The 59,855-nt window shown below is 56.7% G+C and overlaps 6 protein-coding genes across 6 annotated transcripts in view; 1 reads left to right on the forward strand and 5 right to left on the reverse strand.

The window, feature by feature from the left end:
- TMEM238 (transmembrane protein 238) overlaps positions 1–1,478 on the reverse strand; it is a 3,790-nt gene extending 2,312 nt beyond the window's left edge. The window contains exon 1 of the mRNA XM_088027912.1: positions 577–1,478. Within this exon, the coding sequence (XP_087884038.1) occupies positions 584–1,117 (534 nt within the window). The 5' untranslated portion in view covers positions 1,118–1,478 and the 3' untranslated portion in view covers positions 577–583. The remainder of the gene's footprint in view (positions 1–576) is intronic.
- A 1,344-nt stretch (positions 1,479–2,822) lies between these two features.
- Positions 2,823–5,560, forward strand: RPL28 (ribosomal protein L28). The gene is made up of 5 exons (XM_028095111.2): positions 2,823–2,921; positions 3,250–3,338; positions 3,421–3,544; positions 5,177–5,295; positions 5,418–5,560. The coding sequence occupies exons 1-5, from the start codon at positions 2,846–2,848 to the stop codon at positions 5,505–5,507; spliced, it is 498 nt and encodes a 165-aa protein (XP_027950912.1). The 5' UTR covers positions 2,823–2,845; the 3' UTR covers positions 5,508–5,560.
- Positions 5,561–14,955: 9,395 nt separating this feature from the next.
- On the reverse strand, positions 14,956–20,061 carry UBE2S (ubiquitin conjugating enzyme E2 S). The gene is made up of 6 exons (XM_028095116.2): positions 19,978–20,061; positions 19,382–19,472; positions 19,131–19,327; positions 18,370–18,517; positions 16,846–17,036; positions 14,956–15,445 (listed from the first exon to the last, which is right to left on the reverse strand). The coding sequence occupies exons 1-6, from the start codon at positions 20,059–20,061 to the stop codon at positions 15,125–15,127; spliced, it is 1,032 nt and encodes a 343-aa protein (XP_027950917.2). The 3' UTR covers positions 14,956–15,124.
- A 10,330-nt stretch (positions 20,062–30,391) lies between these two features.
- On the reverse strand, positions 30,392–42,062 carry SHISA7 (shisa family member 7). Its single transcript, XM_028095079.2, has 5 exons — positions 41,286–42,062; positions 39,655–39,809; positions 38,022–38,087; positions 37,394–37,543; positions 30,392–34,870 (listed from the first exon to the last, which is right to left on the reverse strand). The coding sequence occupies exons 1-5, from the start codon at positions 41,963–41,965 to the stop codon at positions 34,227–34,229; spliced, it is 1,695 nt and encodes a 564-aa protein (XP_027950880.1). The 5' UTR covers positions 41,966–42,062; the 3' UTR covers positions 30,392–34,226.
- Positions 42,063–48,879: 6,817 nt separating this feature from the next.
- On the reverse strand, positions 48,880–56,358 carry ISOC2 (isochorismatase domain containing 2). The gene is made up of 6 exons (XM_028095007.2): positions 56,266–56,358; positions 52,561–52,698; positions 51,276–51,485; positions 50,971–51,041; positions 50,704–50,821; positions 48,880–49,278 (listed from the first exon to the last, which is right to left on the reverse strand). The coding sequence occupies exons 2-6, from the start codon at positions 52,693–52,695 to the stop codon at positions 49,198–49,200; spliced, it is 615 nt and encodes a 204-aa protein (XP_027950808.1). The 5' UTR covers positions 52,696–52,698; positions 56,266–56,358; the 3' UTR covers positions 48,880–49,197.
- Positions 56,359–57,728: 1,370 nt separating this feature from the next.
- Positions 57,729–59,855, reverse strand: part of CUNH19orf85 (chromosome unknown C19orf85 homolog) — a 5,642-nt gene continuing 3,515 nt past the window's right edge. Inside the window, exon 2 of the mRNA XM_028095099.2 lies at positions 57,729–58,185. Coding sequence (XP_027950900.2) covers positions 57,729–58,185 — 457 coding nt within the window. The remainder of the gene's footprint in view (positions 58,186–59,855) is intronic.

Below are 59,855 nucleotides of genomic sequence, written 5' to 3' on the forward strand. Positions count from 1 at the left end.
CCCCTGTCTCTCCAGCTCTCCCCGAATCTCTCCAGCTTTCCCCCCTCCATCTCTCCCTGTCTGTCCATCTCTCCCCCGTCTCTCCATCTCTCCCCCTGTCTGTCCATCTCTCCCCCGTCTCTCCATCTCTCCCCCTGTCTCTCCAGCTCTCCCCCTGTCTCTCCAGCTCTCCCCGTTTCTCCAGCTCTCCCGCTCTGTCTCTCCATCTCTCCCCCCCCCCGCCTCTCCATCTCTCCCCCTGTCTCTCCATCTCCCCCCGTCTATCCATCTCTCCCCGTCTCTCCAGCTCTCCCCCTGTCTGTCCAGCTCTCCCATCTCTCCATCTCTCCCCGTTTCTCCATCTCTCCCCCCGTCTCTCCATCTCTCTCCCTGTCTCTCCATCTCCCCCCCCCCCGCGTCTCTCCATCTCTCCCCGTTTCTCCAGCTCTCCCCCTCTGTCTCTCCACCTCTCCCACCCCCGGCTTTTCATCTCTCCCCCTGTCTGTCCATCTCTCCCCTTGTCTCTCCAGCTCTCCCCCTGCCTCTCCAACTCTCTCCAACTCTCCCTGCCGCCTCACTCGCTGCCCCACCCCTCACCTCGGGCTCACTCGGTGCCCGCGCCCGCCGCCCCGGGCCCGGCCTCGAGCGTAGCGAGCTGCAGGCGCACGCGGCGGGAGCCGGCAGCGGGCGGCGGGGGCGCGCGGACGGCACGGCGCGTTCCTAGAGAGCCGGGCGCGGCGCGCGGGCAGGAGGAGGAGGCCGGCGCAGACCAGCGGCGGGAGAGCTTGCGCGCCAGGCGGGCCAGAGTCGAGGGCCGCAGGCCGTAGTCGCGCTCGAGCTCCTGGCGCGAGATCTCGATGTTGCCGGTGTACCAGAGGATCCAGCCGAGCAGGCTCAGGAAGACAAGCAGCGCGCCCGAGTAGATGAGCAGGTCGCCGAAGTCGCGGCCGCGCACCTGCAGCTGCGCGAACACGCCGGTCAGCAGCGCCGCCATGCCCGCCACGTCCAGCGCCACGGCCAGCAGTAGCGCCATCCGGCAGCGGCCCAGGCCGGACGCCGGCCCTCGCGCGCCGGCCGGTGGGGACGGTGCACCCGGCGGGGGCCCCTGCGGGGCGCCCACCGCTGGCGCCGCTGCCATGGCCCTGCTCTGCCGCGCTGGCTCCCCCAGAGAACGTTCCGGGGTGCGGCCCGGCCCGGGGCGGGGTCAGGGGACGGCGCCAGGTGTGCCCGGCGCCGGCCTGGTCACCTGAGCTGGCTGGGGTGCACACGGGCCCGACTTGGGGGGTGCCCTGGCCTTGGTTTCTGGGCAGGTCCTGGCCCTCCGAGGCCTATGCTAGGGGCAGCCCGGCTCCCGGATAAGGGTGGGAGGGGCCTTACGTACACCAAGGAGCAAGATGGAATACATTTAAAAATTCAGGGTGCCTTAATGGAGGCACTGTGGGGTGCTGCGGGAGCCCGGACGTTGTTTCTGTTCAGGGCCTGCCTCCAGGGGCCCCTGCGCCCCAAGCCCCGCGGTGGGGACGGGGGGGGGTGTCAAAAAAACAAGGATCAGACAAGGCTCCTGGACCCAGAGCCCCGGGACGGAGTCAGCAGGCAGGGCGCTCTAGCGGAGGAAACACGGGGCTCTGGGGAGCTGAGACTTCTCTCACTCATTGCCTGCCCCCTGGGGCCGCCCGTACGCCCCTGGTTAAGTGGTGGCTCTCCCAGCACTCTGCGCGCCACCGCCAGATTTGGGTGCCGTGCTGGGGGCAGCAGGGCGGTCCCCCAGGCTTCTCCTAGTGCGTCTGGACGGCCGGGACTCACTAGGGGCGAAGCCCACGAGCAGAGAGGGAGCAGACGAGGCCCCCGCCCTCACGGAGCTCCCGGACACAGTCACAGATCAGGTGCACTCGTGGGGGCCACGGGGGCCATGCCGTTCCTTTTGCTGAGCTGGGGCCTCCGGAGGCCCCCCAAGCGCCCAGCCCCGTGCGGCCGGGGGCTGAAGACCCGCGGATATATCAGGCGGGGCTCCCGCCCCTTAAGAGGACCGCGACAACAGGAAATAACCTTCCGGGCAGTTTATGGGGTGCCGCAGCGGGCAGACCGGAGCGGGGGGACGGGGGAAAGGCCAGCAGCTACGGCCCCCGGAAGGAGCCAAGACCTTTCCCATGCAAATCTCTTCCCCTCCAAACGACTCGCTCCTGGAGGGGATCTACGCCCCCTCCTGGGGTGGAAGTCTGCGAGGAGATGCCGCCTAGCTTGTCTCCAGACTCTAAACCGTTTGAGATCACCGTGGGCAGGGCGACCCGAGACGTCTGCGGGATCAGCCACAGAATTCCGAACGTGGCCGGATGGAAAACGAGTGTTTCCGAACAGACCCGAAAGGGCTTGAGCCAAGTAAAGAGGGCGGCCACCCAGCGGGAGGGCGTCTCCGAGGGGTTCCGAAGACGCCCGAGAGGGCCTCCGTGCCTTCGTCGGGAATAGCCGAGAGCTTGCGAAGAAGACCGGAAGCATCCGAAGACCCTGGAGCTAGTCTTAAGTAATTCAGGCATCCGTACGTTCATTTGTAAAACAAATATTTATTGAGCGCCTATACTGTGTAAAGCGCTGGAGAGAAACCCCTGGGGAAGGGGACTTGGGGCCTCTCGAACCGGACGCACTCGGAAATCCAGCGCCGCAGTTCCGAAAACACACGAAGGTCCCTCGGAAGGGTGGTGCTCCGCCTCCGAGAACACACCCTCGGGTTACTAGCCGAAGAGTTCCGAAGGTCTCCGAGCGATTGGCGACAGGCTGGCGGAATAGCCGAACGTTACCGAGCCGCCTCGGAGGCGGACGGGAAGAGGCGGGGACAGGCGAGGGCATGCGCGTGCCCACAGAGGAAGCGGAAATGCGTGTGGGTATTAAAGCCGTCGCCCCGCCCCCTGCTTGTCTCTTTCCGTCTCCGGCTGCCATAGCGAGAGGAGGTGAGCGCGCGGTTCTCCGTCGCCCGCGTGGTTGCCTCATCTTCCCGAGGCCCGGCGCCTCTGCCCTTGCCTGGCCCTGGCCCTTGCCTGGCCTCTGTGGCCGCCCCCCGAGCCCGCCGCCGGAGGTCGCTGCGGCTTCTCACGTTCTCTCCCCCTGCATCCCCCGTCTGAGTTCAGCCCGCCGCCTGGGGTCGCCGTGCGCCCTGCGGGTACCCCTGCTGGCCCGGTGACCGGTCACGCCCCTGCCCCTGCTGCGCGGGTGCGGCCGCGTGGTCCCGCGGCGGCCCGCTGCGCGCTCTGACAACCTCCCCTGCCGCTCTTCCCGCAGCCGCAGCCATGTCCGCGCACCTGCAGTGGATGGTCGTGCGGAACTGCTCCAGCTTCCTGATCAAGAGGAACAAGCAGACCTACAGCACTGTAAGTGGGGCTCGGGCCCTGGGCCTGGGGCGGATGCCCCCCCCGCCCCCGCCTCACGGCCCCGGTGCGCCCTCCTTCCCAGGAGCCCAACAACCTGAAGGCTCGCAACTCGTTCCGCTACAACGGGCTGATTCACCGCAAGACCGTGGGCGTGGAGCCGGCGGCCGACGGGAAAGGCGTGGTGGTGGTCATGAAGCGGCGATCCGGTGAGCACCTACCTGCTGGGCGTCGCTCCGCCTCCGGTCTGCACCGGCCGGCCAGAGGGGCTCAAGTAGAGCGCTTGGCCCGGTGAAATCCGTGAAGCGCGGCAGGCGCAGGAGCTGCTCCCGGGGTCCCACAGGTGGGGGGGGCCTTCCCCCTGGCTCCCACTGGTGAGGACGGACAGGCTCGTTGTCCGTTTGAAGCAGCCGTAGTCGGACCCCTGGCCTGCTGTGTGCGTTCAGGAGAGGTCCCGCGGGTCCCGCCCCCACTGGACGGGCCTTTAGTGTCTTAAAGGGTCGTGGGGACCCAGGAGCTTAGAGGCAGGTAGGCTTGAGTTCTGAGTTACCATGGCCCCATCAGCCTTGTTTTTCTCTGGGGTTTTTCCTGCTCTCTCATCAGGGCTGCTTTCTTTCTTTCTTTCTTTTTTTTTAAGATTTTATGTATTTGAGAGAGAGAGACAGCACGTGAGGGGGGAGGGTCAGAGGGAGAAGCAGACTCCCCACTGAGCAAGGAGCCTGACATGGGACTCGATCCCGGGACTCCAGGATCATGACCTGAGCCAAAGGCAGCCGCCTAACCAGCTGAGCCACCCGCGCCCTAGGGCTGCTTTCTGTTTGGGTTTGGAGCCCAGCACCCGTGCAGGGACAGCAGTGTCCATGACCTGGCTCTTGATCAGACTCCTGTCCACCCTGGAGGGGGGTTATCTTCCCTTGTCAGCTCACCAGTGAGTTCCTAGGGCTCTCACGCTTCTGAGAACACCGTTCTGGTGCTCTGGACCCTGAAAACCTCACTTGCCCATCTTGGGTTGTTGGGTGGCCTCTCCTGGGCTGTCAGGAACTGGACTGACCGTGTTCCTGGTCTGGGGTCAGGGACTGGTCCAGACCGACGTTGAAAGTCACTGGTATGGTGAAGGGTCCTTGGTTTTTGGGTGAAACCTTCCCCGCCTGTTATTTGGGGCACAGGACTCTCGCCAAGACCCCATAGACTCCGTCTTACTTCACATCCTGAGTGAGGCCCGCAGCTTTGCTCACAAGGAAGGGGTGCTTTCCTCCTGATCCAGGGGCAGTGGGGTCCAGGCTCCACCTGTGCACGGATGGGGGGGAGGCAGGTGCTTGCTGCAGGGCTCTTCCTCACCCTGGCCTTACCTGATGCCTTCCTGGCTCTCCAGCATCCAGGCCCAAGCCTCAAAGCTTGTTTCAGACCCTTGTTCCACACAGGGTAGCTTGGGCCCTGGAGGGCAGGCAGGAAGAGACCAGAGCTACAGTCTCATGGGCACTTGCTGCCTGGCCAGTGTCCTGCCCTGGAGTCAGGCAGGCAGGCTGTGGTCAGATCACCGCTTTGTGCCTGTGGCTTTGGACAGGATGAGGAGTCCTCATTCTGTTGCTTCTGTTTTGCTCTCTGAGAAATGACTTGATGAACCTTCTGTCAGGGACATAGAAGAAGATCCACTGCAGGCTTCAAGGTTGGGCCGGGCGGGCCGGGCCGGGCCGGGCCTGGCCTGGCCTGGCCTGGCCTGGGGCATTAAATGGGTGGATGGGGCCCACTGCAGGGAGTGGCCTGCCCAGGCTCACAGCCTAGGGGCTCAGGTTCCCAGGGTGAGAGTGCACCATCAGACTCACCCCTGCCACCACCCCCAGGCCAGCGGAAACCCGCCACCTCCTACGTTCGAACCACCATTAACAAGAATGCCCGGGCCACCCTCAGCAGCATCCGGCACATGATCCGCAAGAACAAGTACCGCCCAGATCTGCGCATGGTGAGTGGGGACCAGCAGTGGTTGGGGGAGCCTGGCCCGTCCTATGAGGAGGGTCTCTGCTGATGGCTGGACCCACACTCGGGTGTGGGCGGGTGTGCTGAGCCTTCTACCTGTCTGTCCAGGCTGCCATTCGCAGAGCCAGCGCCATCCTGCGCAGCCAGAAGCCTGTGATGGTGAAGAGGAAGCGGGCCCGCCCCACCAAGAGCTCCTGAGCACCTGCCCCTGCCTCTAAAGCAATAAAGATGTCAGCCTCCTCATCTGGGCCTCCCTCCTGTGCCATCCTGGGGCTCTGCCCCATGTGTGTGCGCCTGCGTGTTCCAGCACACCCCCCCCCCCCCGCCCCTGCTGTTACCATACGGGTCATAGTGTCTTGGGACTGGAGGAAGCAGGTCTGGGTCAGGGGAGCTCTGTCCCAGCATTCCTGCCTCTCAGGGATGGGGCTCGGTCCAGGTTCTTGAGTTGAACACATCAGAGGTGTGACCATGCAGCAGATGAGTCTGTGTTCAACAGGGAACCTCCACTATGGTCCTCACAATCCCAGTCTCTTTGTGGATACATGACTGTTTCAAGAAAGACCATTTAGAGCCCAAATCTAAGGGCTGGGGATCCAGGCCAAGGGTCTGCCTCCTGCGGCACCTGTGGCCTATGCACGTGAAAGGGTGTGCTGTGTGGGGCTTCATCGCCTGGGACTGGGCTCTGGACCCGGCGAAGGGGGGGGCGGGGCTGAAGACTGACAGAAGTGGGAAGCAGGTTGGGGCCGCTTCCCCCAGGGATTAAGGACTAGGCCCTCCAGGAGTGAAGTGGACAGAGCTGTGGGGCAGGAATGTACCCACCGTGAAGCAGGAGCTGCTGTCTTGGGCATGGACGCAGCTCTGGAGTCCTCACGGGTCCGGGTCCAGACTTTTAAACAGCCTGTTCCTGGCTAGGAACCTGGACGGCCACCCGTTTGCCCCTGCTGGACTGTGAGTGCCCCATTCCTCCTGGCTCCGTCTGTCCCCCAGCCTGCGTCCCTTACCTGCTCTCTGTTCCCAGTCACCACTTTGGCCCCTCGGGAACCCCCACCGCAGTGCTCCCCCACTCATTGCTGCTGCTGCCCTTCACCCCCATGCCCCATCTTCCCCAGGAGGTCTTGTCTCCCATTCCGGGGAGCTAGAATAGGTTCTCCCAGTTTCCTACCCTTGCCTGCCTGCCTCCCGGTGTTTAAGAAAACTGGTGATGCCTTATGGGTCGTACGTTGCTGTGTGGCTCTGGGCAAGGAACTGGACCTCTCTGTACCTCTTGTCAGAATTCAGATTAAGGAAAGCAAAGGGCTGAGCAGGGGTTGCACATGGCAAGTGCTCAGTAGGTCTGTGTTCTGTCTTCTGGAAGGTAAGCACTGTGTGTGTACTCACGGACACGTACATACTTGTAGCCATTTCTCATCCCAGCTACCCTAGACACCACAGAGCAGCTGTCACTCCCACTTTACAGATGGAGTCACTGAGGCTCCCATGCGAAAGGGCCTCCACTGTCACTGCTTTGACCTGTTTCCTGCATACCTGCCATGTGCCAGCCAATATGCCGTGGATCAAGGATCAGCGTTGAGAAGACCCCTGGGCCCTACCATTCTGGAGACCATGTCCTGAGACAGCAGCCTGTTCCCCATCCCCACACCAGAGCTCTGTGGCCAAGGGCATCTTCCTTCAGAGGCCCCGTTTGTTTTGGGGCAGGAGCCCTGCCTCCAGGGGCTGCCTTGGCTCACCCCAACACATCCTGGTGTAGACACTCTTGCCTCCAGCTTTCCTCAGTCTGCAGATGTGAACCTGACCTATTTCCTCACAAAACCTCTTGTCTTGCTCGGACTCCTGCAGTAGCCTACACCCTTGCCTCATTTGGGTCTTTTCTCGACCCAGGTGGAGAGGCATCCTTTTGGAACTAAGTCCAGCGGCTTTAAGCCTGCTCAACCCTCCCAGGGTTCCCATCCCACTCCAAATGAAAAGCAGGTCCTCGGCCATGGCTGCCTAAGCCAGCCTACACATCACCTCCTTCCTCCAGCCAGGCCTGCCTCAGGGCATGTGTACTTGCTGTTCCTTTCCCTGGAAGGTGCTTCCCAGCGGTGAGACTCAGCCGCACCCTACTAAATGTCAGCTGAAAGTGAGTTCTTTGCTCATCAGTCCATTAAAAATTGAAACCCTTTCTCCACCCTAGGTTTATTTTTGTCCATAGCATTGATGTCCATCTAATACGTATGCCCTGTGCTGGTGAGCCAGGACTTGGTCCAGGGCCCCAGCATTTGGAAGATACTCGATAAGTATTGGACGTTGAAGAAATGAGGTCTGAGGCTCACAGCCGTGAGCCCTCTGCTTGCCCACCTCATTCTGATGCTGGCGGTTAGGTGGTGTCTCTTCTCTGTCTGCCCTGGAGCCCTCAGTCCACGTGGAGTCCTGCTAGTTGCTGGCATCTTCTAGAGAAGTATTTGAATCCTCCCGCCTTGTGTGACCTCTCCTGACCTCAGTCTGTGTGACATGGGCTCAGGCACTGGGCCTCATCAGGGTGGCTGGGCTGGGAGGCCACACCAGGCATCTGGATGCCACTTGCGTGCTAGAACCAGGAGAAGGGTGGATGGAGGGAGCAGGTCTCTACCCTGAGTCTCTGCACTGGAGTCCCTGGTGCCATTTGGACTCAGACACATGGTGTCCCCTCCCCAGGCCTCAGCTTCCCAACTCCTCCCTCCTGGGAAAGGAGAGAACTTGGGGAGGTGTGATTCGCATGGGGTCATCTATTCAAACCTTTTTCTCGCAGTGGTGTGTGTTGGCATGGAAATTGGAAAACAGATAAACAGGGAAAATGAAATAAAGCACCTCAGGGACACCTGGGTGGCTCAGTCGGTTCAGCATCTGACTCCTGATTTCAGCTCAGCTCATGATCTGGGGTTCCTGAGATGGAGCCCTGTGTCAGGCTCTGTGCTGGGCATGGAACCTGCTTGGGATTCTGTCTTTCCCTCCACCCCCCTCCAGTTGCACACTGACTCTCTCTCAAAAAAGTAAACCTCAAATACTGAGATACATAACAGTAATGCTGAAAGCCAAAGACAAAGGGAAAATCTGGAAAGCAGCAAGAGAAAAATGACTCACATGCAAGGGAGCCCCAAGACTGACACCTGACTTCTCAGTGGAAACAGTGGGGCCAAGAGGCAATGGGATGACAGCTGCTGAGAGACCACCCTGCCCCCTCAGCCTGCCACCCACCTTCCCCATCAGAGCTAGTGGCTCAAAGCAGCCACAGGAGTTGGGCTGTCTTGGTCAGGACAGGCTTGCCAGCTCCCAGCTGTGGGCATTTGGGTGGGTCACCTAGTCTCTCGATGCCTCAGTTTCCCCATATGTGAAAGGATTATTTCAAGGGCTCCACAAAGCAGAGACTGGTTTTGTTTGCTGCTTGTCTCCAGTGCTAGCCCTGGGAATGCTTGCAAAATTGAGTGTAGGGCACACCCTTGGTGGCTCCTACATGGCATCACTAGGCGCTGGGGACTTGGGGCTGAGACATGCTCTGTTCATGGCAGGGGCTGGCCTGGATTATATTTCCACCTGTACTGGCACAGGAGATAGGTTGGGGCTCTCTGTATATTTAAATTTGCTTGCATTTGCACTCCTTGGCTGTGCAACCTTGGGCAAATGGCTCAACTTCCCTGTGCCCTTGTTCCCTCATCTGTGACGTGTGCATAGCAACAGCCCTGGCTTCCTGATGCTGTCGAGGGGATGCAGTGTGCAAAAAGCTTAGGAAAAGGCCTGGTGTGTCATGCCCGCAAATCTTTGCATGAATGAATGAATGTTTACTATTATGAGTTATTTTGAACAGATGGACACAAACCATCTGAGATGACTTTCCAGGTCTATAACTCTTTGCCTGCAAGCAAAATGATGCTTGGCTTTTCCAGAGCACTTTGAACACCTGTGCTAAATCCACACCCCCCAATAGCCTGTGGTTCCAAGGTGTGTGTGTGTGTGTGTGTGTATGAGAGAGGGAGAGAGAGAGAATGTCATGGCATCCTCTGCAGCATTTCTGATCCAGGCTGACCAACAATTGTGTTGAGTTCCTTTCGTTTCTCTTGTAGTCATTTGCTGGAATAAAATCATCTATTCTTTGAAAGTGTTTCATTATGAGAATGGCACATGCATGAGGTTTGGAGATGTGCCAATGGAAGGAGAGTATCCAGGGCGAGAGGGACCCCAGGATCCCAGCCCCCGGTTCTGCAACATGTTTATCTTTTTTGGAAACTTTATAAATATCCACCTGCCAGGTGTACATGTGGGGTTCAAGCAGCCTGCTGAGTCAGCCCCTACTGTGTGTTCACCCCTGGCCCTGGGCTCTCTCCCAGCAGAACCAGCATATTTGTTTTAGCATCTATATTTAATATAGTATTTATGGGAGAGGCAGCAATAGGGAACATTGTATTGTCCTCATAATTTTTCCAGAAATCCAGAACTGTTCTTAAAAAAAAAAAAGCCTATTAACAAAATTCTAAGATAGGGGCGCCTGAGTGCCTCAGTTGTTAAGCGTCTACCTTCAGCTCAGGTCATGATCCCAGGGTTCCGGGATCAGGCTCCCTGCTCCACAGGAAGCCTGCTTCTCCCTCTCCCACTCCCCCTGCTGTGTTCCCTCTCTCACTGTGTCTTTCTCTGTCAAATAAATGGAATCTTTTGGAGGAAAAATTCTAAGATAGGGGCGCCTGGGTGGCTCAGTAGGTTAAGTGTCTGCCTTTGGCTCAGGTCATGATCCTGGCTCCTTGCTCAGCGGGGACTCTGCTTCTCCCTTCCCCTGCTCTTGCGCTCTCGCTTGCTCTCTCTCCCTCCCTCTCAAATAAATAAAATAAAATTCTAAGATGGTTTATGATTCTCAGACTGGGAAAAACCCACATCTTAGGTAGAGCTCAAAGTGCTAGTGCATGCATGGGGGAATAGGTATACTTGAATTGCTGACAGAGCGTAGACGGGTACAAACCGCATGGTGAACAATTCAGCAACATCTGTACAAAACGAATGTACAGTTTGGCACGTTAATGTCACTTCTAAGATTTGCTCTAAAGATCTGTTCCCTTGTGTGCCACCTGGCCCATGTCCAAAGGTTATTCGTTCTGGCGTTGTTGGTCAGTGAGAACAGGACGTGTGACGGAAATCGTGGCACATGCGTATGATGGAACGCTAGGCAGCTAAGAGCAGGGAGGTGCTGTTGTGCACAGACTTCCAAGACTTCCGGGGTCGTTGACAAAGCACGGGGCAGGGGCGCCTGGGTGGCTCAGGTCATTCAGTCGGTTAAGCATCTGACTTGATTTCGGCTCAGGTCATGAGCGGGGGTCCTGGGCTGGAGCCCCGCATCCACCTCTGCACTTGACACGGACTTCTGCTTGGGATTCTCTCTCACCCTCTGTGCCCCCTCTCCAACAAATAAAATCTTACAGAAAAGAAGAAAAAGCAAGGAGCGGCATGCTGTGTGCAGGACACTGTGTGCTGTGAGGAAAATAAAAGGGTGTTGGCTTAACAGAACAAATATTTAAATTTGCTTGCATTTGTGTAGAATTTCTTGGGAAAAATATAGAAGAACCTGGTAACACTGGTTGTCGGTGATAAAGGGAACTGGGTGTCGGGGAGACAGGAATGAGAGGTAGCTGTTTCTTTGTAGAAACTTTTTAAAGATTTTATTTGTTTGAGATAGAGCTAGAGAGAGAGCACAAGCGGGGGGAGGGGCAGAAGGAGAGGGAGAAGCAGGCTCCCCGCTGAGCAAGGAGCCCAATTCAGGGCTTGATCCCAAGACCCTGAGATCATGACCTGAACTGAAGGCAGATGCTTAACTGACTGAGCCACCAGGGCACCCCTCCCTTTGTAGAAACTTTTCTTTAAAAAAAAAAAAAAAAAGCATTTGTTTTTTGAAAGAGTAACATTCATCAGGTACCCCAAGCTCTCCTTCCTTGAGGCAATTAGTATTCCCAGGTTCCAATGTGACCTTCCAGAGCATTAAATTCATATGTGAGCAACACGTATCCTATTTTTAAAATTTTATTTATTTGTGAGAGTACAAGCAGGGGGAGTGGCAGGCAGAGGGAGAAGGAGGCTCCCTGCTGAGCAAGGAGCCCCACATGGGACTCGATGCCAGGACCCTGGGATCATGACCTGAGCCAAAGGCAGATGCTTAACCGACTGAGACACTCAGGCATCCTGACACGTATCCTATTTTAAAGAAAAATTTAGAGATGCCTTCCCCTGCTTGTACACACTCTCTCTGACAAGTAAAATCTTAAAAACAAAAATTTAAAATAAATTAACAGAGGGGCAGCTGGGCGGCTCAGTTAAGCATCCAGCTTTTGGTTTTGGCTCAGGTCATGATCTCATGAGTTGTGGGATCGAGTCCCCGTGGGGCCCGATGGTCAGTGGAGAGTCTGCTCGGGGGAATCTTTCTCTCTCCCTCTGCCCTACTCACACTTTCTCTCAAATAAATCTTTTTAAAAAAATGAACAGAAATGGTACTATATCATATGCTCTGTTCGCATTGTTGCTTTTTGTTCACTTAATCAAGCTTGAAGATCAGCCCATATTCACATATAATGAGTTTGTGTTTTAAAAATTCTGCAGTATAGGGGTACCTGGCTGGCTGGGTTGTTGGAGCGTGCAAGTCTTGATCTCAGGGTTGAATTCAAGCCTCCTGCTGGGTGTAGAGATCACTTAAAAATAAAAATCTTTTTTTTTTTAAAAGATTTATTTATTTGAGAGAGAGAGAGAATGAAAGAGAGAGAGTACGAGAGGGAAGAGGGTCAGAGGGAGAAGCAGACTCCCTGCTGAGCAGGGAGCCCGATGTGGGACTCGATCCCGGGACTCCAGGATCATGACCTGAGCCGAAGGCAGTCGCTTAACCAACTGAGCCACCCAGGCGCCCTAAAAATAAAAATCTTGATTTATTTTTTTGTCAGAGAGAGGAGAGAGAGCACAAGCAGGGGGAGCTGCAGACAGACGGAGAAGCAGGTTCCCCGCTGAGCAGGGAGCCCGATGCGGGAATCGATCCCAGGACCCTGAGATCATGACCTGAGCCAAAGGCAGATGCTTAACAACTGAGCCACCCAAGCGCCCCCAGAATTTTTTAAAAAGATTATTTATTTGAGAGAGAGCGCAGGCAGGGGGAAGGAGCAGAGGGAGAGGGAGAAGCAGAGTCTCTGCTGAGCAGGGAGCCTGATGTGGGACTCGATCCCAGGACCCTGGGATCATGACCTGAGCTGAAGGCAGATGCTTAACCAATTGAGCCACCCAGGCGCCCCAGTACGACTTATTTTCGCCTGCTTTGGCATTGTGCACGAAGGCATCCAAATTGTGGCAATCTTTCGTGACTTGCTGGTTTGGCTGATTGTGACGTCTGTGATCTCTCCATGCTGCTAGAAGCAGTGGTAATTCCATTTTTTGCTCTAGGCGTTGTTTCTTGAACGTGTGACTGTGTGTGTACCACTTGTAATTAGGACAAATGGTGAAAGCCTGCAGCATATGTGCAAGGATGCTGAGTAAGGGGTGCGTACTTTCCACTTTCTACCAAGTTTCTACGCGTGTTTCACCGTCACATGCTCCCACCAGGGGCATGTGAAGGTGTCCGAGGCTCTATGACCTCGTCAACACTTGGTGTTGGTAGACTTTAAACAAACTTCTCTGCTTCGTGGCAGTGGAGTCCTACCAACTCTAGCTTACACCGCATTTTCTCAAGTACTCGTGAAGACTATCTTCTCATGTGTTTGGCAGTTGCGTGGATTTCCTCTTTTTGTGACATGTTTAAGTGCTTTTGCCAACTCTTGTTTTTTTCTTATTAATTTGTGAGGGCTCTTTATGTGTTTTGGATTAGTCTTTTTTGGTTCTAGGTCTTGCACATCCCTTCTGTCCCACTGACTTATCGTCCATCTACTTTAGATAAACAAGTTGATTTTTAAAATATTTAAATAAACTTCATGGATATAGTTTACACAAAAACACACCTATTTTAAGTACAGTTGAAGTTTTGGGGCACCTGGGTGGCTCAATCATTAAGCGTCTGCCTTCGGCTCAGGTCATGATCCCGGGGTCCTGGGATGGAGTCCTGCATCGGGCCCCCTGCTCAGCGGGGAGCCTGCCTCTTCCTCTGCATGCCGCTCCCCCTGCTTTTGTGCTGACAAAATCTGAAAAAAGAATAAAAAGTATAGTTGAAGTTCTGACACATTTACGCACCTGTGTGACCACCGGTATAATTAAGGTCTGGAACCTGCTCCTCACCCCAGAAAGCTCCCCATGCCTGCCTTCCCCGATCCCAGATGGCCAACGCCCTGCTTCCAGGCACTAAAGCCATACTTCCTGTTCTGGGATCTCATCTAAGTGGATTCGGGTATTTTGTACATTTTTGAATATGGCTTCACTTAGCACAGAGTATTTTTGAGGTTCGTCCGTGCTGTTTTGGGGGTTAATCTTTTGCCGAGTGGTATTCCCTTCTATGAACTCAGTTTCTTTTACTCCATCTGTTGAGCATTGGGGTTGTTTCCATTTTTCATCGAGCACTAAGGAAGCAACAATGAAAGTTCATGTACAAGTCTTTAATGTAGATACGGTTTTCTTTCTCTTTCCGTTATCCTTTTTTGAGAGGACCAACATTTTTGTTAATGGACAATGAGCCAATTTAAAGCCTCTGCGCTGGGGCACCTGAGTGGCTGTTTTTAAATGTCTGCCTTCAGCTCGGGTCATGATCCCAGAGTCCTGGGATCGAGCCCCGCATCGGGCTCCCTGTTCGGTGGGAAGCCTGCTTCTCCCTCTCCCACTCCCCCTGCTTGCGTTCCCTCTCTCGCTGTCAAAATCTTAAAAGCCTCTGTGCCTTCAACAGTTTCTGCCAAGACCCACTCTTTGTCCCCACTCCACCACTCTGGTTTTGCGGCCTTCACCTCTGGCCCCAACAAATCTGACGTACAAGGGCCTGCAGTCAAACAGGATGGGACAGGAAGCTAACTTGCCGCATGTCTCCTGGCCCTGCCCTGGAGTGTATGTGTGTGGGGGGCAGAACTTGCCCATGTGACAGGTCAGTTTCTATGATGAGGTCACTCGGGGTTAAACAGAACCTGGGTGGCCTCACCTCATCAGCTGAGCCTATCTGAAGGACCTGGCCCTTAAGTGGGGCACCTGAGGCTGAAAGGGGTGGCGGGGAGGAGCCCACAGGGGAGTAACCCAGGCAGCTTTCAAGAGCCGAGGACCTGAAACCCACCATCAGCTTGAAGAGCTGGGGATGTGGACTGGCAGAGGTCTTCGCTAGTGAAACCAGAGTGGCCAGCTCGCCATGCCTGGACCACAGAGCAACAGAAAGGGGTTGGACGGGCGTCGTTTGAGGCCTGGGACGCAGAAGCACACATGGAACATGGTTTGCCACCCTGAGCTGGATCAGGTGCTGAGCTGCCAGCAGCTGGGCCCACACCTGTCACCTGGCTGTCCCGGGCAGGGAGCCTGCCAAGTCACACGCCTACTTCAGGAAAGAACAAGGGCAAATGTGATGGAGAGCAGGCCCAGCTCCCCCGCTTTCAGCTGGGACACGGGGCTCCCTCCACCCCCACGGCTGACCCCTGCCATGCCCCGCGCCCCAAGTCCACGCATGCACTTCAAGGGCCAGGGGGACCAGTGTGGCTGAGGCAGCGGTCCTGGGGTGTCTGTGAGGCAGAGCAGCTGCTTTTCCAACTTTATTTAGAAAAACAAATCCAGGTCCCAGTGCCCTCGCACCCTCCCCCACCCCAGCCATAATTTAAATAACTTAGAGACAGCGTTGGGGGTTGGGGGTTGGGGTCAGGGGGAGGGGGTAGAGCTGGGAGAAAAACCCACTACAGTCGCCGCAGTGCCCGCTTCTTGTCCGTCTTTTTCTTGGCCGCCAGCTTCTTATCCCGCTCACCCGCATGCTTCTTGGCCATGGGACCGTCGGCCCCTCCCGGGCCCATGGGGTCAGTGGAGGGGGCCGCACCCCCACCGGCCACGGCCCTGCTGGCCTCGGCGCTCCCGCCGCTGGGCCCTCCTGCGCCCCCGTGGATCTCGGTGAGCAGGCGGGCACGGGCCGCGTACTCCTCGTAGTTCTCTAAGAGCAGGCGGCCTGCCTCCTCGTTGAGGGCCGACTCAGGGTTCGGGTGGATCAGCAGGCACTTGATGGTCTGTGGCGAGAGGGCCAAGGTCAGTGCTGGGGCCACCAACGGGGGCCCCCCAAGCCTCTGGAATCCAGCCTTAGGGGCTCCACACTGGTGTTCTCTGCTCTCAACACCCACCCCCAAGCCAACTCTGGCCCCGCTCACACCTGTGTCCTCACCTTTGCATAGGCCCACTGGGGGGCCGGTACTTGAGGAGCACCCAGAGGGAGATCTAGGAAGGGAGCCAGTCCTAGTACCCCTTCTTGAACCCCTTTTAACGGAGGAGCAAACTAAAGGCCAAAGGGCATGGACTCCATATAGGTGTGGCGGGCAGCCCTGGGGGAGCCTGAGGTGGGTCTGGCTGGACCAGCGGTGGCCCCTACACCCTGGTTGTCTGTCCCACCTCCACGTCAGCCACTGTGACAGGGAGCCTGCAATGCCCAAAACATGCCTGGCCTCCATCAGGTGACAAGACTTTCTCGCCTGCCAACGAGGCAAGAGCGGCTCCCCTGACCCCACAGCCAGAGGCCCCACCTGCAGCTCCCCACACACTGCAGCTCCTTGGGATCACCGGGGACAGTCACTCCGTGAGCTCCTCTCCAGGGTCCCCAGCAGCCACGGCTGACACTCCAGGGACAGAGTAGGATGTTTACCTTGGAGCTCAAGCCTCCCCACGTGCCCTGCAGGAAACTCGGTTTCCCCGTCCCTCTACCATCTGCCCCAGGGCCCCTCAGCAATGCCATTAAGAAATTTTTTTTTCTTTTTTTAAAGTAAGCTCTACACCCAACATGGGGTTTGAACTCACGCCCCAGAGATCACGAGTCGCCTGCTCTTCCGACGGAGCCAGTAGGTGACCTAACTGCTCTGGTGGCCCGTGGGGATCACGGGCGTCTCCATGCTGGCTCAGCTGACACAGCTCTCTGGGGGCGTCAGGCAGCACTGCTGGTCTGCCCCCACTAGATACAACGCTTACAACACAAAACGTCCCCGGCGGGCCAAATCACTGATGGCTGACAAATGACAGTTCGTGAAAATATTCTAGAACCACAAAGGTGACTACCGCATAACTAACGAACTACAGACTTTAGATTGTCGAATTTGATGATACCATGAACTCTAGCTTGGGAAAGAGCAACACCCCTAACCACATGCTGACATGTACCATCAGGAAAGCGTACCAGGATACAAACCCATTGCTTGCTCTACAGCAAAGGTGCCCGAGGCACCATGCACCCTGGACAACCATACTCTAGCGTCCTGGCTCAAGCACTGCCAATCCTTCCAGGACTTTCCAGCTGGAAACCTGGATTTTTACACGGAAGCCCCCAACTCCTTTAGGGCTGATTTTCAGACAGACACCGTGTACCATGGCTCAGACATCAGTGGGACGTCCAGGAGGGAGGCGCCTGGGCCACCGCAGAACTCACCAGCAGCACATGTCGGATGCCCAGCTCAGCCGTCCAGTCCCTCTTGAGCACGTTGACACAGATCTCACCGTTGGCACCCACGTTGGGGTGGAAAATCTTGGTCAGGAAGTAGCCCTTGGGTGGGGAGGCAGGAAAGTCCTTCCCCAGCAGGAGTTTCATACGGAACAGGCCTCCGGCATAAGGGGTCCCCTCTGCAGTAAGGGAGAGGGGGTGCGGTCAGGAGGCTCAGGACTCTTCGGCACCACAAAAAAACCCCCAAAGCCTCGTCTCCAGGCTGGCTATGAGGCTAGTGCTCTGCTGCCTCCTCCACCAGACTGAGGCATCCTTGAGAGTGGGATGGGGCTAGGTTCCCAGGGGACCCCCAAAGCCACCCCTGGATGTCTCGTCTCTCAAGTGTCCCAGTCACGTCCCCTTCCCAAGAAGGGCAGACACTCCCCACCACTGTCTCTCTGGAAAACCGTCTACTTGGAAGGCCCGCAGACGAATGACGGGATTGCTCTGTAACCTCCATGGTCTTCTCGTCTGCCCATCTCCATGAATGCTTCTCATCCCCCGACATGCTCACCTCACAACAAAACGGGGAGTGGTTCCAGACCCACAGTTGTTCCTCATGCCCCCGTCACCACATCCCTCCTTGGTAACCTGGGCAGGTGACCTCCCGGTACCCTCCTGACCCCAACCCCTAGTCCAGCCAAGCCACTTCACCTGTCACCCAACGCCAGTGGTCCATGGTCTCCTGACTGCCCCCTCCCCGTCAGCTGAACACTGCAGCCTTCACATCTGCTTGAAATCCACCAACGGATTCCTTTCCCACCTCCTTCCAGACTCCTACAAGCCCTAAAAGCTTCATCGGTCTCTTCTTCCTGCTATCTACTAAGTATTCACAGTGCCTGCCTCAGGACCTGGCCTACTGGGGAGCGCTGACACCATCACCACTGTCCCACCCCTGACCAGCTCCTCCACCACACGCCCGTGGCACCCCTTGGCTTACTTCATAGACACAACTCACTGTATCACCGCATGGCTCCACGTATGATCACTCAGTTACTACCGTTCCCTCCTGAGACGCTGCATCTGGCTTGTCCTCTGCCCTGTCCTGGGGACCCCTGGCACAGCAGCAAGGAGTCTGCGGTCATCTGGCCCACCCTCCAGAGAACCCCCATCTGAGGAACCCTGGCAAGGCGCCCCTTAAATGCTCTCTCGGGGGTCAGGGTTTTCTCACTACCTGCAGCAAAAATATCCGCGATGACTTTTTATTTGTGGTGTCCTGCCCTGCAGACCGTGAGCTCCGAGAGTAAGAGGTCTCTGTGCAGCACACCACCACTTCAGCTGTGTCCCCAGCACCTGGCAGAGCTCAACTTATAATGGGGGCTTCCTGTTCTTGTTCTGTTTTTGGTGTGTTCATTTGCTCTTTAGATTCCACGTATAAGTGAAACCCTATGCTATTTGTCTGTCTTTCTGAACTACTCTGGCACTGAAGAGGAGAAAGTTCTAAGCACACTCCTCCTTCAATCCCACACTCACCAGGGCCCTCAATGGTGACCTGCAGGTCAGTGAGGTCTTCCTCATTGGGAAAGACCTTGATGCCATCAGGCGGGTCAGCGGTCAGCGTTGTCACCTCCTTATACACCAGGCGAATGATATGGGGGGGCAGGTTCTCCACATTGGAGTTCTGGACACAGAGAAAAAGGGGTGAGTAGCTGGCCGAGCTGGGGCCTCCTGCAGGATCTAAGGACGCAGTGGCCACGCTGGTGTTGACCCTGCAGTCCCAGAACCCCCACCCAGTATACTTGGCCGTCCAAAGCTGACCTCCCACTAGAAATGGGGGGGGGGGTCTTCGAAGGGGCTTGCGGATGGGTCCACCCTCACAAGAAGCATCCAAAGCTCGCTCATCGTCCAGCATGGTCCCCCATGGTTCCGGGTACGCCCGAGGCCTACCTCGGTCCCCTTCCCTACCTAACCTTGGTGAAACCCTTTTCGAAACCCCAGCTCGGGACTGGAGACGGAGGCGGAGCGTCCTTGCTCTCGTAACACCCACGGGCGAGCCACAAAGCCCCTGAGTCCTCCCCGGGACTCAGCCGGGCCTTCCCCTCTGGGGAACCTGCGGACCGCCCAGGCTCCGCTCCTGCCCCGCCTCCAGGAAGGCCCGTGAGCCCATTCCAGGCCCGGGACCCCAGGCGGGCCCCCCACTTCCCCGGGCCGGCCGCGAGAGGCTCCTGAGACCCCGCCTCCTCCTCCAGGGGGGAACCCCGACCGCCCCTCCCAGGCCTGGCCTCCGCGCTCACCATGACTGTGGCCGGCCGGGGGCGGGTCCCCCCGGCCCCCTTCCTGCGCTCTCCGGGCCGCCGGCTGGGGCGGGGGGCCCAACTGCTGCCGCTGCGGCCCTGGAGAGGCCCCGGCGGCCCCGCTCCACTCCCCGCTTCCTCCGCCGGCCGCCGCGCAGCACGCCTAAAACCCCGCCCGCCCCGAGCGCCCGGCCGCACTGAGCCGGTCGCGCGCGCACTGCCGCCCTTTTATAGCCACCCGTAGACCACACCCCCCCCGCTGCTCCGGAGCGGCGCGCCTCGATCCGTGACGTCACCGCGCACGGTCCTCGGCGTTCGAGGCACTCGCTCCCCTCCCGTAAGCTGCAGGAAGAAGGAGGAGAAGTTGGGGAGGGGGGTGAGCGGCGGGTTGGCCAATGGGGACGCGCGGGGGTCGTAATGGGGTCCCAGGAGAATGGGGGCGCTGAGAAGGGAGGGTAGAGAGAGAAAAGACGCGAGGGGCAACGCGATCGCTGATTGGGCCGTTTGAATGAGACGCCTCCTCGGCCCGGCGTACGCGCGCGTGCCCTGACGCCCAGGAAATCGCGCACGCGACTAACGGTCGGCCGCGGAGCCGGGACAGGGCAAGGGTGGGCGAGACTCCGGGGGTTTAAACTGATGATGGAAGGCTGACTGGCCAATAGGGAGGCTCAACCGCAGACCGGCGTCACGAGGCTCGTACGCGCCAGCCCTTGGCGGAGAAGGCGGTGCCAGGGGGCGGGGAGGAATGGAGAGTAACCAATGGGGTCCTTGCCTAGCGCGGGCCTAGCGCCTCGCAGCCAACGAAATTCGTCGGTTTTGTATATGCAAATAAGGTGTGCGCGGTCACCCGCGCCAGCTCCTCAGCCCGCGGTGGGGGTGGGCGCTGCGAGTAGGCTACATTTTTCTGCGAGGCGCCATTTTGTGCGGGCATTGCCCCGTGACCCGTGCCGTGCGCGGGGCTTGAAGGAACAGGCCGCTCGGCCTTGAGGGCTTGGCCGCCTGTGGCCTAGGAATCTGGTTAGGCGTCAGTCACGAAGTCGGGTTTCTGTCTCCCCACGTGGAAGATGGACGCTGGGAACCCTGGTGATGGCAGGAGGGAGGTCGAGGCACGGCCCTGCCTACGACGGGCCCCCGGCCTCCACCGTGCAGGCTTGTGCGGTGTCCCCGACGGGCCCCCGGCCTCCACCGTGCAGGCTTGTGCGGTGTCCCCCGACGGGCCCCCGGCCTCCACCGTGCAGGCTTGTGCGGTGTCCCCCGACGGGCCCCCGGCCTCCACCCTGCAGGCTTGTGCGGTGTCCCCCGACGGGCCCCCGGCCTCCACCCTGCAGGCTTGTGCGGTGTCCCCCGACGGGCCCCCGGCCTCCACCCTGCAGGCTTGTGCGGTGTCCCCCGACGGGCCCCCGGCCTCCACCCTGCAGGCTTGTGCGGTGTCCCCCGACGGGCCCCCGGCCTCCACCGTGCAGGCTTGTGCGGTGTCCCCCGACGGGCCCCCGGCCTCCACCCTGCAGGCTTGTGCGGTGTGCCCCGACGGGCCCCCGGCCTCCACCCTGCAGGCTTGTGCGGTGTGCCCCGACGGGCCCCCGGCCTCCACCCTGCAGGCTTGTGCGGTGTCCCCCGACGGGCTCCCGGCCTCCACCCTGCAGGCCCGCACTGGGGGCGCGGTGTCCCACCAGCAGGGACAAGGCTGGGGTGGTAGTCAAACCGGGTCCTACAGCAAGAGGGCATCCAAAAGACACAGAAATAAGGGTAATGGTGGTTATTGTGTAGCACGCACCGCTGTGGGCCAGACCCTGTTCCTCCTCTGCGTGCCTGGGCATGGTCCTGGGCTTGGTCCCTTGGTGCTTGCGACAACCCTGTCCGGTGGATCGCGGTAGGATTCACTCCAGATTTGAGCGCTGGTGCTGTGCAGGCAGGATGCTTTTGGAATAAGCAGCATAAAAGGGATGAAACCCCTGCTGCCGTGGAGTTTACACCCTCCTGGGGGAGCCAGACAAGCAAGCAAGAATATGCGGCCCTGTCGGAAACGATGAAGACTGAAGAAGGGTACATCAGGGCCAGGAGGATAGAAAGGGAGGGAGGGTGGGGACCTTGAGCTTTGGGAAGGTCTATGGAAAAGCATTCAGTGAAAGAGAACAGCAGGCACAGGGCCTGGCAGGGGGATCACACCCCGTGTGTTTCAGGCACGGCCAGGACGCTGGCGAGTGGAGGGCGCCTAGGGGAGAGAGGTACGGGAGAGGCAGGGAGGTCCCAAGTCCAGGCCGCGGTAAGCAGTGTGTTCTTTCCTTCAAGGAGGAGCTGCTGGAGGTTCTGAGTAGAACATGACTCCGTCTGACCTCCGGGGAGGAGCAGAGAGGCCAAAGAGGAGGTGACTGCGGCCATGCAGGTGGAGGCGATAGCACGCGGAGCAGGTTTGTGGCCGTGGGGGTCGGGAGAAATGATGGGGTTCAGTCCAAGTCAACAGGACCTGGTGTGGGGGGGAGGGAAGGGTCGCCTGCGCCCTGAACAGTCACCTTAAAATTGAAGTCAGCAAACCCAACCCAGGACTCAGTTCTGCTCCAGCCCAAGTGGCCTAGCCAATATGCAGACCAAGGCGGGGGGCGGGGCTGTGTTCCAGTCACACTTCGTCTAGAGAAGCAGGTGGTGCCCCAAGTGGCCCTCGGGTAGGTCGGTGTTTACCAACCCCTGGAATGCCAATCCCGACATGCACCATCCCTGCTGGAAACTTGGCAAGAGTCCTCTGCCCCACTACATTTTGAGTAAACCCCACGCTGCCATAAGCACACTCTCCCCTGGGCCCCTGGGCCGCCTTTCTGTGGGTCTCCAGTGTCAGCCAAGCTGTCTCACTGGGGGACATGTGGACGTGGGTCCGTTGTCTTCTCCTCTTCCTCCTCGTGGCCTCGGATCACCTTATCGTCCCTCACCTCCACTCCCAGACTTGTTCACTTCACCCTCTTTGATCAGGGTCTGTCAGAATTTGTCACCTCTGAGTAGATCAGCCCCAGGAGAGCAGGGACTGTCCCCAGCCCCTAGCAGAGTGCCATACAGACCAGAGGTGTTCATTCATTCAACAGGCATTTACTGAACGCCTGCTGTGTGCTGGGCACCACTCTGGGTGCTTAGGGCACCTCTTTGCCCTGTAGCGGGAAAGGCAGACATAAAACAATCCAACAAATAAGTAAAACCTGGGGTGCATGGAAGGGAGCAGGAACTGTGGAAGAAGAAGTAGAGCAGGAAGGGGCTCGGGGTACTAGGTGGTGTGAACGCCATGCTGAATTTTACAAGCCAGGTGGCCAGGGTAGGCCTCACCAAGCAGGTGTCATTGGAACCCCGGGTTGAAGGAAGGCGGGAAGGGAGCTGTGTGTGTGTCCAAGGACGAGCGTCCCAGGTGTGGGAACAGCCGGAGCACAGGCTCAGCACATTGGAGGGGTGGAAGGGAGGCCGGTGTGGCTGGGACAGGATGGGGCATGGGGGAACGAGGTGTGTGTGGTTGGGGTGGTATCACACAGGGCCTTGGAAGCCTTTTCTCTGAGGGAATGGGGAGCCACTGCAGGGTGTTGAGCAGAGGAGGGCCACTCAGGTCTTTCCAGGTCCCTTGACTGTGGGGTGCAGAAGAGGAGGGTGAGGGTAGAGGCAGGGCAGCGGCCTGAGAAGGGTCACTGATGGCAGTGACAGATCTGTCAGTGGCTAGTAAGCATGTGACAAAAGGCTCGACGACATCAGCCGTCAGGGAAACGCAAATTAAAACCACAATGAGATCCCACTTCACACCACCAGGGTGGTTATTACAGAAACGTCAGACGATTGTGAGTGTGGGAGAGCATGTGGGGACATTGGAACTCTTACACACAGCTGGTAGGAATGGAAGATGCTACCACTGCTTCCGAAAACATTCCTGCAATTCTTCAAGCGCGCAAACGTTGAGTTACCACGTGACCCGGTATCCTATTCCTCAGTATTACTCTAGAGAAATGAAAACATACGCGCACACAAATAGCCACGCACAGATGTTCGTAGCGGCGTTACTCAGGATCACCAAAAGGTGGAGACAACCCAGAAGCTCATTGACTGACGATGGACAAACCCACTGTGGTATAGCCACACGATGGGGTATTCCACGGCCGTAGGAAGGAACGGAATTCTTAACGCCTGCTACGAGATGGAGGAGACTCAGAAATGTTACGCTGAGGGAAACCAGTCACAAAGGACCACGTATTTTATCTTACTTTATTTTATTTTTAAAGATTTTATTTAAGAAAGAGATCATGAGTGAGGGTGGTGGCAGAGGGAGAGGGAGAAGCAGGCTTCCTGCTGAGCAGGGAGCCCGATGTGGGGCTCGATCCTTGGGCCCCAGGATCATGACCTAAGCCGAAGGCAGGCACTTAACCACTGGAGCTACCCAGGCACCAGGACCACATATGTTATGACCCCGTTGACATGAAATGTCCAGAATCATCAAATCCATACATACAGGAAGTAGATTAGTGACTGCCTAGCTGGGTGTGGGGGATGGGGGACAGGGAGGGGGTAGCTAACGGGTGGAGATTTTCTTTTTCGGATGGTGAAAAGGTCCTAAAATCGTGATGGTTGTATGACTCTCTGAGTAGATTAAAAACCATTGAATTGTGCACTTTAAATTGGTGAGTTGTGTGTATGGAGTGTGAATGGAGGGGGGGCTAGGCTCTGCGGGCCTGAAGGCCAGGCTCCTCAGAGCCCTTGGGAGCCAGTGAGGAGTTTTGATGGGGTAGGGTGGTGAGTGGGCTTGGTATTCGCACTGAGGCTAGCTCGGGGCTGCCGTGTAGACTGGATTGGAGGCCTGGAGTGGAAGCAGGAAATCTAGCAGCAGTTGGTCTTGGCGTGGGCTAGTGTGGTGGCATGGCAGTTGGAGAGAAGGGGACAGACTCGAGAACTAGTCAGGAGGTGGCCTAGCGATGGCCTTCTGAGTCGGCCTGGGAGACTGGGGAGGGGTACTGAATACTGGTGGCCCAGAGACTCATACACTGAAGCTCAGGTTGTCCCTTCCGCTTGAGTTCTGGCTTCACAAGTTAATCGTCGTTTCCCTTGTTCATTTGTAGTAAGTTATGAAAGACCATAGGTACTTGGGGGGAATTCACGCAGTCACCCAAACGCACCCAGTAAAATCTGGGGGTGCTGCCCTTGCCCTCCCCCCATGCTCCCACCCCCTCAGGTAGCCCTGTTAGCACCCCGGGGGTCCTCCCCACACTTCCTGGAGGTTGACCTAGAGACGTCTGAGTCCATGTTCCCACACGTTCCCACACGTGTCCACACGTGCCCCCTTGTGGGATTGTGGAGACCAGGTGCTGTGCATTGCTCCTCGACAGGAGCACGAGTCGGCTTCTCGCATTTTCCCGCCAGTGGGCATTTACGCCAGGTTCAGTCTGCTTGGCTAGAAGCTGCAGTGAGCACGCTTGAACGTTTATCTTTGGGCGCAGTTGTGAGCTTCTCTGGAGAAATTCCTAGAACTGAGATTTGCACAAAGAGCCTGTGTGTTTGCAGTTCTCCCGAGTGGCCCTTGTTTGGATCCCCACCATCATCAGGACCTGACCCGTTCATTCAACAAGTGGTTTTTATTTTGTTCTTGTTTTGTTTTTTTAGCACCAACTGTTTGCCAAGTGCTGTTCCAGGTGCTTGGGGTGGATCAGTGACCAAGACAGGAAGCCAAACAGTGCCTTCCTGGGACTTTCATTCCAGCAGGGAGAAAGATAGTCAACCCATAAGCGTAAAAGCCAGGGTGGTCAGCTGTCCTGGTTTGCCCCAGTTGCGGGACTTTCAGTGCTAAGATTGGGAAAGTCTTGGGCTAGTTTGTAAGAAAAGTTGGAAGGATGAAATGATACTAATTACTGGAAAAATTAGAGCAGGGTAAGGAGTATCAGGAACACTGGGGGAGGGAATTTTAGGCCGGGTGGTCTGGGTAGACTTTTATCGAGAAGGAGGCATTTGAGTAAAGATTTAAAGGAAGCGAGGGAGCATGTTGTGTGGAAATCTGGAGGAAATCATTTCGGGCGGGATGCAGCCTCTGTCAGTGTCCTGGTATGGGAATGAGCCTGAATATCAGCATTCTTCAAGATACATGCCATCACGGGTAGACACACATGCTTTATCTTTCCTGTGCGCTTGCTTTCCCCAACTTGTGGCTGAGCATCTTTACGTGCGCAAGCGCCTCCATCTTCCTCTCTGAGGCCTCTGCCCTTGGTGGCCTTGCTGTCTCTCAGCTCGGCATCTGCAGGCATGCAGTAGGTCCCAGGAGCAGAAGTCGGAGCTCCCCGGGGTGGGAGTGGCCTTCCTTGATTGGTGAATATGCCCTGTAGTGGATCAGTACTCCCTCTAGTGATGGACACACTGGTAAGGAAACGCACCACCGGCTCTGCTTCAGCTCCACAAATCCTAGACAGCAGGGCCGACTGCACACTGGATACAAACATGCTTTCAGGCACCAGGGGCTTCCTTTGATGCCTGTAAAACCGGTCCCCCTGATGCACACCCAGATTCAACAGATCGGTGCTGGCAAGGGTGGGAGCAGACAGGCTTTCCAGGGTGCAGCTTGGCACACAAGTAGCAAATCTTCATTTATTTATGTATTAAGATTTTATTTGTTTATTTTATTTGAGAAGTGGGGAGGGGCAGAGGGAGAGGGAGAGAATCTCAAGCAGACTCACCGTTGAGTGTGGAATCTGACATGGGGCTCGATCCCTGGACCCTGAGACCATGACCTGATCCGCAGCCAAGAGTGGGACTCTTCACTGACTCAGCCTCCCAGGCGCCCCTGAGTCGTAAATCTTTGAAACCTTCCAACTCTGACATTCGTCTCCTGAGAGCTCATCCCAGCGGGGGGTGGGGGGGGGAAGAAGAAGTGAACACACCCAGTGGTATGCAAAAGATGTCCCTTGGGGTATTGTTTATAGTCATGAAAATCGGGAAGAACCCAACCGTGTATGGGTAGGGACTGCAATATTCGACTTCCACGTGTCTGCAGGATATGGAAAACTCTGCTGCAGTTGAGAATGAGAGTGAATTTGTTGTTGGAATCCCTGGTGTCTCACAGTGTGATGAAGGGACTGGATCCTCTTCCCTGGGAGGATCACATGCAAAAGCTAGCAAATGCCAGAGGAATCGTAAAATTAGCAAATTATCAATCAACAAACACCACCGTAACAACTGATTCAGGCCAGAGAATCGCCTGTGGAGGTTTGAGGCAGCAGGTGGAAGTTTGAAGAGGAGCACGATGGCCTTGCAGTATCATGGGACCCTCAGCCAGGGTGCTTCCTGTTTACCAAGGTGTTCGGTCAGCCACGGGGTCAAGGCTGGTATCAGCAGTCCCAGATGGCTGAGGGCTTGGGCTCCCGGAACGCTGATGCCTCAAGAGGTCAACATCACTGCTGAGATTCTCCTGCTGGACATACACAGCCCGCACCTCTTCGCAAGGGAACCTCAAACCCGGTGCAGGGACGTTGCACAGAATAGCGTCATTGTCATGAAAAAGGCAGAGGGACTGCTCAGGAGACGTGGTAAGCAGATGCAGTGCTTGTCCCCACGTAGCAGGGGCTGAAAAGAAATCGCTCTGAAGGACAATATGGGGACCGTTGGTGAAACTTGAACATGGACTTTATCAGCGTGAAGTGCTTGGTTTTGATCATTGTCCTGGGGACATGTAAGAGAATGTCCTTGTTCTTCAAAAATGTCCCTTTTGGGATAAAGGGGTATGATGTATGCAGCTTACTCTCAAATGCCTCTGGAGGAAAAGAAAGGATATTTGTAGGGAAAGAAAATCCTAAAGTAGTGTGTGGAAATGTTGACAATCGGTGAATGGGCGAAGGGTACACAGGGGTTCTTGGACATATTCTTGTCTCCGTTCTGCGAGTTTGAAATCATTTCAAAACACAAAGTTATCTGGTGGAGAATTCAGATGCCGCAGACCTGCCCCCTCAAACAGGTTAAGATAGCTGCGCAGGGGCCACAGTTGAAGACTGAACGCTCGTCAGGCCACAAAGGCAGAAATGCATCAAATCTGAGCCTTCATTGGCCCCACTGAGGGACAGGGTGTGTGGATCAGACTGCTCTCTTCTTGGTGGAGCACAGATGAAGAAGGTGTCTGGCAAGGAGAGGCCATGCTGAATGAGAACTGTGTGCCTGTGAGCCCTGGCATTCCACCTGAGTGGGAAGCTGGTCTCCCTGCAGGGCCGAGCACCAGGACCAGCATCTCCCAGCTCGCAGTCACCCCCGGGCATATGCCCAGCCATGGGGATGCCAGTCAGAGCTGGCCCCACTTACATTTACACTCAAACTGATTTTGTATTTAAATAGGCAATACACTGACACCAAAAACCTGGAAGCACAGAGAGTAGATGTTGAAGAGCCCCTCGCTGTCTGTCTCCCCCATCTCCACAGGCCACGCATACCAGCCAGGATAGGCCATGCTATGCTGCAGTAACAAGTAGCCCCCATGCCCCAGTTGCTAAAGGAACGGGGCTATTTCTCCTTCACACCACATATCCTTTGAGGCTTGGCTGAAGTCCTCATCTGGCAGCACCTTTATTCCGGGGCTTTGGTGGATCTGTCTGGGACCCGGGCCGACAGAGCAGGCATTACCTGGAATACCGCCAGTGACCATAGCAGGGGGAAACGGAAGAACATGGGGATCCGTCTGCCACTGGCTCTCAGAAGCTTCTACCTGGCAAGGTACTTCTGCTCCCACTTCACGCCAGTCACAAAGGCACATCTAATCTCAAGGGGGCAGGGAAGTACAGCCCTCCTGTGTCTCTAGGAGGAGAATCTTTGAGTGCTCAGAAAACCCATGCTCAGATGCACAGCATGGTCACCCGCCCTCCCCACACACCCCCAGTCATCTGCAGACAAAGACGTCAATGAAAAGAGGTGATTTCTGAGACTATGCAGACAGCGCTTACATTCACCACCAGGGGCGCTTTACAAGTGAGCACACCGGCAATACTCGTGTCCCCTCCTGCCCGACTAATCTATAGCCAGGCAAGTCACCCGGCCAGTGGTGAACACTTTACTGAAGGGGATGAGGCTTTCTCAAACACAGATCCCACGTCTTCCTCAAGCAAGCTAGGAGCAAGCACCTCCGCACGAGGAGGGTGTGATGGTTAGATTTCGTGTTCCCACTTGTTGGGTCAAACACCAGTCCAGATGTTGCTGTGAGGTATTTTGTAGGTGTGATTTTTTTTTTAGAAGATGTATTTATCTGAGAGAGCGAGAGTTGGGGGGAGGGGCAGAGGGAGAGAACCTCAAGCTGACTCCCCACCGAGTGTAGAGCCTCATGCGGGGCTTGATCTCAAGAGAGATCTCATGAGATCATGACTTGAGCTGAAATCAAGAGTCCGATGCTTGGGGCGCCTGGGTGGCTCAGTTGGCCCCAGGGTCCTGGGATCCAGCCCCAAATTGGGCTCCCTGCTCAGCAGGGAGTCTGCTTCTCCCTCTCTGCTCCTTCCCCCTGCTTGTGCTCTTTCAAATAAATAAAATCTTTTTTAAAAAAAGAGTCTGGGGCGCCTGGGTGGCTCAGTTGGTTAAGCGACTGCCTTCGGCTCAGGTCATGATCCTGGAGTCCCGGGATCGAGTCCCACATTGGGCTCCCTGCTCAGCAGGGAGTCTGCTTCTCCCTCTGACCCTCTTCCCTCTCGTGCTCTCTATCTCTCATTCTCTCTCTGTCTCAAATAAATAAATAAAATCTTTAAAAAAAAGAAAGTCTGATGCTTAACTGACTGGGCCACCCAGGAGCCCCTTGTAGATGTGATTAATTTTATCAGTTGACTTCAAGTAAAGGAGATGATTCTAGCTCAAATGGTGGGCCTCATTCAATCAGTTGAAGGCCTTAAGACTAAAAACTGAAGTAACTCACAGAAGAAGGAATTTTGTCTCAAGGCTGTAACATAGAAGGCCTGCCTGAATTTCCAGCTCCTCGACCTGCCTTACAGACTTTGGATTTGTCAGCCCCCCCCTCCCCCCAGTCATGAGGCAGTTCCTTAAAATGAATCTGTACACACACACACACACACACACACACACACACACACACACACACCCTATTGGCTCTGTTTTTCTGGAGAACCCTGATGGAGTAAAATCTGAAATTTGGGAAACACTTAAATGCATGAGAGAGGAAAGGGTTTTCTTTTCTTTTTTCATTTTAAGATTTTATTTTCAAGTAATCTCTACACGCAATGTGGGACTCAAACTCAAAACAATCAGGAATCACATGCTCCACGTACTGAGCCAGCCAAGCACCCCAGGAAGGTGTTTTCTTAATGATAAAGTCAATACTGAAATGAACGTGCACAACCCACACCCAGAGGGATGTGCAAATGAGCCCTTCAGTGCAAGATAGAAGCCTACAATTCTCAACAAACACTTGGGTGCCCCTAGGGGAGAGATGTCCTAAAGTCCATAAAGCCAAGCCTTGGAAGCATCTCCTCTCTCTGGTTTACAACTTGACTGGTTTACTGTCAAGACACTAAGATGGGGGGGGGGGCAGCTCTTACGGTCACTATGCTAGTATCTTAATGCCCTGGGGGAGATGCTTCCTGGTTTTCATAAAAGCTGGTATTTGAATGAACAATGCCATGCCACAGCCCCGTTCTGGCTTGAATCATGCCCCCTCAAAGAGCTATGGAAGTCCTCGCTTCCAGGACCTGTGAATGTGACCTTACTTGGGAATAGGGTCTTTGCAGATGATTGAGTGTAGAAGACACTGAGAGTGGGCCCTGTTCCAACAGGACTGGTGTCCTCATCAACTTTGGGGGGATTTGTACACAGAGACAGGAAGGACAGAGAGAAGGTGATGTGCATGTGGAGGGTACCAACCAGTGGCAGCTGAGCAGAGAGCTGGGGAAGAGGCCCAGCACCAGCTCTCCCACGGGCCTCGGAAGGAACCAGCAGGTGGCCCATTGCTGTTGCTCCGGCTGCTTGTTACAGCAGCCCCAGCAAACTACTAGAGCACCCCACTGCAATGAGACTCGGCCAGAGAACGCGAAGAGAAGGAGGCGCAAACAAATGCTGAAATGCAGAGAGAAGGAGGCTTTCTTTTCTTAGGAAGATGCCAAGGACGTAAAGGCGCCACGCTCCATCCCTGACTCCAGGCTTGGGGGCAGACTCGGGGGCAGCCCTGACCACCCATAAAGACTCCTAGATGCCTGCCCCCCACCTTGGCCACGCAGGGGACTCCCCAGTGACAGAAGCACGGAGGTGGAAGCCCATTTCTTCCCGATAGTAAACCTTGAGACCTGGGCTCAGGAAACATCTGTTTATTCCAAAAAATACCAGGTTGTCACTCCGCCGCTGTCCTCACCAAGGGACTGGGGGAAGAGTTTGGTGTTGAGCAGGGAGAGAGAGGGATAAAGAAGCTGTGGAGAGTCTTCTGGTCCAGAACTAGTTATCTTCTCTCTGCAGCCCTCCCCTACCGTTCCCCACAACGGGGTGTGCGTGTGTGTGTGTGTGTGTGTGTGTGCGTGTGTGTGTGTGTGTACACGCCGCGCGTGCCGGTTTATCGGGGCGGAAGACTCAGATGGCGAGGTCCCAGCTCTGGAAGCATCGAGGGAGATTAGGCAGGACAAGCCCACTTCCTCACCCTCTTGAGACCTCTTCCCACTATGGCTTATTTGAGATCAGAGGTCAAGGCCCCAAGGTCAGGCAGCCTGTGGCAGAGTGAGTGTGGGGAGGGGAACAAGATACCTGGAATCCAGGCCAGGAGACAGCAAGTCGGGGGGGGGGGGTGGTGTACGAAAGCTGAAAGGCCCCAAGCCCCTGTATTCCAGGCGGCTGGGGAAAGCTTGAGTGCTCAGGGGGGATGGTGAGCAGAGGGAACTGGGTGTGAAAGGGGGCAGGCGCTCAAGCTGGCTCCTTTCTGGGGGAAGTCACAGTCTGCCTGAGGGGCGCTGGGCTTGGGGAGGCCCTGGATGGGACTGGGGGGAGCCCACAGGAGCAGCTAGAAGCATGGACACGGGGACCCAGGGAGATTGGGGTAGCTCCCCAGTTCCACTGGGTGCTGGGAGCTGAGGGCATTATCTGCCCCAAGCTCCTGACGAGAAGGGGTGAGCTGAGGTGCCAGTATTTGGAGGGAGACAAAAGAGGGAGGGGGACGGCCCAGAGGAGGGAGAAGAACCCCCTCACCTTGCCTTGGGGGCTGGGGAGGGGGTATGTAGCCCTTTAAGAGTGGGGGAATGGCCGCCCCCCCGCAACATGGCTATATACAAAGAGAATTGGGGCAAATTGTGCATTGGGTATTGAGGAATCCCCAAAACCCCTGGAGGCTCCCTGGTGTGTGAGGGGGAGATGAGAGAATGCTGCTTCTCCACCATCTTGAGATGATGCAGAGCAACCCCCCCCCATGGCCTTGGCAGTGGCCATGGCCCTCCAGATGTGCCTGCTCCAGGACCAGGCCAGCAGAAGACGTGAGTGAAGGCCCCAGGGAGGTCAGCAGCTGTCCACCCAGCCCATGGGGTCTCTGAGGAGAGTTTGGCCCAAGCCAATGGAGTGCTGTTTTGGGTGGGGGTCCAGGTCACAGGGGCAGTGATGTCACCTGAGGACTGTGAAGCCCATCCCACTCCCCCATGATGATAAAAGTTTTCTGTGTTGACCCTGTCACCGATGAGATGGGTGAAGGGTGGTGAGTTACTAGGAGGGGCCTGGATGCCCTCACCACGGGGTGATGGAGTCTGGCCAAGACCAGGTCTGTGGTGGGGTTGATGCAGGCATCAGCTCAAGTCAGGAGGGAGGCAGTGACATCATTAAGAAGGGGCTAAGGATGATGTCATCGGAGGGGCCCCCACCTATTCCCTTTTTGAAGGAATGGGAAAATGGTGTGTATTGTGCTAGTTGCCCTTAAGGGAACAGTTATAGGTGCCATGGGGTCCCAGAAAACAATTGAAATACAGCCATTGTAGTATTTGACACTCAAGATGACGGACCCTGGAAGATAATGATGCATGGTTGAAGTGGATCCTAGTACATGACATATTTTGGTGTCATGGATCCTAGGAGATGATGATGCTATGGTTATGGTGGATCCTGGTAGATGATGACACCATGGTTGAAGTGGATCCTGGGAGGTGATGACACCATGGTTGAAGTGGATCCTGGGAGGTGATGACACCATGGTTGAAGTGGATCCTGGGAGGTGATGACACCATGGTTGAAGTGGATCCTGGGAGGTGATGACATCATGGTTGAAGTGGATCCTGGGAGGTGATGACCCCATTGGTTCTCATGGTTCCTGGGAGGTGATGACATCATGGTTGAAGTGGATCCTGGGAGGTAACGACACCACAATTATCAGGGACTATGGGAAATGGTGGCATCATCAGTACTGGTGGATCCTGGTAGAGGATGTTACCATCAGCCATAGAGGATTCTGGAAGGTAATGACATAATATGTCATGGTGGATCCTAGGAGATGATGATGATACAATGGTTGTGGTAGATCCTGGGAGATGAAGACACCATAGGTCATAAGGAATCCTGGGAAATGATGTCATCGTCAGGCATGGTTAGCCTTTGACCCCAGGTACAATGCCATCATGAGTGGTGGAAGTCTTATGGTACTAATGATATCATCAGCAAAATTAATAGTGGGCACACCCCAACCAACCCCCTCCCACCTCACCCCCAACAGGAAGCCAGGAGTTTGTTGACAGAGGCGACGATGTCTCTAGTTATGGCAGAAAGACGTGACACCAGCCTTTGGGCCACTATGAGTCCCAGGACTCTGGGAGGCTGGTGGGCCAGAGTGGCCTCCTTGGGAGCAGAAGCCAGTCTGGGAGTCCTGTCCTCCAGGAGTCACACAGGAGGTGACACAGGGTGGGATCTGAGGCCCAACCACCCTTTAGAGGGAGGGTCTGGTGAAGATCCTGCAGAGCATGTCCCTGGTGTCAGGGAAAGGAGTGACCAAGTAAAATCATGGCAGGACAAGGCAGAAACTCTGGTGACATCATCACAAGTGATGGCCCTCCAGAGCAGGCAGTGTCTCTGGTGATGACATCACAGCATTGGGACAGAACCTCAGTGGGGGCCCATTGCTAACAACCTACAGTCAGACCATTCATCCTGATGGAGACCTCTGCAGTTGGGGTTGCCTCCCCAGTGATGACATTTCCTCAGACAACTCAGGTCAGAGCACTTTCTCTGGTGACCCCAGAGTTGCCATGGATTTGGGGCATGCCCTGTCTTCTCATGACCTGGCATGGAGGTGTCTTAGAGCATCACCCCAGGACAGGCAGAGTCCAGAGGTGAGATCACAGAAGCGGGCTGTCATCCCTGGTGATGATATCATGGGAAGAGGCACAGTCCCTCTGATCATGTCATAGGGCAAGGCACCTTCTCTGGAGATGGCATCACAGGAAGGAGGCAAAGTCCCTGTGACAGTGTTGTGGAAAGGTCCTACGTATAGGGAGGACACAGTTGGCAAGACCTTTCCCCTGCACTGTGTCCCAGGAAGATGGCTTTGTCTGTAGTGACAACATCATAGACAGAGACATCTTCTCTGGAAGAAAACATTTTCCTGGTGGTGATGATGTCAAAAGAGGCCTTTTGGTACCAGACATGACATCATCAGAGTGAGATGTGTCTCTGCAGTGACATTCACAGGAAGGAATCTTTGTCTCTAGGGATGATGTCATAGGACAAGGCATTGTCTCTGCTGTGACATCACAGGGAGAAAGTCTGTGATGACTTCGTGGAACAGAGACATGGCCTCTAGCGATGACCTCAGGGGCGGGCCTATTCCTCTGTGATGGATTCATGGGAAGAAAGTTTTGTCCCTGTGATGACATCACAGAACACAGACATTTTCACTAGTGATGACCTCACAGGCAGGGCTCTTCCTCTGTGATAACGTCATGGGAAAGAGGCCTTGCCTCAAACAGTGACATAGGAGAAGGGGTCTGATCTACCATGACATCCCAGAAGGGGGTTTTGTCTCCGGTGACGATTTCATCCAAAGCAGTGTCCTTGGAGGCAGCCCCCTGCCCACAGGCTGATCCTGGGTCCCAGGCCCCTAGAGTGTGTTGGGGGATCCAGGCTGGGATGGGGGCCGGCGAGGCCGCAGCCCCCAAGGCCCCGGGCCTGGCCTCAGACCGTCACCTCATTCTTGCTGGCAGTGCGCAGGTGTTGGGGCAGGTGATGGCCGGGGATGAACTGCAGTTGCTCCAACGTGCCCTGGCGCTGGAAGGGTGGCCTGCGTGCCAGCGTGCCCCCTCCCCCGCCGGCGTCCGACATCCAGGCAGGCTGCGGGGAGCCGTGCAGGCCGTGGTGGTGGTGCGCGTGCAGGCCGGGCGGGGGGGGCAGCCCGTGCAGCGGCGTGGGGGGGCCCCCGGGTCCTAGCAGCAAGTTGGAATGGGACGCGGCCAGGCCCGCGCGGGCGGCAGGCTCCGGGGGCAGCGCGGGGCTGCGCGGGGGCGACAGCAGGTGCTCCCGGCTCTGGCGCAGGGCCTCGGGCGACGACAGGAGCAGGTGCTCTTGCGACACAAGGCGCGCGCGCGGCAGGGTGAATTCATAGCGCGACCGGCCTCCGTCGCCCAGCAGATGCTCCTGGGACATGACCCGCCGCGGGTTGGGCGCGGGCGCCAGGCCCAGCTCCTCAGGGCCGCCCCAGGCATCCATGCGGTAGCCGCCCCCCGTGCCGGGTCGCCGAAGGGCATGCAGGGGCAGCGTCCCGCGGGGCATCTCCGCCAGGTGCCTGCGCTTCAGGTAGGCCTCGTCCAGATCCTTCTCAGCTGGGGGAAGGGGGGAAAAGTCACAGAGGTAAGTCCTCAGCCAGCCCAGAACCTCCCCCATCCCCTGGCCTCGGTACATCCCACCCCCACGAGGACCCCAGACATCACCAGAATGCCCTGGTCATTAGCCTGGGAACAGGTGGGTGAGTCCCACATTGCAATCTGTCAAAACAATCAGGCTAGCTATGTGACCAAAATGCAGATTCCTAGGCCACACACGATGGTAGGCCGGTAGATGTGGGGCGACTTCCTTTTTTTTTTTCCCCCAAGCTTGGAGATGTGACCTATTCATGGGTTATGAAGTCAGTTTTGTGGATGGTGACTGGCATTTTGAAAATGAAATAGAATAAAAAATTATCAGAAAGCATCCACACAGGAGCGCCTGGCTGGCTCAGTCGGTAAAGCATCCCCATCTTCATCTCCGGGTCCTGAGTTGAGCCCCATATTGGGTGCAGATATTACTTAAAAAAAATCAATTAAAAAAAAGATTAAGGGAGGTGGTGGGGAAAAAGATTTTTAAAAGTTATATAAAAAAGAAAGTATCTAAGGGTGCCTGGGTAGCTCAGTCAACCGACTGAGCGTCTGCCTTTGGTTCAGGTCATGATCCTGAGGTCCTGGGATTGAGTCCCCCATTGGGCTCCTTGCTCAGTAGTGAGCCTGTTTCTCCCTCTCCCTCTGGTGCTCCCTCTGCTTGTGCTCTCTCTCTCTCTGTCAAATAAATAAAATCTTAAAAAAACATAAAAGAAAGCATCCACATAATAGGGGAACAAGTGTGAGTACCAGTTCATAAAGTTTTTATTTCAGTTAATTTGTGTTGCGGAAATATTAATGGATGCAGTGACAATATCTAGGGTTTGTTTTAAAATAATCCAGCAAAGAGGTGCCTGAGTGGCACAGTGGGTTGAGCGTCTGGCTCTTGGTTTCCACTCAGATCCTGATTTCAGGGTTGTGGGATTGAGTGCCGCCCGTGTCGGCTCCGCACTGAGCTTGGAGTTGGCCTGAGATTCTCTCTCCCTCTACTCCTCCCCACTCTCCCTCTCTGTCTCAAAATAAATCAGTCTTCAAAAAAAAAGTAAAAACGGGTGGGGGGATGGGTTAGCCTGGTGATGGGTATTAAAGAGGGCACATATTGAATGGAGCACTTGGGTGTTATATGCAAACAATGAATCATGGAACACTACATCAAAAACTAATGATGTAGGGCGCCTGGGTGGCTCAGTCGTTCAGCGTCTGCCTTCGGTTCAGGTCATGATCCCAGGGTCCTGGGATCGAGCCCCACATCGGGCTCCTTGCTCAGCAGGGAAGCCTGCTTCTCCCTCTCCGACTCCCCCTGCTTGTGTTCTCTTGCTGTCTGTCTCTCTGTCAAAAAATGAATAAAAATCTTAAAAAAAACTAGTGATGTAATGTATGGTGATTAACATAACATAAAATAAAATTTTAAAAAAAAGTAAAAAAAAAAGAAATAATCCACCAAAAACTGGGGTGAAGGGAGTATAGATTAACAAAATGTTGCTCATTTTAAGCTGAGTGATGTGAACATGGGGATTCATTTTACGATTTCCTCTAATGCTGGGTATGTTTGAAAAAGTTCATAATAACAAGTTTCACATTTTTCCTGTAATTAAAAAATATGCATATATACATGTCTCATGGGTGATAATATAAAAAGCATTTCTTAATATGGCTCTCAATTTAAAAATGTTTGAAGGCTACTGCCACTGACCCAGAAATGTCCGGAGTCACAGTGATTGGTTCAGGGACAAGCATGTGACCCAGTTTGGGCCAGTAGGCTCCAGACCTGGGATTTTTGCTGGAATCATTGGGAAAGACGCTTTTCTGCTGATAGAATGGCACCCTGAAATTCCTCAGGTCAATCTTTGCCACCACTAAGGAAGGATCTGTCTGAAAATGAAGCCAGCCCATCATTTAGCAGAGCTGAGACATACAGAATCCTGGAGACAGCTTTTGAGCTCCTGGATCCAGCCATACCTGAAGCATATGATTCAGAGACTTTCCATTATCCAGCTAATGTAGTTGCCTTAAAAAAAATTTTTTTTTTTGCTTAAGTTGTATTTCTGCTAATTGTAAATACAGGTCCTGATGAATACAATAGATCTTAAGAGAGCATGAATCTGCATTTTTAAAAAGCACCTTCAGTGTCACATTAAGAGAAGGAAGGGAAAAATGAAGGGGGGAATCCGAGGGAGAGATGAACCATGAGAGATTATGGACTCTGAGAAGCAAACTGAGGGTTTTAGAGGGGAGGGAGGTGGGGGGATGGGTTAGCCCGGTGATGGGTATTAAGGAGCGCACGTACTGCATGGAGCACTGGGTGTTTTACGAAAACAATGAATCATGGATCACTACATCAAAAACTAATGATACATGGTGACTAACATAACATTAAAAAAACAAAACAAAACACCCTCAGTGTCAATTGGGCCACTCTCCACCATCCTGAACCCAGGCCCTGGCTCTTCACCCCACCCCATTGCCTGTGCCCCTCCCCTTCCTGGGACTCACCCAGTCTCTTGAGGGAGGAGTAGCGGTTGAGTTCGGACTTTACAGCAGCCTCATAAGACGGGGGCAGATGCGAGAGGTTGTGGAAGGACCGTGAGCAGGAGAGCGTGGAGTAGTGCAAGGAGGGGCTGGGTGGTGGAACGGCGCGCCAATCTGGGGCAGAGGGGCATGGCAGGGGTGAGCCCAGCCCCTCCTCCCTCAGACCCAGCAGTTCCAGCCCCCAGCCCCTTAGGGAGTGGGAACCAGGGACTCCGGCCCCTCAGAGCACCAGCAGTCCAGGACCCCTGTATTCATTCCCCCACCTCAGGAGACAGGCGCGTTGCTGGGGCAGCAGGTCATGTCACAAGAAGAGCGGCAGCTGGCTCTTGCTCAGCACCTGCTGTGTGCCTGGCCCCAGGCTGGAGGGGCAGTCCACTCCGTTCATCTTCCCACCAACCCAGGTGTGAGGGGGATGACCACTTCTGGTGTTCAACCTGGGAAGCTGAGGCTAGCTTGGTTACCTGGCTAGACTGGGGGGTCAGGGCTCACAGGGTCTCATGCCTGCTCTGTCCTGGGCCCCCAGCTCAGGCTCAATACAAGGCAGGGAAGGAAAGGAGCCTTGTCCTCCCCACAGCCCAGCCCTAGTCCGTACCCATCGTGGTGGCATGGTGCTTGGGGCTGTTGACGTTGAGGTGCAGGTAGTTGTGGTGCAGGTTATCTGTGGGGACCAAGAAGAGAAGTGGTGTCACTGTCATCACTCACTCCCAGCTGGTGCTGCTGTCCTGGTCTTGCAGAAGGATTTCCACTCACGTCCACTTGGTCCCCAGCTCTGATCCCTGCTACCTTCTGAATCTCTGCTCTGACCTGCCTCTCCCTCCTGGACCATCAGATCGGCCTTCTGGCCATCTGGCTAGCCCGCTCTTCAAGATCAGCCCCCCAGGGTAGTATTCCTGACACCCACACTTGCCCCTGCCCTTGCCCCTCTGCTGTTGCAAACTCTTTCCATGTCTGGCTGTCACCCACAGGACAAAATCTAAGCCAGGAATTACTTGGCTTAGATTGGCTCCAGCTGATGCCTTGCCTGAAGGAGCCTAGTTCAGTCCTGCCACAGGGCCTTTGCACATGTTGTTATGCTATTCTGTCCACCTTGAATTCCTTCCTCTCCTTCTTTGCCTGAAGACCTGCTACTCAGCCCTCAAGATCCACCTCAAATGTCTCCTCCTTATTACTACTATTCAAACCCACCTTTTCCCCTCCATTTCTGACCCCAGCCCAGGCCTTGTCCAGCCTGGAGTACCATCCACCCTCCGCCTGAGCCTTCTTCGTCTCATCCCTCCCCCTTCACATGGGTTCCAGAAAAATCATTCTTCCACTCACTTCTGACTTTGTTCCCCTCCCTGCTCTAAACTTGACCGTGGCTTCCCGCTGCCATCAGGACAAAGGCAGAGCTCCTCAGCCCAGCCTGGTGCTCAGGTCCTCCCTGAGGTGTCTGCACACCCTCTCCCTGGCCCGTAAACTCTGCTTCAGCCGCCCAGAGCTCCGTTGGCCCAAGTAACCCCCTCACCCTCCAGGCCACTGCTCAAATAGCATTTCCTGGGGGAAGACTTCGGCCACTGCTCAAATAGCATTTCCTGGGGAAGACTTCCTCCTCCTCTAACCCATTCCAGCTCCCTGGGCTTCTCCACTGATGAACTCATCATAAAATAGAAGAACACTAATAACTGCTCCTATTTGTATGGTACTTTTTCTGTGTGAGGCATTGCTCTAAGCCTTCGGTCATTGATTTACTTGACCTTCACGATAACCCTTGTGAGGTGAGTGCTATTGTGCTCTTGGTTTCATGGGTGAGGACACTGAGGCCCAGAGAGGTGAAACGGTTTGCCCCAGGTCAGTGGTGGCAGAGCCAGGATTCAGACCCAGGCTCTCTGGTTCAGGACACCTCCTAATGCAGTTATTAGGTACTTTCTTGTGAGTTTCTTGTGAGCTGTTGGGAGCTCAGACACGGACTTTCTCAAGTGCAGGGGCTGAGAATGTATAAATTTAAATCACCCTGGCGTCCATGGCACCCACCCGTAATGGTTCAGAGATGGCTGAGGCCGGTGGATGGGACTAGGGGCAGGGCCTGGGCAGCGGGAGGTGGGGCTATCCGGGGAGGGCGGGGCTGGAGGACTGGGGGCGGGGCCTTGGCAGCGGGGAGGCGGGGCTATATGGGAGGGCGGGGCTACAGGAATGGTGGGAGTGACCAGAGGCAGCAGCAGCCGCCCCAACTCCCAGGTCCCACTCACCAAGATTGGAGGGCTTCACGGTGTTGTAGAGGTTCTTGGGCGTCCTCGGGGGAATGCTGTCGGGGCCTCCGACCCCTGGGGTCAAGGAGCTGCTTCGTGCCCGGTCCGGGCGGGTCCCAGGCCCCGCCTGATGCCTCAGAATGTCCACCAGAGCCCTAGAGGTGGCAGAGCGACGGTCAGCGGCCTGGGGACGGGGGTGGGGGCAGGGAGAGGGAGGGCCCAGGATTCTTTCCCTCCCTGTTCTCCCTCTGGGGGAGTCTGTCAGTTCGCCCCGGGCTCCTTGCCTTTGGCCACGCCCATCGCTAATGTCAGTCTGAGCGCCGCCCACCCTAAGGTTCCTCCCACCGCATTTCCTGCTTGAAACAGCCCCTTCCTCAATTCATCTGGACCCAACCCCCCTGTGGTCCTTCCCACATCGTCCCCCCGGGCACCTGCCCCGCCCTGAGCTTGGCACCTCACTCCCGTTCCTTTTACAGCCGTCCCACGGTGATAAAGTGTGCTCCATTCGTCCGGCTGTGCGACCGAAAACCTTAGAATCACCCCTGACTCCTGTTGTTCTTTCATGCTCCTCAGCAGTCTTGCAGATTCGACCTCCCACATAAATCCCCAGCGGGACACTTCTCCCCACCAGTGCTGCTCCCGGTACCTGCTCTCACGTGGCTCATTGCTAGTGTCCTAACCGGTCTCCCGCTTCCACCCTATCCCCTGCAGTCCGGCCGCACACATGCAGCCCAGGGACTCTTGAAATTACCAGATGGCTTCGCGCCGGAGCTCAGGGCTCTCTAGAGGCTCCCCCATCACTCTCAGAATAAATCTGCTCCACGCCCACTGCTCTGTAGCTTCATGGGACCCTTCGCTGTCCTGCAAGTGCTCCCACCAGGGCCCTCGCTGTTCCCTCTGCCTGGCCTGCCCTTCCCACAGATCCCTGCTTGGCTTGCTCCTTCCCCTCAGGTCTCTGCTCCAGGGCCCTTTCCTGACCTCTTCGCATAAAGCAACACCTTCGGCCCCCACTCTCTACCTGTTATGCTGCTTTCTTTTCTTCACAGCGGTTATCAATACCTAAATTTATATTGCATATGTGGTTGCTTGCGTACTCTCTCCACCACTAACGTTTAATGATAATGGCAGCCAACATTTATTGAGGGCTTACCATGTGCCAAGACTCGACATGAATCAGTTCAGTTAATCTTCGTTACAGTCTGAATGGATGGGGAACAGTTATTAGGCCCATTTTACAGGCAAGCAAACGGAGGGACAGGCCCAGGGTCACGCAGACCGCAGGCAGCAGACCTGGGGTTGGAAGTCGGGTTTACCCAGCAGAGCAGGGATCTTGTTTTTTCACTGCTGTATCCCCAGCTGCTGACCACAGAAAGTGCTCAAAAAATAATTTGTTGGACGAATGAAGGCCTGAGCCTCACCCGTCACTCCGCAGCCAGGCCCGTCCTGTCGCCTATCCCTAGGGCCCGCCCATATCCCTAGGCTTACGCGCCTAGGCTCGCGGTGGAAGCCTCCTGCGTCTCTGAACCTGTACAGGCACCCCTGTAGCCACGCCCTCACCAGCTGGCTCCACGTCTCACTGCCCAGGCCCCGCCCCCAGGCCCCACTCAGCTAGGGTCCCAGCGCTCACGTACCTGGGCACGTTGATCTCCCGATGCGCCCTGGGCGCACGGGACGCCTTGCTGAAGGCCACTTTGGCGCCGACGCCCACCGCCAGGGCGAAGCTGATGACCCCGCACACCACGTAGGCCGTGCTGCCCCCGGGGCCCTCGCCCCCGCGCCCCCCTGCACCCCCCGCCCGGCCCCCTTCCAGCCACCCCGCCTGGCCGGGCCCGGGCCCCCCGCCCACACCCCCAGCACCCCCGACGCCCCCGGCCAGCGGCGGCGGCGTGGTGGCCCAGCGCGGCGTGTCGTAGTTGGAGCAGGAGGCCTGCGCCAGGCGCATGTGGCGATGCTCGCAGCAGAAGCGGTAGTGGCAGGTGCCGCAGCAGAAGCGGTAGGAGCCCGTGCTGCAGTTGAAGGTGGCGTCGTACTGGCCCATGACGTCGTAGTAGCCATGGCAGAGCTCGGCGGGAGGGGGCGCCCGCGCCGCCGCGCCTGTCCCGCTCGCGGGGCTGGTCCTGGTGCCGTTGGCGCCCGGGCCCGCTGTGCCCCCGCCGCCGGTCAGCGCCCCGGTCAGGCGCCGCAGGTGCGCCAGCAGGGCGGGCAGCGGGCCGGGGGGCTCGGCACTTGTGGCGTTGGACGGGCGCGCCCCAGCCTGGCGGGGGGTCGAGGCCAGGAGCAGGAGGGTCCCGAGGAGCAGGAGGGACGGCATGGGGCGCGCAGGAGGTCGGACGGGGCCGCCAGGCTGCGGGGAGAAACAAGGCGGGAGCTGTGGGCGCGGGACAGATGGCCAGGGGTGCAGAGATGTGGGGATGGGTGGCCGGACAGGGTGAGGAAGGCGGGCGAGGGAAGGTAGAAGGATGGAGGAAGACAAGCAGCAGGAGAGCGAAAGGGTGTAGGAGCGGGCGATGCATGGGCCCAAAGTGAGCAGTCCCACAGGGCAGTGGACGGCGTTGGCGGGGGGACGGAGATATGCCCAGACGCGGCCGGAGGAGGATGGAAATGGTAACGCGCAGACGGGGAAAGGATCGCGGTGAGCGAGAAGGCGGGAGGAAAGGTGGCGACGGTCGGCGGAGATATCAGAGGGGTGAGCAGAAATAAAGGACGGACAAAAACACCAGAAGCAAGATAGGATGTGGGGAGGAAGCATGCGGGGGAGCGAAGGAGGGAGGACAGAGGGGGCGGTGAGAGCGGCGGGCGTGGGAGATGGGGAGTGGAGGAGCGGTGAGGACGGCGGGGTGGGTCGGTGGGGATGGGGAGGGAACGGAAACATGTTCGGGGGGGCGAGATGGGGAAGGGTAGAGAGAGGTGTGGGTGGGGGAAGAGAGAGAGAGATCGGGGCTGAGAATCGGAGTTGGCAGACTAGGCACGGAACCAGGTGGTGCAGGGCTTCTCAACCTGGGCTCCACTCTCTGGGCCCCGTTCTGCGTGCTGCCCGGTGTTGAGCACCAGCCACCATGTGCCAGGAGAATTCGTATTCTCCACATGCTGCCAGCCTAAGATACCTGCAGGCACTGCCAAACGTCCCCCTGGGGGCACAACTGTGCCCGGTTGAGAATGGCTTGCGTAGACCGGCATGGTGCTCAGCGGCCCCAGAGGCTTACTTCTCTTTTATTTAGGTCTGGTAATCCAGGGGTCTCTAGCTTCTGTCTCTCTCCCGCTCCCTTTCTCCCTCATCCGCCCTCTCTGTGTGTCTCTCTCTCACACACACACGCGCGCGCACGCACAGACACAGGCACACATGCACACACATGCAACACAGACACACACGCACACACACACACACACACACTTTCACAGTTGCGGGTCTGAAGGGTCTCAGCCCCCAGCAGGAGAGGCGGGGTGGCACAGCTCCACCATGTGCCAGCTGCCTGACACTGCACAGGCTCTTACCTAAGCGTCCCGTGCCTCAGTTTTCCCATGTGTAAAATGGGGGTAAGGATGGTTATCAGGGGGTGGTTACGAGGATGAGCGGGGTTAACCTGTGTAAGGAGCCCGGAGCAGCCGGGCCTGTTGCCGAGCGGCAGACTGCACACGGGCGCTCAGGTGTTTGCCGCGGCCGCTGTTGGCGGAGGGCGGCGCAGGGCGGACGGGGCCGTGGCGCAGGTGCGGAGGGAGGGGCCGGAGGGGCGGGTCGGCCCAGCACGGACGCTGCGGGCCGCGTGGACTGAGCCCTGAGGATGCAGCGGTGACTGACCCACGGGGTCCCCGCCTCTGTGGGGCTTACGTTCCAGCGACGGGAGAGGGCTAGTGCGCAGACAGAAGCCAGTGTGAAGCGTGCGGAACACTGTTGTGAAGAAATATTAAATCTTGAAGGAAGTCATGGCTAAGTGAAAGCAGCTTAAGGGGATGGCAGCGTGGATAGGACCAGTCCGATGAGCATCATCAGGTAGTACTTTTATGGCCCCTTCCATTGCGTGCGTGCGTATCTGGGGACCACACTGTCACCCCCAGAAGTCGTACGGGCTGCGGTGGAGAGAGGGTCCTGGGAGCTGAGGCTCCCCACCTCTCAGCCAGCTGGTCCCCCTCCCACCTGGGGCCTCAACTCTCCTTTGAGCTGCAGCTCCAGGCCCTCCCTTGCACTCTGGGCTAGAACCCCCCACTCAGTGTTTCATAGGCATCTAAGAAGGGGCTTGGCCCACGCTGTGGACCGCCGTGTTTGGCGGTTCCTCAAAAGTTAAACAGAGTTATCACATGACCCGGCAGTTCCACTCCTAAGAACTGAAAATGTATGTTCACACAAAAACCTACACACGAATGTTGACAGCAGCACTATTCGTAATATCCCCAAAGTGGAGACCACCCAAAGGGCCATCAACAGAGGAACAGATAAACACAATGTGGTCTTTGCAGAGAACGAAATATTACTTAGCCTTAAAGAAGGGAGCACTGATATGCTGCATCATGGATGAACCTCCAAACATCATGTGAAAGAAGCCAGACACAAAAGGTCATATACTGTATGACCCCATTTATCTGAAATATCCACAGTAGTCAAAGCTATAAAGCCAGACAACTGATTAGTGGTTGCCTGGAGCTGGGGGAGGGGAAGAATGGGGAGTGACTGCTTTGGGGTGATGAACATATTCTGCATAAGACAGTTGTGACAGTTGCACAACATGATGAATGTCCTAAGTATCATTGAACTCAACACTTACAAACAGTTTAAAAATAGCTAAAATGGTAAATTTTGAGTTAGGTGTATTTTACCACAATTTTAAGAAACAAACAAAAAAACACCAACATAGGTCAGATGACATCAAGCCCTCCCCTGCTGAAACTGTCCGCTGGCTTCCTGTCACACCTGGGATAACATGAAAACCCTTGTCCCCTTGCACCTTCATGCCTTTCCAGGTCCCATGCCCAAGAGGGCCCCTTCTTCCTGCCTTTGCATCTGCTGCTCCTTTTGCCTGGGCCTTCCCCTTGCTGCGGATATTGGTCTGTGCCCCCCGCTCCTTCCCTCAGGTGTCCCTCACGGGTCATCTCACTGACCTTCCCTGTGCTGTCCAAAGCAGCACCTCCCACTGCTCTGGTCCCCACACCTGCTTTCTGTGTTGTCATAGCTTCCATCTCTACTTGCCACATCGTATGTGTAGGGACTTACTGTCTGTCTCCCCCACTAGACCATAAACTCCATCAAGGCAGACTTTTTTGTCTGGCTTGTTCACCGTGGTGTCCACAGCACCCAGTATCAGTGCCTGACACAGGAGGTATTCCAGAAATATTTACTGCACGGATGAATGTTGAAAGGAAGTGTGAGAAGTGGGTCTTCTCTCTTTCCCTTTCTGTCTGTCTCTCTCTCTCATACACACACGATTCAGATGAAAGCACTGAGGTTCTGAGAGGTCCCATCATTAGCCTAAGCCTTACAGTGCCCAAGCACTGGAGCTGGGCTCTGCACTCAGGTCTCAGGGCACTGCCACCTGTAGAACCTTTATCCCATGCAAAGAAACGTGGGTTGACATGCATACAGACACACACCTTTCATCAGTGAATCCACATGCATGCAGTGATGTGGATTTCTTCATTCACTGAGGGCTGCCACATACGGTTGGGCAGGTTGGGCACTGCACAAGGAGATCTGGTTGAGAGGCTGGAATCCAGCCAGGCTCTCCTCCTTAAGGCGTACTGGTGGGACTGCATCCATCTGGGGGAAGGGGCACCCTTTAGAACTCACACAAAGTTGCCATCTGCCTGCCAAAGCATAGACACAGGGAAGCTACGTTGGGCCAGGGGGTACCTTTGTCTCATTTGCATAAAGCGCTGTATGGGCTAGCAGTTTGCCCACTCAGTCCCCATTCTGTGCCAAGCCTCCAGCTGAGCTCCATGGACACAATTCTTCCCTCTGCTAACAGAGTCCCATTGTCCCCTCCAACTGCACACACATGCACATGCCCGGGGAGACACAACTTCACACCATTGACAACTCTGGGGAGTGGGGGCTGTGGCACCTGTCCCCTCAAACCCAGGGACACACCCAGACACAATACACATGGCACATCTACCAGTGGAGGGAGCCATGGCCTCCTGCCCCCGCCTTACACCTCCTGAAGGGAGGAGGACACACACCTAGGGACACAGTGACCTGTCTAGGCACAAGGATACGGGGGGGCCAAGTCTTCCCTTGCCTCACACAAAATAACACAAAGACACGCAACATTATATACACACAATGACAGAGAACCCAGGACACCCACATGGTGTGCAGACACAACACACAAGGACACCCAATGTCATCCTGGTGGCGCACCTGTAGCCTCCTCCCAACACACATGCACACAGCTCCATGTGGACACACAGCTGTGCACTTCTGGGCACTTCCACTCACAGTACACAAGACCGAGACACAATCTCAGACATTGTGACACACTGGGACCACACACAGCTCCAGAACACAACCAGGGACCTGCCTAAGCCACCTCTACATGGACACACAACCATGCACATCCCAGCCCAGGGTCATGCATCCTCGTGGGTGCACACACACATATGTGCAAACACACCCTCACCCAGCGGTGGAGTCTGGAAGCACACATGTGACCCCCCCCCCCACAGACACAGTCATCCCGCAGCCCCTTACACACACAGGCACTTTCCTCCCCCACAGCTGTAGAGGAAGGGGGCCCCTCACCCCAATCTCCTCCCTCCCTGCACCATGCATGCTCAGTAGCAAAGGGCCAGGGCTGTGCCCCCGCCCTAGCACCAACCTAGGACCTGAGAGACGTACAGACAGAGATCAGGGGAGTCAACTTGAGAAAGGTTTCCAGAGCAGGCCCCACTCGGTCCCTTGGGCTCCTGGGAACCTTACAGTACCTGCATAGCACTGGGCCCACCCTCCACAGCCTGCCAGCTGGGGACGGGGGCTAGGGCTGGGTTGGCTGGGTGGGGCCAACGTATGGCAGCAGGGAATGAGAGATGGAGAGGGCGGCGAGGGGGCAGGGAAAGAGTTTTGGGAGGTTGGTGGGGGGAGAGGCCCAGAGAAAGGAGAGAGACCCAGGGAGAGGGGCACAGAGACCCAGAGAGAAGTGGTAAGAGACAGAGAGGGGGCAGAGACCCAGAGGGGGAGCGGGCTGGGGGGAAACAGATACAAGAGGGGCACAGATCCCAGAGAAGTGGGGTTCAGAGATTGAGAAGCCAAGAGAGAACGAGAGAGAGAGAGAGAGAGAGAGAGGAGAGAAAGGGGGAGGACAGAAACCCACAGAAGGGTAAGACCCAGAAAGAGAAGACCTAACCTCGGGAAACTGGGGGCTGGAGGGGGTTTGCAGGTGGCGGCAGAGGGGGGCTGAGGGTGCGCGGTGGGTATCGAGAGAGAGAGAGAGAGAGAGAGAGAGAGAGAGAGAGAGAGAGAGGCTGGGCACACGCACAGTCCGGGTGGTGTGCAAAGGGAGGGGATCCTAGGAATATCTGGGGTTGAGGAGTCGGTTTGAGGTAGGGATGTGGAAGGCAGGCAAGAGGAGAGGATGTGGAGCGGAGGGAGAAAGGGGAGGGGTCCGGGTGGGGGGCGGGGATCCCAGTACTGGGCACCCAGGCAGCGGGGACTCAGGGACGACGACCCCGCCAGGCGCTCCCGGCGGCCGCCCATCCCCAGGTCTTCCCGTGTCCTGTGCCTCTCCGACTCCGGGTGTCTGCATCTCCCTGCCCACCCCTCCTCCCGGACCCCGCCTCCCACCCGCCCGCAGGCGGCCTCGCGTCTCTAACGGGATCTGCCCTGGGTCACGGTCCTCCTAGCCTGTGTCTCTCTACATGTCTCATCGCTTCTCTGCGTCCCTGAGTCTGTCCACCTCTCCCCCGCCCCCCACACGCTGTCCCGTTCTCTGAGTCTCTGTTTTCTGTGTCCGTTCTTCCCTTTGCCCGTCTGTCTCCGTCTCTCTACATCCTGTGTCTCCCCCCACCCCCAACCCCCAACCCCCACATCCCCAACTCTCTTTACCTCTCTGACTCTGTCTCTGGCTCTATGTCTCTTTCCCAGGTTTGCTATCTACAGATCTCTGCCCCTCTGAGTGCCTCCGTGGCTCCCACCACCCCACGCAGGACCCCAGTCTCCCTCCCTGGTCCCCCTACTCTCACTCGGGCCCGGGTTGGAGGGGCGGGGTGGGGGAGCGCTGCAGCGGGAGCTGTGTGTTCCCAGCGCAAAATAGACTCCCGTTGCCATGGCGACGCGAGCGCGGCCTCCGAGACGCGAAGCATCAGGCTTGGGGGTGAGGAGGGGGGCCACCTGGATCCGGAAGGCGGGGGCCGGGGGGGCGCCGACGCCAGTCCCGGGGGCTCCTGGAGGAGGGGGGAGGATAGGACTCGTAGGTCCCTGGGCAGAGGGGGTGCTGGGCGCTCTGACGCCGGGTTCCGGGGACCGGGCCTTCTGGGAGGGTGGGATTCCAGGATTGGCGGGGGTGGGTGGGGGGACTCAGATTCCCCAGTGGGGGGCGGGCTAGTTGGAAGCTCTGACGCCTGGGTCTCTGGGGGATTCAGAGGTTGCCTTCTTAGGTCTCCAAGGTTGGGGGGGCGGGGAGCAAGGACTGCGAATCTCAAGGGGCTGAGGGGCCTTGACTGGGGACTCCGTAGAGTCCGGGCCCCCAGATCTTCACGGGGGCTGCAGAATTCTGAGAGCCCCCCTGTGGATCCCCAGGCTCCTGCGTCTTAGAGGAACAGGAACCACTCAGATGAAGCCGTCTGTCCTTCCCAGCCATTCATCCATTCATCCGCATGCCGGGCTCTTCCTCCCGTCCCCATGTCCCCAGTGCCTTAGTTTCCCCCTCCGCACCGGGGTGCGGTCGCGCTCACCTCACTTTCCGGATTCGGGACCCTTGGGGAGTCGGGGGTGGCGGCGTGGGGGGCCGGCCGGGGAGGCAGAGCGAGCGCGTGTCTGCGAGCCAACAGGCTGGGCGTGTGCGCGCGCTGGTAGGGGGCGGCCGGCAGCGTGTGGGGCGTGCGACCCGGCCCGCAGCTCCCGTCCGTGCAGATGCGCGCCGGCTTCGTTGCAGATGTGGCCGCGGCCAGCCTGCCTTCGCCTCGTGCCGGCTAGGAGCCGAGAAGAGGCACCTCCCCCTCCCCACCTGCTGGGACCCCTCTTCCCCCAACCCGCGGCCCCCACTCGCCCCCGGGACACCCCCAAGTCCAAGAATGGTTCGGTCCACAGCCACATCAATGTTTATTCTGCAAGTCCGGGTTCCACAGCCTGTGACACTCCCTCCCCCGCCCCTCCCCGCCTCGTGAAGTGGCCCGGGGCCGAGCCCCGCCCCCAGCTCTGCTCAGCCAACTGCCGCACAGCTTCCTGGAGTCTCATTTGCATTTCCGGCGCTCTGGCCCAATGGCAAGGTGGCGCTCCACCTCCCCCTGGGGGGGGGTGGTACTCCCTGTGGACTGCACCACTCTTGGGAGCCAAGGATGGGGGTGAAATGATTTCACAGAGGTCCCAATGACAGGAGGGTGGTCTTCAGGGTGAGGAGTTCAGCGGAAGAGGGGGTTCTGGCCTTGGAAGAGGCTCAGCAGCCCGCTGTCCGGGGCAGGCTCTTTGATGATCTTCTGGATCTGTAAGGGGAAGAGGAGGGTTCAGGAAGAGTCAAGAGTCCCCATTTCTAGGACAGATTTGGAGGGGCACTTCTCCATTTTCATCTGCCTGCCCTCTTGGCAGCAACTGGCTAAGCCAACCATTCCCTCTTCTTGAAACTTCTCCTTGGGCCTCCCTTTCACAATGGCTGCCTGGGTTGGCTCCTGATCACCTGCCATCTTGGTCCACTTTGCTGGCTTGTACCAAGGCCCTGTCCTGGAGCTTCTTGTCTATACCGGCTCCTGCTTAAGTAATCTTACCGCCCCCATCCCTCTCAACTCCCAAATCCAGCCCATGCCTTGCCCCTCAACTCCAGACTCATTGATCCAATTGCCTCTTAGATGTGAGTCACCACCTGACCTCTCACACCGACGGTCAGTAGACCACAGATGCTCAACCCCCCTCTGGGGCCACCTTCTCCCAAGGCCCCACACTGCACCCATCAGCAGGCCTCACTGTGCTTGCCTCCAGAAAAATCAGCAGAGTCTGCATCCCCACTGCCTCCACTCTTGTCTCCCTCCTTCCGGCCACCAGCCCACATCCATGGGCCACCCAGAACCAAACTGCAGATCAGACCATGGCCAGCTCCCTTGTGCAAAACCCTCAAATCCTTGAGAAGATGGGGCTCTGGCTCCTCTCTGCTCGCCCTCCTCCTATATTCATCGAGAGCTCACCATGCCTTGCTACGGTGCTTTGAATAAGGCAAGTTCAGTCCCGTGTCCAGGCCTTTGCCCTAGCTGTTCCTTCTGCCACGAACACTTTTTGGATGACTGGCTGCTTGTCCTATTTCAGGTCTCTGCTTCAAGGCCACCCCTGGGGAAGGACCTCTCTGCTGTAAGCCCCCATCTTATTCCTCGCACACTCTGAACATCCCTTTCTAGCTTCTGGCCACAATGTGTAACTGAATACAGACTGGCTTTTGCTGTTGCCCCAGGACCTGCCACCGTGGTTGGGCCACAGTAGGTGCTTAGCAAATATTCAACAGAACGGAACTAAGAGGAGGGAAAGGGGCGGGCCTCAGAGGGCTGGGCACCTCCCGCCACCCTGAGGGCCAGTGGTGGTGGCTGCAGGGCCTGGAGGAAGGAACAGAGAGGGTCACAGGGCTCCCACCTACAGGGCCTCTGCCAGACTGTTCTTGCCTGTCTACCTGGCTGCCTCCCGTACCTCTCCCCGGGAGGCCTCCCACACCACCCCGAGCAACCCCCCTCCTCTGCACCCCAGCCCTCCCAGCCCCCTCCCCTGCTTTCTCTCTCTCCTGTCCTTATGGCCATGGACAGCTTCTCTTACAGAACTTAGAACTTTGCCCACTGGAGGCGGCAGCCTGCTGTGTTCCCAGATGGATTCTGTCAACCAATAGGTGGTGGGTGCTGGAAAGGGAGGCAAAGGTAGGGGTGTGGGGCCAGTACCTCCTTAAACTGGGGGTGGGCGGCATCACCCACAAGCTGCAGAATCAGCCCTTCACTGGTAGAGAGGAAGGCACCACTCTGCCGCATCCGGGCCAGCGCCACCAGCCTGTCCACCTGGCTGGGTGGTTGGGTGGGAGGGATTTGTTGATGCCTCGGCCTGGACACCCAGACCCCTGGCAAGCTCAGCAGGGATCCCACTCCCTGGCTCTTCCTGGCCACCCCATCTGTACCCCACATGCACCACCCCCCTCAGCAGGACCCACTCACCTGCGAGAAGAGCAGGCGTCTACCACCACATGGACCTGTAGCCCACGGTCCAGGAGGTCCAAGGTGGTGTTCTGGGGGCACAGACAAGAACGGGGGTCTGGGGTGAGGGACTGGGGAGCTGGGATGGGATGAGGAGGCTCCGATCAGGCAGGAGGGCCCCCGGTCTACAACAGGATCCTAGGGCAGGAGGGGAGCACCAGGCAGAGAGGGGTCCAGAGTAAGGATGAAGGTCCCAGGTCAGGAACGGGGTCCTGCCAGGATGGAGGGCTCTGGGTTAGGGAAGATGCAGTGATGGGGGGTCTCACCAGGATGCAGGCCTGTGTCTCAATGCCACAGAGGAGCACAGAACGCAGCTGGGGCCGGGTGTCCAGCTCCTGCAGCACCACAGGCACCATGCTGAAGCAAGTTTTGGCCACCGGTCGCAGGCCTTCAGCCCCCAGCTCAGGCACCGTGGGGCCCAGGCCTGCTGGGTACTGCTCTGTTAGCACAGTGGGTACCTCCAGCAGCCTGGCCACCTGTGCCAGGGGAGGGGACAAAGGCCTGAGCCTGAGGGAGGGGCCTGTGGGGCCAGACTCCTGGGTCTGAGGGAGGAGGGGGCTGGGGGGCTGGACTCCTGGGTCTGAGGGAGGAGGGGGTTGGGGCCTGGACTCCTGGGGCTGAGGGAGGAGGGGGCTGGGGGCCTGGCCTCCTGGGTCTGAGGGAGGAGGGGGCTGGGGGCCTGGACTCCGGGGTCTGAGGGAGGAGGGGGCTGGGGGGGCTGGACTCCTGGGTCTGAGGGAGGAGGGGCTGCGGGTCTGGACTCCTGGGTCTGAGGGAGGAGGGGCTGGGGGCTGGACTCGTGGGTCTGAGAGAGGAGGGGCTGGGGTCTGGACTCCCGGGTCTGAGGGAGGAGGGGCTGGGGGCCTGGGCTCCTGGGTCTGAAGGAGGAGGGGCTGGGGCCTGGGCTCCCGGGTCTGAGGGAGGAGGGGGCTGGGGGCCTGGCCTCCTGGGTCTGAGGGCAGAGGGGCTGGGAGCTGGGCTCCTGAGTCTGAGGGAGGAGGGGCTGGGGTCTGGACTCCCGGGTCTGAGGGAGGAGGGGCTGGGGGCCTGGGCTCCTGGGTCTGAAGGAGGAGGGGCTGGGGCCTGGGCTCCCGGGTCTGAGGGAGGAGGGGGCTGGGGGTCTGGACTCCTGGGTCTGAGGGAGGAGGGGGCTGGGGGTCTGGACTCCTGGGTCTGAGGGAGGAGGCTGGGGGCTGGACTCCTGGGTCTGAGGGCAGAGGGGCTGGGAGCTGGGCTCCTGAGTCTGAGGGAGGAGGGGCTAGGGGTCTGGACTCCTGGGTCTGAGGGAGGAGGGGCTGGGGGCCTGGACTCCTGGGTCTGAGGGAGGAGGGGCTGGGGGCCTGGGCTCCTAGGTCTGAGGGAGGAGGGGCTGGGGGCCTGGGCTCCTGAGTCTGAGGGAGGAGGGGCTGGGGGCTGGACTCCTGGGTCTGAGGGAGGAGGGGCTGGGGGCCTGGACTCCTGGGTCTGAGGGAGGAGGCTGGGGGCTGGACTCCTGGGTCTGAGGGAGGAGGCTGGGGCCTGATACCTGGTCTGAGGGAGGAGGGGCTGTACCTTGAGCATGCGGGCGGCCACAGAGACAATCTCGGGGAAGTATGCAATATGTCGGAACTTCTCCTGCATGTCACACAGGAACAGGATGGATGATCCAGGGAGGACTCGGCCCAGGCTGGGCTTCACAGCCGCCATGTTCTGGGGATGGGCGGAGGTGCTGAGTGGGTAGGGTCAGATGGGCAAGGGGCTTCTTTGCACATCCAGGGTCCATGCACCTAGACCCTTGAGGGTCCTACACGGTGCTTTGGAAACCACTGTGCTCCCACCCTCAGGCCTTTGTGTCTGCAGTTCCCTGGGGCCTGGGAACATCACTTTCCCCCAGAAGCCTTCTCTGACCTTGACCACCCTGGTGCTCCCAGCCTCACTCTCCCAGGGCCCTGGGAAGCCTTTTCCTTCCGTCAAGGTCACCCTCTCTCCTGCCACACTCCAGGCTCCAACTGTGATCCTCACCCTCAGGGTGAGGTGTGAAGTGACCCACCCAAGGGCCCAAGCAGCTAATGGAACAGATGTGGCTCCTGAGGAAAAAAGAGCCTGGGTGGAGGGGCGGTGCTGACTCCCTCAAGTCAGACTCCCCCCTACTGAGCCTCTGAAACTCAGTTACCCATGTGTGCAATGCGGGCTGCATGTCCCTATGGTTCCTAGACAGAAAGGCGGGGGTACCTACACAGGGGACTATTATCCACCTGTAGAAAGGAATGAAGCGCTGCTACGTGCTACATCATGGATGAACCTCAGAATCGCTGTGCTCAGTGAGGGAGGCCAGTGACTGAAGGCCCCCCTCTGTGGGAGCCCTTGTATATGAACCGCTGCCCACAGGGATCAAGTCCAGAGGCAGGAAGCAGCTGGTGGCTGCCAGGGGCTGGGCAGGTGGAGAGACGAGAACTGATCGCCTAATGCGTGCAGAGTTCCCATCTGGGGTGATGAACACATTCTGGAACTAGATGGTGGCCACGGTTAGGCAAAGTCATGAATGTTTGTAACAGCTACTTCATGGTATGCTTAAGAATGGTTGAAATGGTAAATTTCATTATGTGTACTTTAGCACGGTTTAAAAAAAAAAGAGAGAGAGAGAAAGAAGGGGCGGGGCTGGTGGAGCCACCTGCCCAGCAGCCCTTTTACGGGGAGGCCACTGAGACGCAGAGTGGTCCATGACTTGCCCGAGGTCCTGCAGGACTAGAGGACAGCCAGCCTCCCGGCCAGAGTGGCTCCGTCTCCCGCACCTGGGGCCCTGAGTCTCAGCATGTCCCAGCCCATGTCCCCAGGAGGTCTGAGTCCTTGGGTCCCCAAGTTGCTGCACAGCTCTCATCCCCTGTGTGCTCACTCATTTACTCGTTAATTTATCTGGGACATGGGAGACCCTGCAGACCTAGTGGAAGGCCAAAGGGTTAACACGGGGGAGGTGTGAAGGCTGGGTGGTAAGTACACACAGGTGTTTATGGGGATTCTCTCAGATGAACAGGTCTACCGTAGAAAATGTTTTCTATGGGCAACATATCTGAACTATAAAAAAGGATGGATGGTTAGAAGGGGGAGTTTTATGCTATGTGAATTTTATCTAAAAACAAAATGGCATGGAAGCTCCCACAAAAACAAAACCACACAATGAATTAATCACATAATTACAACTGTGATCAGTGCTGGGATTTCTAGGGAACCTGATCTATCTTGGCAGAGTGCAAAATTCTTCCTGAGGAAGTGGCCAGAGAGAGAGAGAGAGAGAGAGAAAATCTGAAAACACAAAGCGGACTCTGTCACTCCCCTGTCTCAGCCCCCACCGTCCTGCATGGCTTCTCTCTGTCCTCAAGACTAAAACATAACCCCCTCCCACAAGGCGCTGTGGACCATTCCAGCCTTGGCCAGTCATGTTGCATCTCAAGGCCTTTTGCTGGTGGTCCCTCCAGCTGGGGTGCTCTTCTCACTTCTACTCTTTTGAGTCTTCAGGAGACAGGAGGGTCAAGGTCAGATCAGGGCTCTAATGGCTGCAAGCCTACGACATGTGTCTGGAGCAACAAGGATCTCCCCTGCACACTGGTAGGAGTGTGGATTGCAACAACCCTTAGGGAAGCACGTGGGACCACATTTCTCAGAATTAGAGTTATGTGAACCCTGTGACCCAGAAAACTCTCTCCTGAGTGTTTGCCCTGCAGACATCCATGTGAGACATGAGGTTATTCACTACCAGGCCTAGGTTACTCATTATGGGACTCTTCCACAGAGCAAAGGAATAGAAATCAATGTAAACATCTACGGTTGGGCAGCCCTTTAGCCGTCACCTGAGTTACGGTGTGTCTATACTATGGAATTCTTTGCAGCCAGGAAGAATGACAAGCATGCTCTTTAAGTAACAATATGGAAAATTGTCCAAGAGGGGTAACAGTGAAATGAAGCAGAACAGGGTATCTAGCAACGCTCCCATCTGTGCCCCAATCAGGAGAGAACAAGCCAGTGTAACCCTCCTCTCTATATGGAGCAGGTACTTCAGGCCAGGGAGCAGGTCACTGAGGGACCGGGTGTGAAGGAGACTTGATTTTAACGGTGTACTGTTCTGTTCCTTTTCAATTTTGGACAATGTGTGATCGGTTGTCTGGTCCATAATAACTACAATACAATAAAATATTTACATGAGGTGAGAACCCAGCAAAACCAGTCTGTGGTGGTGACGTTATGAATGAATGAATGAATCAATGAATCAATGAATGAATGGTTATCCTTGGGTGGCAGTGAAGAACAGGGTCCAAGGGGGGCTCTTCTGGGATGTGGGGGATGTCCTACTTCTGGCTGGATTCGGATGCTGTTTACACCAGAGTGTTTGCTATGTGAAACGTTATTTGAGCTATGTACTTGTGATTTGTATGGTTTTCCTGCATATGCAGTGTATCTCCATAAAAAGTTTTCAAAATATCAGATAAAATGGGGGAGGCCTCGCTGGCCTCTGTGGGGCTGGACTGGAGGTGGAGGCCAGGAAGAAAACCAGGGCTGGGGTCCAGGTGGGCAAGGGTGAGGCCTGGGCTCTAGTTAAAGCAGAGAGGGCAGAGAGATTCAGGGGGCAGGGCTGTGGGGGAGGGGGGAAGGAGGAAGATCTTCAGGTTTCTGGTTCATGGGTGGCAAGTCCCAGGGACTTGGAGAAGGGAACTGGGGGGAACTGGGGACCTGGAGAGGGGAATTGGTGTGGGGAAGAAGATGAAAAATTGAGGGCGGGGAGTGTGTGTGTGTGCACGCATGTGGGGAGGTCTGGGCTGGAGACCCATTTGCGGGTGCCGTGGAGAGAAGGTACAGAATTGAGCTCTGGGTGGAGGGAGTCCAAGGCGGGAGGAGGAGGGGCAGCAGGGGGAGGGGGGTGGGCAGCCCTGCAGCCGGGATTTCCTGGCTGTGTGACCCTTCGCAAGTTTCATGCTCTGTCTGAGCCTGAAAATAGGGGTCAAACTCATAGGGATGAGGCAAAACTCGGCCGGGGATGCAGAGAGGGCGGGTGCGACCCGTGGAGGGCTCGAGTCCCTGGCCAGCCAATTCTGTAGGGCCTGGGCAGGAGTGCTCCCCTTGGCCGTGTCACCTCGGCCTGGACCGCCTGGCAAAGCCTCCGTTTCCCCACCTGCAAGGCGGGGAGATCGGTCCCCCTGCAGCCCTGGGGGAGGGGAGGCTTACCCGGAAGGCGCCGGGCCCCAGCCTGTCCCGCTCCTTCGCTGGAGAGGCCTGGGGGACACTCACCTCTCAAAGCCCGGACTTAAGCCGCTCAGTTCCTCCTGCCGGGTTCCAAGGCTAGGTCACCGTTTTTTGTAGGGTCGCCACACGTGGCCCGCCCCCGCGCCATCCGCGTCCGCCCATCCAGGCCGAGCCACCCAATCGGCGCTCGCCAAGCTCTGCCCCGCCCTTGCGGCCGGCCAATCCACAGGCGAGGCTGTTTCGCCCTCCGTGGAGGGGCGGTGCCGGGCACACTGTCAATGTTGAGAGCGTGATTGGCCCACGGGGGGGGGGGCGGGAAGGCAGCGCCTCTGACCAATGGGGAGCCGGGAAGGCCGTGAATGGCGGGCCCGGGGCGGAGCGGCGCCGTGGGTGCGGAGAACGCGAACTCCAGCTGGGCAGGTGGGTAGCGGCCACCCGCATTGTATAAACAAGACCTTTGAGGCCGAGAAATGAGGGAGGGAGGGGCGTAGCCAGAGCAGAGGCAGGCCTGGGGTTCGAACGTTGGCCCTTGGGCCTAGACACAGAAACTTATCAAGAGACCCAAGCACTTTCCAGGAAAGGGGATTTAAGTCCTCCCAACCCCACTCAGCCTCAGTTTCCCCATCTGTACAGCACCTGCCTCCTAGGGTGCTGTTTGGTTGTTTGTTTTGCGTGGTGTTTGTAATATTTAGACTCTGTGCTTGGAAATGGGGCTGAGAAAGAGTTGGGGAGAGAATTTCCTCATCAGTCTTGGAATCAAATCCAAACTACTCCCAATTCATGTTGGCCTTTGTCAACCTCCCTGACCTCATCTCTTACCGCTTGCCCTGCTCACACTGCTCCAGCCACCTCGGAGTCTTTGCACGTCCTGTTTCCTCAGCCTGGAGCCCCAGACCTTCGCTTAGACGGCTCCTTGTCATTCAAGGCTTTCCCTGAGCACCTGATGTCAAACAGCCACTCAGTCAAGTCTCTGTTTTATTTTCTTCACAGCACTAATTTCAATCTGAAATTGGAAATTTATCTTGCGTTTAAGAAATGTACGAATGTACCCTTTGTCATCCCCCCCCACCCCCTTAAATGCACACATCTTGTCTGTTTATTCACTCCTGAATCCTCAGCATCTAGATGGGGCCTGACACATAGTAGGCCCTCGGTACATATTTGGGAATAAATGAGACAAGACCAGACATTAGGCAGAAATTAGCCAAGGTGAGAGGAGCCTGGAGCGGCAGACACTGAGGAGATGGGCCTGGGAAGAAAGGAGGGAGAAGGTGGGGGAGGGAGAGTGCAAGGGGGCACCCCTGGCAGAGGCAGAGGTGGGGGACCTGGACCAGGAGAAGACGTGGCCTGAGGTGGGAGGAGTCTGGGCTTGGTTCATGTTCCCAGGGGTTGCCAGGAGGGGAGTTGACAGGACAGGGGGCTCCTGGGGGGTGGCTGCTGAGCTATCATGAGGGTGGCCTCTGATTTGTCTGGTGGGGGGGGGGCCTGGGTTGGGTTGTGGTTGAGCATCATGGGGAGCAGGTACCCCAGCCCTCAGGGATTCCCTGAGAATGACAGGCACGAGGCACCTCCCACCTGCCCACCCAATATGCCTCAGGAGCCCAGGGCCCATCCACTCCCCCCGGGGTATTTGGGGGAGACGGGAGGGGATTATAGAAATGTGAAGCCTGCCTCAGGTCTGGCTGGCCCCAAGCACAGAGGGACAACTCAGATGGCCCTGAGGGACACTCGGGGGTGAGTGCAATGTCATCAAAGAGGTCGAGGGTGGAGGTGTCCAGGGCCGCGAGGCTCAGGCTGGGGCCCGCGTAGGGTGCCTCAGTGGGGGCCACAGCACAGGCCACCCCCAGGAAGGGGGATGGAGGCGGCAGGGGCGGCCTCCGGGGCGCAGGTCTCTGGGGAGGTGCCTCCTGGGATAGGATAGACAGCGCCAGGCGCCGGGTGGCAGCTTCAATCTTGGCAAACTGCCTGCAGAGAGATGAGCATTACTGGGCAGCGTGAAGCATTCCCCTCCTGTCTGCCCTCCCAGAACCAGTTTTTTCCTTCTCCTCCTCTCCATTTTTCTGCTCTGTGCTACCTGGGTCCTTTCTTGAGTCTGACAATTCAGTTTTTCTAACCCCATTCATAGGGGAGCTCTGAACAGCTGTGGGGGTTTTGTACTGCACAAGGTAGCACCTCCAGTTCAGCACAGTGCACATTTTTGACATTTAGATTTGTTATGACCACATCCCAATGTTTAAAAGTAAAAAACGTCTGAAGGAAAGGGTGCCTTGAAAAGTGTCTTCCACACAAGGCGCACTATGGGCTAGGGGTGCACGTGTAACAGTGATGCGCTGGGGATTCTACTCCCTACCGAGCTCTTGAATCTGCCCATCTCCACATCCCCACCAATCCTTGGTTGAAGTCCCCAGCATTTCCTGTCTGGATGACCACAACAGCCATCACACTGGCCCCTCCCCTATCGTTCCTACCTCTCAAGAACTATGTGGAAAGATCTCACAAACCATGATGGGCTCAGTTATGTCCCCCTAAAATTCATATGTTGGAGGTTTAACACTCAGTACCTTAGAACATGATTGTATTTGGAGACAGGGCCTTTAAAGAGGTAGTTAAGTTAAGATGACATGGTGAGGGTGGCCTCTAATCCAATGAGAGGAGGTTGGGACCCGTGGAAGGAAGACACAGGCCATCTACAAGCCAAGGAGAGAGGCCTCACCCTGCCAGCACCTGATCTGGGACTGGGGCCTCCAGAAGCATGAGAAAGTAAATTTCTGTTGTTTTAGCCACCCAGTCTCTGGTGTTTGATTATGGCAATTGTAGGAGATCAATGCACAAACATAATGTTGAGCAAAAGCAGCAAGACTCACAATTCGTACCTGCATGACTCCATTTGAAGCTCAAAAAGCAGGCTAACCCGATGACAGTAAGAGAAATCAGGATGGCAGCTTATGGGAAGGAGACACCATGGGTGCCTCCAGGGGCAAGAAGGGCCCTGTTCCTGGACCTGAGCGCTGCTTACACTAGTAGGTTCCCTTTGGGAAAATTCGTCAAGCTCTACGCCAATACTATGTGCATTTCTTATAGTTGGTAAATTTCCAGAAAAGGTTTTATTTAAACAGGTAGCTGATATTGTATGGTTCTGTTTACATGAAATGTCCAGAATAAGCAGGTCCCTGGAGACAGAAAGCGGACTGGTGGCTGTCAGTGCTGGGGGAGGGGGGTTGGGGAGTAGGGGATCTCCTCTGGGGGTGATGAAAATGTTCTGGAACCCGACAGAGGTAACTGGTTGCAAAACATTATGAATATACGAAATACCAATGAAGTGCACACTTTAAATCACTCAAAATGGTGAATTTTATGTTATGTCTATTTTACCACAAGAAGATAGGCTCATAAATAAATTAGTGAGAGCTGCTACTCCGGAACTGTCTTTGACGCCAAAGAGAATAGTTACACTCTGAGTCCCCAGAAAAAATGTTCAGAAATGGGAGGTCAGGTTAAATGGCAGAGGATGGGGGTGGGAAGAGGGGGGGAGTTGACTTGAACAAACTCCGTATAAATGACATTTAGGGCTGAAGAGTCATGACATTTGTGATGTGCTTGAACTATTTTAAGAAGATAGATGAAGGAAATAGGCT

The sequence above is a fragment of the Eumetopias jubatus genome, unplaced genomic scaffold (genome assembly GCF_037043125.1).
Source record: "Eumetopias jubatus isolate StellerSeaLion01/CBP00866 unplaced genomic scaffold, mEumJub1_p1.0 scaffold_10, whole genome shotgun sequence".
NCBI lineage: Eukaryota > Metazoa > Chordata > Mammalia > Carnivora > Otariidae > Eumetopias > Eumetopias jubatus.

Excerpts from the sequence above, each read along its gene's own strand:
- ISOC2 (XM_028095007.2), bottom strand. The coding sequence starts at position 52,695 with ATGGCGGCTGTGAAGCCCAGCCTGGGCCGAGTCCTCCCTGGATCATCC. Across the intron at positions 51,486-52,560 it reads TGGCCGCCCGCATGCTCAAG|GTGGCCAGGCTGCTGGAGGT; the intron begins GTACAGCCCCTC and ends CCCCTGGCACAG. Across the intron at positions 50,822-50,970 it reads GACGCCTGCTCTTCTCGCAG|CCAGGTGGACAGGCTGGTGG; the intron begins GTGAGTGGGTCC and ends CCAACCACCCAG.
- UBE2S (XM_028095116.2), bottom strand. The coding sequence starts at position 20,061 with ATGCCCGCACAAAATGGCGCCTCGCAGAAAAATGTAGCCTACTCGCAG. Across the intron at positions 19,473-19,977 it reads GGGCTGAGGAGCTGGCGCGG|CTTACGGGAGGGGAGCGAGT; the intron begins GTGACCGCGCAC and ends TTCTTCCTGCAG. Across the intron at positions 15,446-16,845 it reads GCATCCGACATGTGCTGCTG|ACCATCAAGTGCCTGCTGAT; the intron begins GTGAGTTCTGCG and ends CTCTCGCCACAG.
- SHISA7 (XM_028095079.2), bottom strand. The coding sequence starts at position 41,965 with ATGCCGTCCCTCCTGCTCCTCGGGACCCTCCTGCTCCTGGCCTCGACC. Across the intron at positions 39,810-41,285 it reads CGGGAGATCAACGTGCCCAG|GGCTCTGGTGGACATTCTGA; the intron begins GTACGTGAGCGC and ends TGCCACCTCTAG. Across the intron at positions 34,871-37,393 it reads CTCCTCCCTCAAGAGACTGG|CTGAGAAGGATCTGGACGAG; the intron begins GTGAGTCCCAGG and ends CCCTTCCCCCAG.
- RPL28 (XM_028095111.2), top strand. The coding sequence starts at position 2,846 with ATGCGTGTGGGTATTAAAGCCGTCGCCCCGCCCCCTGCTTGTCTCTTT. Across the intron at positions 3,339-3,420 it reads ACAAGCAGACCTACAGCACT|GAGCCCAACAACCTGAAGGC; the intron begins GTAAGTGGGGCT and ends CCTCCTTCCCAG. Across the intron at positions 5,296-5,417 it reads ACCGCCCAGATCTGCGCATG|GCTGCCATTCGCAGAGCCAG; the intron begins GTGAGTGGGGAC and ends CTGTCTGTCCAG.